Raw genomic sequence first — 72,089 nt, 5'->3', positions numbered from 1 at the left:
GTGCATTCCAAACTCCTACACACTTTACCAAACTTTTCAAACAACAAACAAAAATTCTAGACATTGTCCCCACCTCGCAACCTAGACTAAAAAGTAGGAGAGAAAATACATAGTTCCTTGCACCGAGGACTAGAGACACTGGAAATACAAATCGTCTCATGACACAAATAGACCTTGCAACTCAAGAAGCACAAATAAATAACATACCACCTAATCAACCCTACAGAAAGGACATCACTAGGATGAGACAACCTGAAATAAAGGAAGATGCATTGCTATATGGGGGCACGTGAAATTACCCAAGTAAAGTCATAGAAAAATGTAACAAAAATGTTGCTGACCAATGATGAGCCTAATGTGTCTTCAAAATAATTCTTCTTCGAATTCAAATTACCAAGCACAAGCATACACTTTTAAGCTTAAGATTACATGTTTACCTGCTACATTGTCTGCATATAGTCACCTTCTCCTTGTTTAGGACAAAAAATCAATTTATAATCACTACTATGGCAACCAAACATCCCACTCCCGTCATATTTCCCATTCATATATAGAAATTGTCGTTTCCATTCCAAGTTTTTAGCCATCCAACATCACAATTCTCCCTTTCCTTACTCTGGAAGGGGAAGAAAATCCCACCCTCACCAACAACATCATGCACTCAGATTTCCTATTCCCTCCTTCCATCATATACTTAATATAATGAGGATCCATGGTATGCATGATCATAAAATGTTGATAAGACATCACACACGTCATGCTAGGGGGAGGGGGAGGGCCACACTCACCCCCCTCCCCTAGCCCCACCTTAATGCCATGTAGAGTTGGTGGGGTGGCAGACATCTCCCTCAATCTTATTTGCCACTTGTCCAATCACCCCCATCAAGAATTCTCTCTCTCTCTCTCTCTCTCTCTCAATATATATATATATATATATATATATATATATATATATATATATATATATATATATATATATATATATATATATATATATATATCAATTAGAGTTTATCCTCTAATAATTTCCATATATATATATATATAAATTAGAGTTGTCTTGGGTGGTTGGGGGGAATGGATGGAATCCTCCTCACTCAAGTTCAATTCTTTCTAGTGACCTAATGAACTGTGAAACAATGGATTGACTATACACACACACACACTACATACTTAATTTATTTTTAAATATTATTTAGGTACACATTAACCTAAAATATTTTAATTATTATATATCATTATAACTATATTTAAATATCTAATATTGGGAAAACAAAATTCTCTATTCATCCTTATCGTTTCTTGTGCACGATCATCTACTATATATTTCTCCTATGCTCTTCATTTTTCCTCATATCGTCACAATGGACATGTCTATGTTTATCTACTATGTATTCCTCATATTCCTCCTATTCTTTTTATTTTTTCTCATGTCTTCACAATGGCCCTAGTTGGTGGCTCCCAAACATTGATAATAAATATCACATATGTGGATCTTCTTTTATCTACGAATAACCTTAACTATATAAACTTGAAAAATGCAATAATAGTATTGATATTATATGATGTGTAATTCATTCTATGTTCAATTGACATGTAATATTTAAAACAAAAATACATTAATAACAAAAATTTAGCCATGAATATTTCAATGTCAATATTAAATAACATAATTTTATATCAAATTTATATAGAGAAAAATAAAATAATTTAAATAGAAAAGTTTGTTATATTTTCACTTTCCATTGTAATGGAAATTTGTAATTTATTTTATTCGTAATTTATATATGTATATATAATGTGGGTCATAAATCAAATATTTATATATGCATGTTGAGTGTATCTATCTATATATATATATATATATATATATATATATATATATATATATATATATATATATATATATATATATATAGATATAGAGATATATTATTTTTTACTTAGAATGACATGCTAGGTAAACCATCGACCAGTAGAAACTATGACCAACAACAATATCAAATAACTTTACATCTACTCTAGACCACTTGAGCTAACTCTTGGGACTATATATATATATATATATATATATATATATATATATATATATATATATATATATATATATATATATACATATACATATACATATACATATACATATACATATACATATACATATAGAGAGAGAGAGAGAGATTTTTCTTGTTTCATTAACAAATTATTTATAATTCAAGGTATGAGAGAAATTTATAATTCATTTAATATTTATGTTGATTTTCCCAATGCTTAAAAATAAGACATGTAACATATAAAAAATATTAATAACAAAATAAATTAAAACTTTCAAATATGAGGGGCATATATTAATATTTTAATGTGGAAGATATGCATCATAACTAAAATATTTAGACATGACTATATATTATGTAAAACTAGTGAAAAAAACAAATTATTATAGTTAAAACATTTTATTAGTGCTTTTCTCAAAACTACGATAGAACCATTTAACTCTAAATTTACCAAGGGCCAAGAAGAATAAAATCTCTAGAGGATAAAATCTTTCATTAAATTTTGGGACAAGAGGAATCAAATCTCTATAGGAGAAAATCTTTCATTAAAATTTTCACAAAAAAATATGTTTTCATCTTTAGAGATTAGATCTCTTTCAACATTTGGTAGATCCATAGATTTTCTTTTGACAATTCATTCACGAGAGAGAGTTGCAATTCCTTAAATATTTAATATGGAACTTTGACATGTAACATTTTGAAAAATATTAATAACAAAAATAATTCAATGTATGTATGTGTTTATGTATGTATATAGAGAGATATATGTTTGATGGATATATGTTTTCTACTTTTGAATATAACGGAGTCTGTGTTAACACTTCATCGCTTGGTACATCTAGATTTAAAATGGATTTTTGTCGATTTAGAATGGACAATAATCTTTTTGTATTTTGTCTAAATGCACTCTACAACCCAATATAAGGTAGGTCTTGTTACATAATATTACATTTAAAAATAATAAAATAATACCTTCACAACTCACATGTAAAAATAATATCATTGCTATTATATGGTATGTAATTTATTATGTGTTTGCTCGCTGTCACTCATAGATAAAATATTTCAATGTCTATAATAAATAAGTGTTGGATGACAATAGTCCCTCCCACACAAATTTGCAAAAAAGATATTAATTTTCAAAAAGATAACTGGAAAAAAGATAAGAAGAGTATACATTGGTATTGCAATTCTTGCGTCTCTATCCACTCATATCCGTCATATCCACTCACTGAGAACTAAAAAAGAGTTACATTAATGAAACTCCTGTATCCTTGGGAAAATGCACTTGCACAAATTTCGGCTGTGGCATCGAATTCAACTAAAACAACAATTATTTCATTATACTCCATTGCAAGTGCCGTGAAGGTGGAAATAAGGCCTTCAAAATATGAACCGTTGAGATGATTACAAATTGGTTTTTTCAATAATATTAAAAAATAAATATATATTGGTCAAAGCTCAACTAATGAGCAGTCATAATCAAATGGATTGCTAAAGTCCTACCTTGGAAAGGATTAATCAAGATAAATCTCCATGATTAAGAATCTTGTTATATATATATATAAATTAATTTTATAATTAAATACAAAAAAAAAATTAATAGACATATTAACAAATAATAAATAATAAATTAATAAACTTAATTTAATCAAACAAATTAAATAATTAGTTAAAAATATTAATAAAAGTAATTAATCATATTATTAAATAACTAATTTCACATTAAAAAAAATAAAATAAATAAACATAACAATTTAAATAAACAAACAATAAAATTAAATAATTAATCAAATAAACAAATCATTAATATAATAAATTAATAAACATATCAATAAAGAATAATTAGTAAAATTAATTAATTTATCAATATTCTTTTAATTAATTAATTAATTAAACTAATTAATAAATCAATTAAAAAGAAAAATTATTAAAACATTAAAAAAATAATAAACATATTAAGTAATTATATAAATAATAAAATTAATTAAGTTATCCCCCAACCTATTAATCAATTAATTTATGCTTAAAAAAATATATTTAATAATGATAATAATAATTAAATTAATTAATTAATTAAATAAAGTAGAAACCACGAAAATAATAGCCAACCTATTTTCTTACATATTTTCTTTAATATCCTATATATATAACTTAAATCTAGCACTTGGATACATCATTAAGATCTGAAAATATCTATTGACGCATCCCTTGATGATGGATTCACTTGGTAGTCCGAAACGTTGGGTTCACAAAACTCTATAACAGGTCATTCTTCCTCTACTAAATACTAATAATTTGAAATAAAGTCATAATTTAGTTAGTTATTGCTTCTTTTAATAATGTTATTAATTAGCCCATAGGCTGTAAGTGAGTTGGTGATTGTCTTTTTATGAAGGAATATGTAAATCATGAAATTCAAAATTCAAATCCCCATGGATTAGACCAAAATATATATATATATATAGTTAGTTAAACATTAGAACATATATTGATCAAATGTCAACTAATGAGTTTTCAAAAGCAAATCTATATTTTTGCTAAAAATCTCCTTCTAGATTTTTCTATATATGTTGAATTTATATATTAATTATTTTTATAATTAATATAATAATTTTAAATAAAATTATAATTTAATTAACTTTTATAATTACAATAATATTACATATATAATAAACTAATTATTTTTTACACTAATTATAGATGGATGTCTATTACGAATCATTTAATTTATATTATTTCAATATTATTACTTGAAAAATAAAATTCCTATTATAAATACACAAAGCAAATAGTGATATGAAAGTGTCATATAGCCAAGACATACTCTCGCATGATTCTGGGCGCTTTTTAATAATGTTTTTAATAATGTTAAGAATTTTGAGACTGTAATCGTTATAAATATATTATGCTATTAGTTCTTGTCATAGCAAGGAATATAAAATGCATAGTTTAACAGTGAGATAATTGGTAAATGTATTGGATTTTTATTATTTTTTTGGTAATATTTTCAGATTGATTTGGTTCGAAATTTAGTATAAATTTTTTGGAATGCTAAGTCTGAGATTTGTATATTTCAAATTTCTTAAGAGTTTTTGAGGAGGTATTTATGCATTTAAAGATGTATTTTGAATAACAAAAATACATTATCTCTCTAATTTTTTTATCACATAATTTTAATAGAAAAAATAAAAACATTTGATTTTTAAACTGGTCCATATAAAAATATAGTTGTAAAGTTTTGTATTATTTACCTTACAATATTTTGTAAAATTAAAATTTTATAAAAATTTTATAAATAAAATAAACAAATTAATATACTTGATACCGTTGGAAAATACTTTTAAATAAGCAATATATTTATGGTGAATATCTTGTAAGTAGACAATCTGGAAAACCTAATGGCAATTTTGAAAGGAAATACTACAGGTGAGGACTTTTGAAATAAGCGAGTTAGGTTGGAACTTTCAAAGTTGCAAATGAAGTAATACCATTCCCGTGACAACAAAATTGTTTTATAGTTTCAGTCAGGTTTTCTTTTGATTTCTTTCAATAACCACCGAAATTCGTTTTTGCAGCAGAACCAATAGCAACCATCCCCGTGACAACAATTTTGTTTTACGACCTCACAAAGTCCTATTCAAGGACATAAATTGAAAAAATTGCAGTTTCAGTCAGGTTTTCCTTTGATTTCCTTCGATAACTACCAAAATTTGTTGTTGCAGCACAACCAATAGCAAGTTCTTCGGCACTGGACAACTAATGAAGATGGAAAGCTTTGATTTGGCTCATCCTATATAGCTTTATAGAGTCAGGCAGAGGCACTAGGGTAAATGGGTTGCAGAGATTTGCCTCTCGGAAAACATGACTCACTTTTGGCTTGGCACTTCAGGCAAAACAGAAGATGTAGTTCTAGCATATGATTAGGAGGCTTATAAATTGAGAGGCGAGAATGCTCATCCCAACTTACCTCCTCTATTCTTAAACAATGATTATAATAGCGGGTTGTGATTCTATCTTTATAAATTGAGAGGCGAGAATGCTCATCCCAACTTCCCCTGTCTATTTTCAAACAATGATTATAATAACGGGTTGCGATTCTATCTACTTATAGAGAACTCGGAAGCAATTACGAATGCAATTGCACGCATCTTAGTTGTGGCATAGAATTTAGCTAAAATAAAGATTATTTTATTATACTTCATTACATGTGTCATGAAAGTGAAAATAAGACTTTCAAAATATGAACCAATAAAACAATTACAAATTATTATTTTTAATAACTTTAAAAAGTAAATATGTATTTTATTAAGTTAAATATTAGAGAAGTTCAATTAACCAGAAAATCAATTGGGAGAGTTTTGCCATGGCATAGACTAATAACACAATTCCATATGGACTTTATATAGAAAAATAATGTAGTTTAAATTAGATAATTTCTCATATTTTCCTTTCCATTGTGAAAGAGATGTGTAATTTATTCTATTCTTAATTAATATATAATATTTAAAAAATATTAATATGGATCATATATCAAATATTTCAATATATATGTTAGAGAAAGATTTTAGGATGAAATATATATATAGAGAGTGTCTAACAAGTTCTTATTCCATTAATAACTTATTTTTTATTCCAGGTTTGAGGGAGATTTGTAATTACTTAAACGCTTAATATGGAAATGAAATGTAGCATCTAAAAAAATATTAATAACAAAAATAATTCAATGTGTTATATAGACAGACATTTAACATTTAGAAAAATATTAACAACAAAAATAATTCAATATATGGATGTGTATAAAGCTATTGAATCCCATGAAGATATGTTTTGTACTTCTAGGAGCATGTATTAATACTTTAATGTGGAGAATGTGAATCATAAATAAAATATTTCAATGTGAACTATGTATAAATAAACAAAGAAAATAAATTGTTTGGAATAATTAAAACAATTTATTAATGTTTTTCTTAACACAAGTATAGATCTATCTTTACTCTCAATTTAATAAGAACCATAAGAATCAAGCCTCTACTCCCAATCTAATAAGAACCATAAGAATAAAATATTAAGTTTTACACCCAAAAATACATAGTATTTTGAGAAATTTGATCTTCATGAAGAAATCTGATCCCTAATAAAATTTAATAAATCCCAATGAAAGTAAATATAACTAATAATTAATTTATTAATGTAAATATTAATTTATTGTTTTGATGAAAATAAATCTAATTAATAATTAATTTATTACGGAGGGTTTTAGTTGGAGGCTGTAGGTTTCGAACCTGGGAAACCTAGGCCAATGGCCTAGGTTGATGCAGACACTTTTTGTCAAGGACACGAAGGTACGGGCTGGGCTAGATGGCGGATCCACCGAGGCAAGGATGCATGAGTCAGGTTAGGAAGAGACAGCTGGGGTTTCATGCAGATGCCCGGGTTTCATGCAGATGCCCTTTCTCTCGGTTCGGGGCCGCAGTACCTGTTGACGGTTTTGTCGCTGGTGGATACCCACTGTGGAGGATTAGTGGTGAACATTCCCAGGCGGTTTTAGGAACAGCAGCTATCCGAGTAAACAAAAGTTTTAACGTTCCCAGGCGGTATCAGGAGAGTAACAGGTAACGGCTGTTTGCGGTGTCAGTTTTTTACTGCAGTCTGTTACCATGGTGAAACCTAATGAGGCAGTTGACCTAGACCCAGCACGGAAGACATCCTGTCGGTTTGGGGAAAGGAGGTAAATGCCCAGAATATCGTCAAGTTTTTCGGGCCTGTAGGCAGCCATGCATCCGCCAGTTTCCCTGTGGAAGGTTCGTGGAGCAACAAAGCGTCAAAGGGTTTGCTGGAGGAAAGTTTGGAATTGTCTGGTTTGCTCGACAAAGGAGGAAGGGTCACCAAAGAGACAGGCTCGCTGGAGAAGGACTGCATCCTGAAAGAAAAACCCTACGACACCCTAGCAAGTAAGGTCCATTTTCCCTCAAATGTGTTTTGTCCGTCCGGAGGGCTCGAGGATATCATTAACTTCAAAGAAAATCAGGGGATTTGGAGAGCTGTGGGGGGTGGACAAAAACCCGGAAATGAAGTGCCAGAAAGGGGCGGACAATCGGCCGTTAACAGGCACCTTATAATAAAAGGATCTCCTAAGCCCGGCTCGGGTGCAGAAAGGATTATCACAGTCCCCGGCAAGGTTTCAAAACTAGGGAAGGAAGGCCAAACCCTAGTATCTGGATGGGAGGAAGAGGATTTAAGTTTGGACACAGGCAGAAAGGAAAGCGTTGAAGGAGGTATACATGCAGCTATCTCAGAAAAGGAAGGAAAAACCCTAGCTGAAAATGAGACCGGACCTCAGGTGGTTTCGGGCAAGACAGACTTCGAGTTCATAGCCAGGGAGGTGGAATCGGATCAGGAAAGGACGGGGGGTAAACGAAAAAAGGCGAAACCACTAAAGAAGAAAAAGATCGAAGGAAATCTGGTCCTAGGTATGGATGTTCAGGTCGAGGATGCACTGGAGGTGGCGGAATGTACGCTAGTGGGTAGAGCGAGAGGGAAGTTTGTCTCTGGCAAATATCTGAACCAGTGGGCGGAGAAACAATGGAAGGAGACCCCGGTAAAATCTTTTGAAACTGCAAAGCTTGTAAAAGGTTGGTTTATGGTCAGATTTGAAAATAAGGAAGCGGCGGATTGGGTCGCAGAGAGAAACTGGGCCTTTGGGAACCGTCCAGTAATGTTCAAAAGGTGGTCGCCCTTATTTGATGCATCCAAGGAAAAGGTAGAGGAATTCCCAGTCTGGGTCAGGGCACCTGGTTTGCCTCCTTTCCTATGGGTAGATTCTGTCTTCAGATCAATTGGAAACCTACTGGGCACTTTCTTGGAAGCAGATATGTCCTTCCTTCACACCCACGAAAGAGCCATGGCCAGGATCTTAGTACGATTAAATCCAAAAGATGGATTAGCAGAATCCATAAATCTGCAGTACAAAGAATATGTATTCGAACAACCGTTGGATTACGAACATCTCCCTTTTCGATGCCACAGGTGCCATGAATATGGGCATTTGGCAAGGGACTGCCCGCTGGGCAACCGCAGAAGGAGGACACAGAAAAAAGATGTGCAGGGGGAGGAAATATTGAGGAAAGAATCGGATCCTGCGTCTGAGGTTATCCCAGAGGTAAATCCTATGGAAGAGTTCCAAATCCAGAAGGAAGATGGCTTCAATCAGGCCGGAGGGGATCCAGCTGAAGGTAAAGAGACTCAGAGCAGCGTAGAAAAGATAATCAACGAGACTACAGTCGATGATGCAGATATCTCTGTAAAAGACCCAATCGGTATGCAGCTAGACCCAAGTAATTCATCGTTAATTTCTGAATCTAAAGATGATTACTTGTTTTTGGGAACTCCTCTTAAAAATAGTTGCAATGATGATCTCTTAAATATTGAAAATCTTACTGCCGCTATTCCATCCATTGACCTGAACTGTGAAGATGTCTCCCTTAATAGTTTGGATACTGGGTCTTCCCCTCCTGTGTGCCATTATAACCTTAGATCTCTCGGCAAAAAATCTGGCAGAAGGCTGGAAACACATGATACGGTTGGTGGGCTAGGTCCATCGCCGTCTCAAGCCTTCAAAAGGAAGGTCAGAGGCAGAAAATCAAACTTGTCAAAAGCTCAGGTTAAAGCGAAGTTTGATGTGGCTGATGGAAAACAAATGTCTATCCCTGGGGCGCTTAGAGCAGCAATTCCCCCTGAGAATGTTCTAAAATGATTTGTCTATCATGGAACTGCAGGGGTTTAACCAGTAAACCCAAAAAACTGGCCTTGAAGGAGTTAATCTCGCGTTACAATCCGGATATCATCCTTCTCCAAGAGACTCTAGGCAGAAGTGTTGAGGTGGAAACCTCCCTTAGGATCTCTCTCCCGGGATGGTACTTTCTAGCATTAGATGCTGTGGGGCATTCGGGTGGTTTGGCTATTGGTATCAGGGAAGGAAGAATGAAGGTTAAAAATCATTGGGGTATGGCTCATGTGCTCGGAATGGAGATCCTGTCTCCTGAATTCGAATTTCCACTTCTGATCATCAATATATATGGGCCATGCCAGGGTAGGGTAACTTTTTGGAATGATCTCTTGTCAAAAGCCTTACTGAAAGATAGAAACTTGATTATAGGGGGAGATCTAAATTTTTCAATGGGGATTGCGGAAGCTTGGGGTCCCTCTGCCAGGGAAGATCCTCTATCGGATTTCTTTTCAAATGCCCTCCTATCTCACAATCTGATAGATGTAAATATAATCAAAGCAAAACCTACCTGGAGGAATAGAAGAGCAGGGGAGGAGAGAGTAGCAAAGAGATTGGATCGTTTTCTCATATGTGAAGAGCTGGCATCCAGAATACCAATGTTCAGGCAATGGGTGGGTGAGGGGGGAAATTCAGATCATTTCCCCATTCTAATGGAATTATCAAAACCTCCCACTAAGCCAGCGGCCCCGTTCAAATTCAATGCTTCTTGGCTGCAAGAGGATTCTTATAATCAGCTCTTCAGGGACACTTGGAGACATCCGGTCAGAAATTCTTTGGAGAATAAAGGAGCTTTCTTTATGGAAAACTTAAAAAGACTCAAGAAAGCAACCATGGAATGGGCAAAAGATAGAAAGAAAAAACAAAATGAGGAGCTGTCCAAAATTGATGCTGAATTACGAGATCTGGAAGAACCTGAGGCAGATGGTTATGCTACTCAGGAGTCAAAAGAAAGAATTCTGATGCTTGAAAAGAGCAGGGCTAAGATTTTACTTGACAGAGAAGAGGAGTGGAGGCTAAAAAGCAGGGCGATCTGGTTGAGAGCTGGGGACGAAAACACAAAATTCTTTCATAATTATGCAAGAGGTCGGAAAAATGCAAACACAATATGGAAGTTAAAGGATGCAGAAGGAAGAGAAGTCTCCTCTTTTGAGGCTCTATCAAATATGGGAAAGACTCATTTTCAAAATCTGTTTACTGATCAAGGTGGGATAACATTAGCAGAAGTAATCAGAACTGCTCAAGCTTTTCCCCGTTTTGTGGAGGAGGAGGAAGCAGAAGCTCTAATCAGAGAAGTGACAAAGGAGGAAGTGGAAAGTATAGTAAAATCAATGAAAAAAGACAAAAGTCCGGGGCCGGATGGGTGGACAATCGAGCTCTTCCATCACTTTTTTGAATCGATTGGAGCAGAACTAACAGAAGTGGTGGAAGAATCGAGGAGGAAAGGGGAGATATATTCACCTTTTAATGCAACTTTTATAGCTCTCATACCAAAAAAGGAGGATCCGGAGTCTTTTGAAGATTTCAGGCCTATCTCTCTGTGCAACTGTGTTTATAAAATCATTGCAAAGCTTATAGCTGTTCGCCTAAAACCGATCTTGTCAAAATGCATCTCAAGTGAACAATTTGGGTTCTTAGACGGTCGTCAAATCCATGAAGCCATAGGGGTGGCTCAGGAAACCATTCACAGTATAAGACAATCAAACAAGAAAGGGGCTGTGATAAAAATTGATTTGTCCAAAGCTTATGACAGGATCAGTTGGACATATCTCAGGATGTTGCTGACCCATCTGGGGTTCAATCTGGAGTTTATAAATTGGATTATGGGATGTATTACCAGTGTAAGTTTTGCAGTTTTAATAAATGGGGCTGCTTCTCAATTCTTCAAAGGACAAAGGGGGTTGAGGCAAGGATGTCCACTTTCACCATTGCTTTTCCTCCTAGCAGCAGAAGGTCTAAGTAGACTGATCATGGAAGCCAGAAGAACAGGTTTGGTTAAAGGTTTGGAAGTTGCTGTAAATTTGTTCATTACTCATCTCCTATTTGTAGATGATATTTTATTATTTACAAATGGGAGCTTAAATGAAATTAAAGAACTTAAAAATATCCTTGACCTGTTCATGAAAGCTACAGGGATGCAAATAAACTCTAGAAAGTCTCAGCTAATAATGGAAGGTTTCAATAGGCAAGAAGAGATTCTGATTTCATCTATTTTTCCTTTTGAGGTTTATAATATGGAAAATCCGTTCAAATACTTAGGTTTTTGGCTGAAGCCAAATGCCTACAAAAAGCAGGACTGGAACTGGTTGGTGGCCAAAATAGAACAAAAAATCTCCCATTGGAGCTTCAAGTGGCTATCTCGAGCTGGCAGGCTGACCCTAGTGAACTCTGTGTTGCAAGCCATGCCAGTGTTTTGGGCAGCCCTGACTTGGATCCCAAAAGGGATTCTCCACAAGATAAAAAAGATATGCAGCAGATTCCTCTGGTCAGGGTCAAAGGAGGACTCAGTTCTTCCCTGGGTGGCTTGGGATAAAATTGCAAGGCCAAAAGACTGGGGAGGATGGGGAATTAAAAACCTCTATGATTTCAGTGCTTCTCTGGCAGCAAAATCTGGATGGCGGATAATCAATTCTGAGAATCTGTGGACAAGAGTCATGAAGCGTAAATATATCGACCCTGTTCCTCTGGAAGAATGGATTCGGAACCCAAATAAGAAAGGAAGGAATGTTTCAGTGATGTGGAAAGCCACTACTGAGGCATTCAAAATCATAGAACAAGGTTTGGCATGGCAGGTAGGAAATGGTGAAAATCTGAGGATAGGCAGGGACCCATGGGTGGGATGCAATGAATTGTTTGCACTGTCCCCAGGTCTGATTAGACACTTGGAATCAAAAGGAATCATAAATCTAAATCAGATAGCGAATATAGGGCAGTCTACTATATGGGGGCAAGCATGGAAATCTGGAGAAGAACTAGATATAAGACCTCTTTGGTGGAATGAGTGGCAGGTGTTCATCCAGGAACTCACAAGGTCCAATGTAAGAATAAAGGATAGACCAGATCTCTTGGTATGGGCTCATGCTGACTCTGGAGCCTACTCCCCAAAGGCCGGGTATAAGTTCTTAATGAAGAAAAAGGGTTGGGAAGAACTAGAATGGTGGACAAAATCTCTGCTGAAATTAAAATGCCCTAAAAAAGCTAGATTGTTCTTTTGGTGTGTGTTAAAAAAAAGAATACCAACATGGGATATTCTTCAATCTAGATATAAACAAGGTCCTGGAAGATGCCCGCTATGCATATCTGATTCGGAAACCATCACTCATCTATTTCTAGTTTGTCCATTTGCAAAGAAGGTATGGGAAGAGGCGCAAAATTTGCTAAAGAAGCAGTTAAGATGGGAGGGGGAAAACATTTTAGTAGCATGGGAAAATTGGTGGAGGTGCAACCCTGAGAGGAATATGAGGAATCTTCCGCCCATTATTTGCTGGGGTATTTGGATAGCAAGAAACAGAAGAATTTTTAGTGACAGACCCTCCTCTGCTGAATCAATTGCCATCCAAAGCTCAGCCATCCTGTCCAGTATCCCTGAGCCAGAGGAGACTCGAAAATCAACCCAGAGTAGGGAAGAACATATCAGAAATGGGATTCCTTGGGCCTATTTTGATGGGGCAGCTCAGGATAACATAGCTGGGGCAGGGATTATCATCCATCTAAGTACATCACACTCATTAAAAGCTTCAGTGGGTCTTGGAACCGGATCAAACAATTATGCTGAACTTTCTGCTTTAAAACTCCTCTTATGCTGGCTTATACACAGGAACATCTTCACAGTTCAAATCTTTGGGGACTCATTGAATGTAGTAAATTGGGTCAATGGGAAATATAGATGTCAGAATTATTTGTTGAGACCGCTTTTAGAAGAGATCCATAATTTAAAACTCTCTTTTAATGTGTTTACAATTGATCATATCTACAGGGACCGAAATGAAGCAGCGGACAGGCTTTCTAAAGATGGTCTGCAACAAGTTATGGGCTCGTGGCGAATAACTGAACAAATCCAGGATCAGATCCGTGTGTCGGATCACCCTCCTTACACTTAACTTTTATATCATCAGCTGGTTCAGAGCTTTTTTGAAAACTTTCTCATCTATAGACTGCAATTTTGAAATTTTGGATAGTACAATCTTGTTGTTATTTGGACAAGGAAATATGGAGATCTCGGTTTCTTTTCTGTGGGTTGTTTTTCCTCTAGAAGGAGACCCAGGAACTGGAACCGGACCTGTGACCTTTATGACTATGTTGTTTCGGTTGCAACAAGCCGGATAGGTAAAGAACTGTTGGGAATCAAGGGAACAGTGTTTTGATTTTTTTCTTACACTGGTTATTGTACAGAGGAGACAGGTCTCTCCGTTGGGACTGTTGTAGGTTTCATCACCACAGCTTACTGAATGTTTACTCATATGTTTGTAACTTTTTTATCACTCCTATATAAAAAAGTTCGCTTTTTTTCTTTGGAAAAAAAAAATAATTAATTTATTACTATAAATATTAATTTATTGTCTTAATCTTGTGGGTTTTCAGAAGGTGGTGTAAGTTTTATGTCCACAATTTTGTCTTGTGGGGTTTCTTCCTTGATCTCCTGCCTTTTACTGTCTATAAACACCTTGGTTTGAACACCAAAAAAATCTGTAATTCCTTCACTGTTCTGTTCAAGCGATTGATCATGAGATCGATTATGGTGCCTAGGGTCATGGTTTTCATGCTCTCTGCTAGTTCTACTAGAACTTTGGAGGATTCAGCTGCGACGTTCATGCATGGTGCTTTTAGGTACTCTCGCAAGGAATGCCTTGTCTGGAATCCAATGATTTATCAACATTAATTTGGCTGTGTTGCGTTTTGCAGCTACATGAAAATTATGAACACAAGATTTCACATTCTTAAACTAAACTTTGTTAAGTATACCTGAGCTTTAGAGTTCAGGCACCCATTTAAAGCTTCTAAGCAATATGTGCAAGAACACATAGTTTCTCCAATTTTTACGTACTGCATCCAGGGATATCTGAGACCAAACTGACAATGCTTTGGTTCCCATCTAGCAAAGTTCGCCTGCAAAAAGATATATATAAACGATAGGAAACTCAAAGAATAAGAAAAGAAACCCTCAAATAGTTCACAATTGCTGGACGTTACTCAAGCCTGGATTGATATCCAGGTCGTGGCCTTTTTCTTGAGTGTTAGAAATATTTGGTGAATTTAATTTTAGTTTTCAGTGAGGGGATAGGCAGAGAGTTATAAACTTTCGCACACCGAAGTAGGTTTCTTGGAGCTACCTTCGCCAACTTCGACGCTAATTTCCCAGACTTAGATTTCGGGCACCTCGGAACTATTCCAGAGACTTAATTAATACTCACTACAAAGATAACAAGATAGGTTTGGAGCAACACACTAAAACTTAGTATTCATTTCTTAAACATGAAAATACATCTACATGAGAGTCATTTACAAAATAAAATGAAATTTTACAGAGAATTAAACTTATGCAGAGTAATAGAGTAAAACAGAGTAACTGTTGTTTTCACGCGCCCACCAAAAATTGCTCCACCATTTTCTCCACGGAGACTTGCGCACTTTTCTTACTTCTTACTCTGTAACCTCTCTACGCAGTTTAACTCTTACAAAATGACTTTTACATTGATATATAACTCAACATAAAATTTTACATTTAATTCATTACAGAGCGAAATTAATTTTATTAATTTTGATGTTGCTGTTAAGTGTGATCAGAGTGTGGCAGGTGTTTCTGGAGTGTGGGCAAGGTTGTTGAATTAATGCTTGCCCATATCTGTTTACCTAAGTACATAAATTCTTTAAATGCCTTCGTTGGGTTTCTGAATGGTTCGCGTTTGACTTAAGACCTTCTATCATCATGTTGAGACACAACCTGCAAAAATGTCTGACATGTATGGCTGCAAAAGTGTCTGACATGTATGGCTATTGTCGCGTTGTTTATTGCGATGGTTGGGATTATTATTTCCAACACTCCCCCTTAATCACAACTGTCACTATTGACAATTCCAAAACAGTTTCTGAGATAAACAAAATTTTCTCCTGCCAATGGCTTTGTGAAAATATCAACAAGTTGTTCCTGTGACCTACAATGCTGCAACACAATTTCATCATTGTTAAGCAACTCTCTAATAAAATGATATTTAACATCAATATGTTTGGTCCTTTTGTGGAAGACAGAATTCTTTGACAATGCAATTATTGAGGTGTTGTCCCCAAAAATAGTTGTTGCGCCCTCTTGGTCATGACGAAGATCCCTCAACATCTTTCTCATCCAAACTGCCTGACATGTTGTTCTTCCTGCGACATATTCAGCTTCTGTTGTTGACATTGACACTATTGGTTGCTTCTTAGAGGCCCATGAAATGGCTCTGGAACCCAAATGAAAAACATATCCTGACATGCTCTTTCTATCATCAACACTACCTGCCCAATCACTGGTTGCTGTGTACAAAATGCCATACTTTTTTGTCCCATTGACATACCTCAAAATCATTTTCACTGCTTGCCAATGTGTCTCCTTGGGTGTCTCCATGAACCTAGACACCAAACTTACTACATACATTATATCCAGCCTAGTGGCGGTCAAATACATCAAGCTACCTATCATGCTTTTGTATAATGTCGGATTGACATTGCTACTGCAATCTTTTTTTGCTCAACCTCAACCCTATGACAATTGGAGTTGGTGCGAACTCACTATTCTACATTTAAACCTCTCCAAAATTTTTGCCACATACTTTGCTTGAGAGATAAGAATGTCATTTTCTGTTTGCTTCACTTCTATGCCCAAAAAATATCTTAGCAATTCCAAGTCAGTCATTTCAAACTCACTCTTCATTACTTGTTTAAAATCAGCGATGAGGAAATCATCACTACCTATAAAGATCAAATCATCTACATATAAGACGATAATGAGAATCTTACCTTCTCTCTCTTTGATGTAGAGAGTAGGTTTATTGTCACATTTGTCAAAAGCACTGTTCAACAAGTAAGCATCTATCTTGTTGTACCATGCGCGCGGTGCTTACTTCAATCCATAAAGAGCTTTCTTCAACCGATATACTTTGTCTTCTTGTCTTTCAATCTCATAACCAGGCGGTTGCGCGACATACACTTCCTCTTTCAACACTCCATTCAAGAATGTTGACTTTATGTCCATCTGATACACTGTCCATTTATATTGCACGGCAATTGCCACAATTGCGTGCACTGTCTCTCTCCGCACCATTGGCGCGAACGTCTCTGCGTAATCTCTTCCATGCTACTGCTTGTATCCTTTAACAACTAGCCTTACTTTGTGCCTCTCAATCTTTCCCTCAATGTTGCTTTTGGTCTTGTAGACCCACTTTACCCCAATAACATGTTTTCCTTTTGGAAGTCTCACTAACTCCCATGTATCATCCCTTTGTATTTCTTCTATTTCTTCTTCCATTGTCGCAACCCATTTTTCTTCTTTGACTGCATCTTCAAAGTGGATTGGGTCATCTACATGGCAAAATAATGAAAATAAGCAATTCAGACCTACGCCACTATCAACTTCATCTTGCTCATAAATTTCATTTAAATTTCTGAATTTTGACCTTCTTGTGTTTGTTAAAGATGGACTTGATATGTCACTTGGTGTCACACTTCACAGTGTGCTTGGAGAAGCGCTTGCTTGGCTGCGCAAAACTGTCCTATTATTTGTTGATGGCATTGCTTGCTGCTTGCTTTGCTGCACTTGAATAGGAGTAGAGGGGTGATTGTTGAGGAATTACATGCTACTGTTAATTCCTCTCTGCCCTCATGTAGTATGCATGCTTTGACATTAATTGTCTTTTCTAAACTTCCATCCCATGATTCCTCTTCTATGAAATGCACATCTCTGCTGATTATGACCTTCTCGGTTAATGGATTGTAGAGTTTGTATGCCTTGGATTCATCACTGTATCCAACAAATATGCATTTCTCCCCCTTGCTGTCTAACTTCTTTCTTAACTCATCCGGGACATGTGCATAAGCCACACATCCAAAAACTCTCATGTGAGTGACACTATGCTTTCTTCCACTCCATGCCTCTTCGGGAACAATGTTTTTGACACTTTTGGTTGGATATCTTCAAGATATATGTTGCACAAGCGACAACTTCAGCCCAATAGTCATTTGGCAAATGCTTTTACTTCAACATACTCCTTGCCATCTCCATAATGGTCCTATTCTTCCTCTCTGCCACACCATTTTGCTGCGTTGTATATCTTGTTGTAAATTGCTTATGAATTCCATGTTCCTTGCAAAATGGAAGGAAGCCATTTGAGATGTATTCTCCACCTCTATCTATCCTAAGGACTTTGATGAAATGTTTGCTTTGATTTTCAACAAGAGCCTTGTATTGGTGAAAGCGCTCAAACACTTTACGTTTCTGTTTTAGGAGAAAGACCCATGTCTTCCTTGTGTAGTCATCTATGAAGGTTAGTACATAGTGATTGCCACCAATTGATGTTGTCTATATTGGTCCACATAAAGCCGAGTGGATAATCTCCCAAGGTGCCTTTGTCCTCATTGACTTTCCTACTGGAAATGTCTCTCTATGTTGCTTGTCCAAGATACATCCTTCACATATGCTGTCTGGTTTTTCTATGAGTCGTAAACCCTTCACCATGCCTTTCCTATGCAGCAAATTCAAACCTACAAAGTTGAGATGTCCAAATCTCAAATGCCATAACAAGTTTTCATCTTTTGCCTCTGCTTGAAAGTTTACTTATTTGACAATTGCCCCTTTTTTTCCATTTTCTTGTGAGTTCATAGATAGTTGTGCTTGTGCGCCTTTTTTGTACAAATTTGATATTATTTTTAGGGGAAACATTCTATTGTCTGTCATCTGAACCTTTTCGAACAACTGTCTACTTGGAGACCTATCCAAAATTGTGCACACATCGTTTTTGAAGAAGACATTGTAGCATTTTTGCATGAGCTGTCCAACGCTCATGAGATTATGTTTCAAACCGAGGACATAGTAAACATCAGAGATGTATTTATTCTCCCCCTTATTTGTTAGGATATTAACTCTTCCTTTTCCCATGACGAAGACTTTGTGATCATTTCCTAATGCCACTTCATAATTATCACTTTCATCTAGATCAGAAAACATTTCTATGTTTCCTCACATGTGGTTTCTACACCCTGAATCTAAATATTATATATCACTCTGTTTTTCCTGTGCTACATTACAAGCTAGAAACATGTTATCATGGTTCTGATATCATATATCATATTGCTTCTTTCTACATTCATTTGCATAATGACCATACTTCATTGACCTTGTGCTTGATTTTGGCTTGGGCCTTGACTTGGATTTTGATTGCTGCCTCTTCCATTTAGCTTGAAAGGCTGCTTCTTTCACCTCTGTGTGGGCTTCTTCCTCTTCTTCTAGCATATGATCTTCCTCTGCCTCGACCTTGACCAAATGATACTTGTGTCTTGAAGGCATGCTCCAATGAGGAGCTTGCTGCTCTATTCAGTATATGTTCATGAGAAATCAGTGATGCATTAATCTCATCCAATCTAAACTGTGAGAGATACTTTGTCTCTTCTATGGCCACAACAATGGCTTCAAACCTTACTAGCGGACTTTTCAAAACTTTCTCAACTATTCTTCCTTCCTCAAGTGTCTCACCATGAGACCTGATTTGAGTAACCAACCCACTTACATGTGTAAAAAACGAGTCTATATTATCAAACTCTTCAATACAAAGTGTTTCAAAATCTCTCCTCAACATTTGCAGCTTCATTGTCTTGACTTTTTCCATGCCTTGGTAGGTTGTCTGGAGGATGTCCCATGCTTTCTTGGATTTTGTTGTTGTTGCAACCCTTGGGAAAATACTTTCCTGAACTGCTTGGAAAATATAAAATAGAGCTTTTGAATCCTTTTTCATGTTGTCCCTTAACACATCTCTTTCTTGTTGAGATAAGGCATTGTATGCTACTAGTTCTTGAAAATTATTCTCCACCAAATCCCAAATGTCTTGAGAAGAAAACAAGGCCTTCATTGTAATAGCCCAATACTCATAATTGTTTCCATTAAACTGAGGTATTTGAGGATTAGTCAAGCTTGTGGTTGATGTTGCCATTTCTAAGTGTAAAAACAAACTTTTTTCTTTTGCTGAAGCAAGAGATGATCCTTCTATTTCATTAATCCAAAAATAATGTTACAAAATATACAATAAACCGTCCATCTTCATGGATTTAGGAAAAACAAAGGGCATCCTGCCATATACATGCCCCCCCACCCTACAACAGTCAATACCAAACTCTCAAATTACACAATAAGTTGGACTAAATGATTCTCCAACCACGTGGAAAACTCTGGTAACTTCCACACCCCACTACCCGGAAATCAACAACAGTTGCCACCATCCATACTTCTCGCGCCAACCACGGTTTGAGGAAAAAAAACACCCCAATAAGACTTGTGGAAAAAAAATACTTGGCCCCACAAAACAGCACGATCGTTTCTGACCGTAGATCCGGTTTGCTAGACCCAATGGCTAGGAGCAATATCACGCTACCAAGATGAGTGTGCGATGGGGGGCGGTATTCATTACCATCCCCCTCTGCCACATGTTGGAAGCCTAATGGGATCACTTCCAATTCGCCAAAACCATTTACCGCTCACGAGCCATGCAATCACCTGGAAACTTCTTTGTGCACAGTTTTCCGATCCGAAAGTGGATTGAAGGTAGATTGAGCTGCCGGAAATCCCACCAACTAGACCAATAACCTGCACAATCAATCCCAGCCGTCGAATGGCTTCACATGGTCTGACGGCTGATGATCATTTCACACTAACTAATATCATTGAACAATAGTGCTTCCCGCCAACTAGACCGATAACCTACATGATCAATCCCGGCTATCGAAACACTTCGCATGATCCGGAGCTAAGGATCATTTCGGACCAACTAATTTCACTGAACATTAGTGTGCGATGAGGGTGGTATTTTAGCCGACCCCACCGCCACGTGTAGCCCTCTGTATGGAATTGCTTCAAATTTGAAAATATTGTTTCCTACTTGTGAGGGCCGGGATCGCCTGAAAACCACTTCCAACTTGGTAATCCAATCCCGGATGGGCAACCCTTGGTTTTGCAGTTGCCGAGAGTCCCCGTGATCCTACCTATCATTTCATTCTCTCTACCAGAAACCAGGAAGGACGAAACCCCCGCCAACCAGCCTTTCTTTAAAGAACTAGGGCCGCTCGACTGAGTATTCACTAGAATCTCAAAAGAAATCCTAACTCGTGTTACTATGGTCAAAAATGAACTGTAACCCCCTAAAGGCCTGAAAGTAGAAAATATTATAAACATAGAACACCTAAATCAACTAGATTTTGTCTCCATGGCACTACTCCGAAACACAATCTTGCCTTCATCTTCCTGGTCATAACATTTCACTTTAAACCTACTCTGAGGCATTTCTTGCCAGAAAAATGCAACCGTGTTCTCTGTGATGAGAACCCCTTGAATGGAAAGAAGATCCGCCAATTTATTTGCTGATATTCATACATGTTTAAAGCTAACGGTATGAAGGTTGTAGAGGTGTTGCTGAATCCATTGAAAGCCCTGGATTAGACGCCAGTTCCTTGAGACTTTTTCCAGCCTTGTACCCCAGCTGATCCTCTTGACTGATTCGATGATTAACTCCGAATCAGCCTCAACAATCACATTTTGTCGATTATCCCATTTCAGGAAATCTAAACACTGCTCCATAGCCATCAATTCCGCCATGTTATTGGTGGCTCTTCCTAAATGACAATAGAAGATGAAAATTACTCCACCATTCTCATCCCTTAACACACCTCCGTAACCCGCGGAGCCTGGGTTGCCCTTTGAAGCCCCATCAATGTTGAATTTCAAAAAGCCCTTGGGGGTATGATGCCATAAATCTTTCTCAAAATCAAGGGAGATTACTTTCCTATCCCATCCCTGAGGTATAAGTCCCTGCAAACCTAGTTCACCAAGAGTTCTCAAATCTGCTGCTGAAGGAGGGTTCTTGGGGAGATTTCGCACAATAGTGCCAACCGTTTCCTTGATTTGTTTTAAGATCTGCTCAAAAAGGCATTGGGATGGCCTCTTTTCATTCTTGAAGATTTTGTTGTTCCTTTCTTTCCAGACATTCCAAATAATGAAACTTGGCATGATGGCCCATGCTGAGCTAAGAATCTCATTGTCTGAAAAGGTTCTTCTCCATCTGTTTAGGGTATTGATGATGCTCCCTTTGTCCCTGTCAGTCTGTTGGAAAATGGTGGCAAAAGAATCCCACAAATTGGAGGTGAAGATGCAATTACTGAGAAGGTGCTCCATAGTTTCCTCTTGGGCTTCACAGAGCTGACACCTGGAAAGCCCCAAGACACCCCTCTTCCTGATATTTTCCCAGGTCAGGATTTTCTTATGTTGAATGAGTCACATGAAGAGTTTAATCTTCATCCAACCTTAATGTCTCCATAGCTATTGCCAAGTCTTATCTATAGCTTGTGAGTTATGTTCAAGGGGAATGCGTTTTGCTTCTTTGAGATTAAATATACCCTCATTTTTGTTGCCCCATCTTAGCTGATCTTGCGCCCCTTATTTCAAAATCTTCCTTTGCTCTGACATGTTTTTTAAAGTCTTTTCTTTAGCTTTCAGGGGGATTTCATCCCTGAAATCAAAGTTCCTCCAGGTTCTCCATTTTCCAATACTATTGGTTTGGACCCAAAAGTCTTTTACTTTAGATAACCCTTTAGTATCTGTATCTTCCTTGAGATCCCTCAAGTCTTGCTTTAACAAAATAGGTTCTTGTTGCCGTCTGTCCTCCCAAAATAGGGCAAAGTTTCCTTCTCTAATTTCCCAGAAGATATTTCCTTGGAGTAAGCCCCTGTTATCGCAGGCATTATTCCAGATGTGAGAGCCCTTATTATATCCTGACAGTCTTATTAGATCATTGTTTTGCCACTTGTGTGCATATTTTTCTTTCCATATATTTTCCTATTTAGCCTCAGGGAATTTAACCCCTCGCGAAAATAATTTAGCTCCTAAAGCCTTACTTAGAATCTCAAGATCATCCAGACCGATTCCTCCATAATTTTTTGGTTTGCATATTTTTTCCCATGCTACCAAGGTCTATTTCTTTCTTTCTTCCCCCTTGCCCCCAAGAAAGTCTCTTTGCACATTTCTAAATTTCTCCATAACACCTTTGGGAGCTAGGAGAGATAATAGCATGAATACTGGGATTGATTGAAGGACATCCTTGGTTAGCACCAACCTACCAACCAAATTTAAAGATCCGATAGTCCATTTCCTAATCTTATCTTGCAGTTTGCTAATCACTGGCTCCCAGATGCTCTTGTGATAAGGTTTGGTCGTTAGAGGGACTCCCAAATATTTTGAAGGGAGGATCTCCCTTTGAAAGCCCAAAATTTTGGAAATATTTCTCTGAATAGCAATGTGAGTATTAAAGAAAAAAATCTTAGATTTGGAGAGATTAACTTCCATACCTGAAGCCATAGCGAAGTCTCTCAGGATTTGGTTATAATCTAGAGCTTCTTTGACCATGGTGATGCCCTGCAACATGGTATCATCCACAAATTTTTGATGTGTTAAGGCTTGACCATCTTCAGAAAGTTGGAGACCTTTGACTTTACCAACATCTTTAGCATGCTTGATAGATCTATGCAACCCTTCCATCATGAGAATGAAGAGAAAGGGAGAGAGTGGATCTCCCTACCTAAGGCCTCTTGAAGGAATAAAAGTCTCCGAAGGAGAACCATTAACAAGAATTGAAAAACTAGGAGAAGTTACTAGGGCCATTACCCATCTGATCCAATTGCGATCAAACCTCCAAAAAATCTCCTCTTGTTTACAGAATTTCTCCCATTCTTGTTGATATTTGGTTGCCTGCTCATTTCTATCCTTATTAAAACCCTCCCTGATAAGGGTTTGGTTGAGTTCCTGCATTTTTCCCTCAACAGATTTTTTTTCCTTCAAAAATATTACCAAACTCCTTTTTGTTCCACTCCTTGAGCCTGAGTTTGATATATTTTAGTCTTTTTTGAAGTAGAAACATTCTTGTGCCCTGAATGTTTAATTCTTCAGCCCACCAGATGGCTATGTTGTTGACGAAATCTGGGTGGGAAAGAAAGATATTTTCAAATTTGAAAGGCCTATTCTTGGGGGTACATGTGCCTTGAATTTCCAGTTGCACTGGCTAGTGATCAGAGCCTCCAAAGGGGAGAACTCTTGCAACTATGTCCTTGTCCTTGAGCATAAGATCCTCTGAGATAATGAATCTATCTAATTTGGAAGCCACCTGAGACTCTCCTCCTCTTTCATTGTTCCAAGTAAAGGTACCATTACTCATAACAATATCTACTAACTTCATATTGTCTATGAAGGATTGGAAAGCACAAGAATCTTTATTTAGAGTTCTGGTGCCCCCTTTTTTCTCCGACAAAGATTTGATCATATTGAAATCACCCCCCAAGATCCAAGGGATACTTGCATGTCTTTCCTTGAGATCCTGCTGGGAATCTAAAAGCTTGAGTTTTCCATCCATTCTTTGAGGACCAGACACATTCATGACTAGGTAGGCTTCCTTATCTCCCACTGGTTGTATGACCACTGATAGATAATCCCTGGTTGCCTCTGCATCTATAATGTTAATTTTTTTGGGTTTCCAAAGCATGAGAATGTCACCTACTATATTCTCTGCTTTGACTTCCAGAAACTCAAATTTATTGAGCCATATACTGTGAATCTCTTTTATTTTTTAAATGGAACATTTAGTTTCCTGGATGAAGATTGCATCTAGTGTTGCTTGTTTCATTCTATTACTAAGTAATCATTGTTTTCTTTTACTGCATAGGCCTCTAATATTCCAAGAAGTCAACTTCATTATTAAATATTTGTAAAGGAGTAACTGAATAGGTCTTTCATCTTACTTGAGTCTATCATTAGCTTTCCACATTCCATCAAAAGCTCGTTTTGCTTTTCCTGTGTCTTTTCTTTCTTGGGTATCTGGGTGCCAAGCCTAGTGTGGTTTTCATAGCTTTCACACCTTCACTTCCCTGCCTTTCATGATTCCCTTGCTTCTCCAACCCTATGCTTTGATTTTTCCATAAGAACAGTTGTTGAACTCTATTGAACTCCTCTGGAGGTAACAAATCCACTCCCTCCCTAGTTCCTTATTTCAAGAATCCTTCTAGATCTAGATTCTCTTTCTCAAGAATCTCCTGTAGTCCGTGGTCTTCCATTTCCATCTCACTCTGGGTCATTTCCAGATCCATCTCCAGTTCTGTGTCACTGATCATTTCTTCTTTCTGTTTATTAATGTTTTGTGTTTTCTCATCATCTTCTCCGTTCTCCTCCTTCACTGGACTGCCTCCCTTCGCTTGATTTTATTTTGTTATCCCCTCTTCCTCTACTAGTGCTTGAAACCTGTTTTGATTGGCTTGTTGCCTTTTGTTTTGATGTGTCTTCGATCCCCTCTTGCTCCCTTTTCCTTTCTAGAACTCTTTGTGAAAGCTTTCACTGTCTTTCATGGTATTGGTTTTACTATTATTTTTAGTTTTACTTTGAGGGTGATCTCTCAATAGGTGCCAACGCTCATGACATTTATGAAATCTGAATGGGATGTGGTCGTAATCCACTGTTTGAACCCATTCTTCATCAAACACTTCCAATATTACCTCATCCCGCAGCGCTCCAAAAAGATCCATCTCCAAACATATTCTTGCAAAGGATGTGTATTTTCCCCTTCTTGTGGCCTCAGAAGCTTTGAAAAAATGTCCTAACTTATTTCCTATGGTAGATAGGGATTCCAGTTGCGAGTAATCCAAAGGTAGAGAGTAGAGTCTTACCCAAACCGGGACCGAGGTGAAAGTTTCATGTTTTGGGACAAAATTCATGATCCAAGGTCGCATATACAGGCCTACTTCTGCATAAAAGTAGGGCCCTCCTTCAAACACTCTGTCCTTATCTTCTATGTTTGCAAAGACTACAAGTAAAGAATCCATTTGACCCAAGATGTAGTTCCATGCTTCCCTTTGGTTTCCAGTGGTATTTAATCCATTTTTGTAATGCTTTCTCAGTGGGCCATAAACCCATGAACTTACAAATGATTGCATAAGTCTACATGTGGTCCCTATGTGCCTGCAGAGCAAGATCATTCAAAACAACTCTAGGAGTGATAGTAGTCTTGGGTTTGCATGGTCCCTTTTGAGTTTTGTCTTTTGTGCCCTGTTCCTTGTCCACTTCCTTGCTTTCTTTAGTGTTGTTATTCTCCTTAGATTTGGAGCCCTCCTACTCCTTTTCTCTTTTCTTTGTTTTTCAACTAAAGGATCTTTATCCTCTTCTATTGGTTTTTTTCCTCTGCTAGCCACTACCTGCTTGTAGGAGGGAGTGGAGCTCCCTCCTTTATGGCCTTCCATGGAGAATGAACTCTGCAAAACTGTAACCCTAGCTCAAAAATCGCCCTCCTGCTCCCGCCCAGCTTCCCTGTTTTTCAAGTGTAAAAACAAACACTCTATCTGCTAGTAAATATACTAAAAAACAATCCACCCTCAAAAGAATTTTCATTGTTAGTAAAAACACTTGTTCTTACACTAACAGAGTTTAACCTGCTCTGATACCATGTTAAAAATATTTGGTGAATTTAATTTTCATTTTCACTGAGGGGATAGGCAGAGAGTTATAACTTTCGCGAAGCTACTTTTGCAAAACTAGGTTGGTGCACCGTGAAGCAGATTTCCCAGAGCTACCTTCTTGCACCGTGAGGCTAATTTCCCCGACTTAGATTTCGCACACCTCCCAGAGCTACCTTCTTGCACCGTGAGGCTAATTTCCCCGACTTAGATTTCGCACACCTCGGAACTATTCGAGAGACTTAATGAATACTCACAACAAAAATAACAAGATAGGTTTGGAGTAATACACTAAAATTTAGTATTCATTTATTAAACATGAAAAATACATCTACATGAAACTGCGATTCATTTACAAAATAAAATAAAATTTTACAGAGATTTAAACTTAAGTGGAGTAACACACAGTAAAAAAGAGTAACTGTTGTGCCATTTTCTCCACAGAGACTTTGGCTCTTTTCTTACTTCTTACTCTCTAACCTCTCTACACAGTCTAACTATTACAAAATGACTTTTACATTCATATATAACTCAACATACAATTTTACATTTAATTCATGAGAGAGTGAAAGTAATTTTGATATTGTCTTTTAGTGTGATCAGAGTCGCGCAGCTGTTTCTGGAGTGTGGGCAAGGTTGTTGAATTAATGTTTGCCCATATCTATTTATCTAATTACATAAATTCTTTAAATGCCTTTGGTGGGTTTCTGAATGGTTCGTGTTTGACTTCAAACCTTCTATCTTCACATTGAGATGCAATCTACAAAAATCTCTGACATGTATGGCTAAAAAGGTGTCAGACATGTATGGCTGATGTTTGGTTGTTTATTGCGGTGGTTGGGATTATTATTTCCAACATTGAGGGGCAGTTCAGGGTGAGCCCAAACTTTGTTGGAGAGGTGATATTTTGTTTTCGAGGGAATTGCAGTTTTTCTATATCAAAATGGGACTTTGGGAAGGTTAAAAGAATTTTTCATAATTAATGGTTTTGATATTTTTTTTTTTAAAAAGAAAAAGTTGTTCCCTTTTTTAAGTTTTGGAGATTTGGTATTTGTTAACAATTGGGTCGCTGACACAATCCAATGTCATAATTTGGGATTTTTCTTCTGGCCAATAAGATAATAGTTTAAAAGATTCATTGACGATGTCTCATGTTTACAAGGAAGGCAAACTCCCTCTCTAGAGAGGACCTTGATCTAGATCTTGTGATCTTGATGCACCAAATGTTTAGAATTTTTTCTATAGATTTTTAATGTTGCTGTATATTTGTACTAAAACAATACTTATTTGTTTTTTTTTTATATCTTCTTATTAAGTGTGGTTATACTTTTTGAATAGATTACACAGTAGACTTGGTTATCTATTCTTATAACAATTTCCCAATATATTTTTTTCCCAATTTTGAACCGATCTATTAGATCTATATACATGAACACAGGTGGGATATCTAATGCGATTTTATTTTTTAGATAGATTATATAATAGATGTGGATATCTATTCTTGTAACAATTTTCTTATGGCTTTTTGTTTATTTTTAGACAGATATATCAGATATACATACATGAATACATGCTGCATTTGTATCTGTATAATTTGATTTTATTACTGATAATAAAATTAAGCTTATTTATTTATTTTTTCCCGAGGAGAAGAATAAGCAAATGCTATGGTAATGACAGAGCTATTAAAATAAATTATGTAGAGTTGTAGATGATGGGAAGAAAGTAATTTATTGATTATAAATCTTTTGGAATATTTTAAAATTTAAAAAATAATAACAAAGATTTTAAAAAATTATGAAATTAAATAGATGCACCTCAAATTTTGAAATATTCACAAAATTTACAATTAAATTAAATTAATCTACACAAATGTCCAATTGCATATCTATAAATATTTGGCGTGGGGAGTAATTATAGTTACTAGGGATTCTTCACTAGCCTTGGAACTTAATATGGATTTATAGCCCTTGCAAACATTAACGCTGTCATTGTTCTCAAAGAGAGGTTTCTTTAAAATATTTTATCATACACCTTCTATCATAACAAAATTGAATTCTTAACAAGAGTAAAAGAGGATTGTTTAAGACATAACAGTGAAACTGTATAAGAGTTTTGCGAATATTTTGAAATGTTTTTTAGTTATATTCTAAAATATCTCCAAAATCTATAATTAAATTAAATTCAACCGGATAAAACCTGATGGCAATGGTCACCACATCTAAGATGTGATAGCATCAAACTGGACCTACTTTTATAAGATATTTGCGTACCTTCCAAAGATTTCGTCAGCCCTTCACAAACAGGAAAAATTAATAAACTAATGAGTATGCATTGGATGCATCCAAAGATTATGGTGCCCAGTCATTTACAAGCAATCTCAAACATCAGCGCCAATTACAAATGGTTCGGAGTTGTGTCCAACATGAACTGCAACGTAGTTTGTCGCTGCAGCCACTAGTCCCACTAACATGAACTGCAACATTCTGTTTACTCCCTTGGTCAAGGTTGCTCCTCACACAACAAACATCATACTTTCAAATCGTATTTTTTCTCGTGTTAAGTTGAAATATGACTGATAAATACTGCCATCAATGAATTAGAGATGAAATATGACTGATAACACTGCCATCCATGAAGTAGAGGTAAGTTGGTTTGTATGTCAAATACGAAATTTAAGTTTAAATTTTATTGAAATATGGCTGATAACACTGCCATCCATGAAGTAGAGGTAAGTTGGTTTGTATGTCAAATACGAAATTTAAGTTTAAATTTTATTGAGAGGAGTGTCTAGAGGTAAGTTGGTTTGTATGTCAAATACGAAATTTAAGTTTAAATTTTATTGAGAGGAGTGTACTGGAAACCAATTTTGATGGGAATTAGATTTTATTATGAAATGTATAAAAACATAAAACCTACTGTGTCAATACACTTACAACCTTTCAACATGATTTCATTTTAAGAAAGCTTTTTCTGTCCTTGATAATGAGAGAGCCGAGTATCCACACATATATATGACTTGTTAGTTATCACAATGGTCTATTTAAGTCACAATCTATTTTTGTTTAGTCTAGTTATTTTGAGTTCAGTTCAGTTTCACTACAGTTATTTATTATGTCTCCAATGTAATTTTATTTAACAAATTCATAATATTGAGTCTTTGTCATTGTATTTTTTGAAGTGTTTCTATGTTTAAAAGAGTTTATATATCTATATATATTGATTGGACTTGTTAGTTATCACAATTGTCTATCTAAGTCACAATCTATTTTTGCTCAGTCCAATTATTTTGAGTTAAGTTCAATTTAACTGTAGTCATTTGTTACTAATATCTGCAATGTAATTTTATTTAACAAATTCATAATATTGAGAAGAGCAACTTCCTCTTCATTCTTTGTCATTGTCTTTTTTGAAGTGTTTCTATGTTTAAAAGAGTTTTTTTTTTTTTTTTTAATCAAATGATTTGAAAAAGAGTTTGCAAGGTGTCTTAAAAGGCCTTTTGTGAAACCATTTCCCTTGTGAAAATTTGTAGACACAATTTTTTTCAAAGTTGAGTAGTATATATTCATTCCAAAGATTTTTTGTTCCAAATAACTCTTACTTGAGTCTATCATTACCTTTCCACATTCCATCAAAAGCTCGTTTTGCTTTTCCTGTGTCTTTTCTTTCTTGGGTATCTGGGTGCCAAGCCCAGTGTGGTTTTCATAGCTTTCACACCTTCGGTGCCCTGCCTTTCATGATTCCTTTGCTTCTCCAACCCTATGCTCTGATTTTTCCATAAGAACAGTTGTTGAACTCTATTGAACTCCTCTGGAGGTAACAAATCCACTCCCTCCCTAGTTCCTTGTTTCAAGAATCCTTCTAGATCTAGATTCTCTTTCTCAAGAATCTCCTGTAGTCCGTGGTCTTCCATTTCCATCTCACTCTGGGTCATTTCCAATCCATCTCCAGTTCTGTGTCACTAATCAGTTCTTCTTTCTGTTTATTAATGTTTTGTGTTTTCTCATCATCTTCTCCGTTCTCCTCCTTCACTGGACTGCCTCCCTTCGCCTGATTTTATTTTGTTATCCCCTCTTCCTCTTCTAGTGCTTGAAACATGTTTTTATTGGCTTGTTGCCTTTCGTTTTGATGTGTCTTCGATCCCCTCTTGCTCCCTTTTCCTTTCTAGAACTCTTTGTGAAAGCTTTCACTGTCTTTCATGGTATTGGTTTTACTATTATTTTTAGTTTTACTTTGAGGGTGATCTCTCAATAGGTGCCAACGCTCATGACATTTATGAAATCTGAATGGGATGTGGTCGTAATCCACTGTTTGAACCCATTCTTCATCAAACACTTCCAATATTACCTCATCCCGCAGCGCTCCAAAAAGATCCATCTCCAAACATATTCTTGCAAAGGATGTGTATTTTCCCCTTCTTGTGGCCTCAGAAGCTTTGAAAAAATGTCCTAACTTATTTCCTATGGTAGATAGGGATTCCAGTTGCGAGTAATCCAAAGGTAGAGAGTAGAGTCTTACCCAAACCGGGACTGAGGTAAAAGTTTCATGTTTTGCGACAAAATTCATGATCCAAGGTCGCATATACAGGCCTACTTCTGCATAAAAGTAGGGCCCTCCTTCAAACACTCTGTCCTTATCTTCTATGTTTGCAAAGACTACAAGTAAAGAATCCATTTGACCCAAGATGTAGTTCCATGCTTCCCTTTGGTTTCCAGTGGTATTTAATCCATTTTTGTAATGCTTTCTCAGTGGGCCATAAACCCATGAACTTACAAATGATTGCATAAGTCTACATGTGGTCCCTATGTGCCTGCAGAGCAAGATCATTCAAAACAACTCTAGGAGTGATAGTAGTCTTGGGTTTGCATGGTCGCTTTTGAGTTTTTTCTTTTGTGCCCTCTTCCTTGTCCACTTCCTTGCTTTCTTTAGTGTTGTTATTCTCCTTAGATTTGGAGCCCTCCTACTCCTTTTCTCTTTTCTTTGTTTTTCAACTAAAGGATCTTTATCCTCTTCTATTGGTTTTTTTTCCTCTGCTTGTAGGAAGGAGTGGAGCTCCCTCCTTTACGGCCTTCCATGGAGAATGAACTCTGCAAAACTGTAACCCTAGCTCAAAAATCGCCCTCGTGCTCCCGCCCAGCTTCCCTATTTTTCAAGTGTAAAAACAAACACTCTACCTGCTAGTAAATATACTAAAAAAAACAATCCACGCTCAAAACAATTTTCACTGTTAGTAAAAACACTTGTTCTTACACTAACAGAGTTTAACCTGCTCTGATACCATGTTAGAAATATTTGGTGAATTTCTGATACCATGTTAGAAATATTTGGTGAATTTAATTTTCATTTTCACTGAGGGGATAGGCAGAGAGTTATAACTTTCGGGAAGCTACTTTTGCGAAACTAGGTTCGTGCACCGTGAAGCAGATTTCCCAGAGCTACCTTCTTGCACCATGAGGCTAATTTCCCCGACTTAGATTTCGCACACCTCGGAACTATTCGAGAGACTTAATGAATACTCACAACAAAAATAACAAGATAGGTTTGGAGTAATACACTAAAATTTAGTATTCATTTATTAAACATGAAAATACATCTACATGAGACTGCGATTCATTTACAAAATAAAATAAAATTTTACAGAGATTTAAACTTACGTGGAGTAACACACAGTAAAACAGAGTAACTGTTGTTTTCACGCCCCCACCAAAAATTGGTCCACCATTTTCTCCACAGACACTGTCTCTTTTCTTACTTCTTACTCTCTAACCTCTCTACACAGTCTAACTATTACAAAATGACTTTTACATTCATATATAACTCAACATACAATTTTACATTTAATTCATGACAGAGTGAAAGTAATTTTGATATTGTTTTTTAGTGTGATCAGAGTCGCTCAACTGTTTCTGGAGTGTGGGCAAGGTTGTTGAATTAATGTTTGCCCATATCTATTTACCTAAGTACATAAATTCTATAAATGCCTTTGCTGGGTTTGTGAATGGTTCGTGTTTGACTTCAAACCTTCTATCTTCACATTGAGATGCAACGTACAAAAATCTCTGACATGTATGGCTACAAAAGTGTCTGACATGTATGGCTGATGTTTGGTTGTTTATTGCGGTGGTTGGGATTATTATTTCCAACATTGAGGGGCAGTTCACGGTGAGCCCAAACTTTGTTGGAGAGGTGATATTTTGTTTTCAAGGGAGTTGCAGTTTTTCTATATCAAAATGAGACTTTGGGAAGGTTAAAAGAATTTTTCGTAATTAATGGTTTTGATATTTTTTTTTTTTCTAAAGAAAAAGATGTTTCCTTTTTTAAGTTTTGGAGATTTGGTATTGGTTAACAATTGGGTCGCTGACACAATCCAATGTCATAATTTGGGATTTTTCTTCTCGCCAATAAGATAATAGTTTAAAAGATTCATTGACGATGTCTCATGTTTACAAGGAAGGCAAACTCCCTCTCTATAGAGCACCTTGATCTAGATCTTGTGATCTTGATGTACCAAATGTTTAAAATTTTTTCTATAAATTTTTAATGTTGCTGTATATTTGTACTAAAACAATACTTATTTGTTTTTTTTGTTTTTATATCTTCTTATTAAGTGTGGTTATACTTTTTGAATAGATTACACAGTAGACTTGGTTATCTATTCTTATAACAATTTCCCAATATATTTTTTTCCCAATTTTGAACCGATCTATTAGATCTATATACATGAACACAGGTTGGATATCTAATGCGATTTTATTTTTTTAGATAGATTATATAATAGATGTGGATATCTATTCTTGTAACAATTTTCTTATGGCTTTTTGTTTATTTTTAGACAGATATATCAGATATACATACATGAATACATGCTGCATATGTATCTGTATAATTTGATTTTATTACTGATAATAAAATTAAGCTTATTTATTTATTTTTTCCCGAGGAGAAGAATAAGCAAATGCTATGGTAATGACAGAGCTATTAAAATAAATTATGTAGAGTTGTAGATAATGGGAAGAAAGTAATTTATTGATTATAAATCTTTGGAATATTTTAAAATTTAAAAAATAATAACAAAGATTTTAAAAAATTATGAAATTAAATAGATGCACCTCAAATTTTGAAATATTCACAAAATTTACAATTAAATTAAATTAATCTACACAAATGCCCAATTGCATATCTATAAATATTTGGCGAGGGGAGTAATTATAGTTACTAGGGATTCTTCACTAGCCTTGGAACTTAATATGGATTTATAGCCCTTGCAAACATTAACGCTGTCATTGTTCTCAAAGAGAGGTTTCTTTAAAATATTTCATCATACACCTCCTATCATAACAAAATTGAATTATTAACAATAGTAAAATAGGATTGTTTAAGACATAACAGTGAAACTGTATAAGAGTTTTGCGAATGTTTTGAAATGTTTTTTAGTTATATTCTAAAATATCTCCAAAATCTATAATTAAATTAAATTCAACCGGATAAAACCTGATGGCAATGGTCACCACATCTAAGATGTGATAGCATCAAACTGGACCTACTTTTATAAGATATTTGCGTACCTTCCAAAGATTTCGTCAGCCCTTCACAAACAGGAAAAATTAATAAACTAATGAGTATGCATTGGATGCATCCAAGGATTATGGTGCCCAGTCATTTACAAGCAATCTCAAACATCAGCCCCAATTACAAATGGTTCGGAGTTGTGTCCAACATGAACTGCAACGTAGTTTGTCGCTGCAGCCACTAGTCCCACTAACATGAACTGCAACATTCTGTTTACTCCCTTGGTCAAGGTCGCTCCTCACACAACAAACATCATACTTTCAAATCGTATTTTTTCTCGTGTTAAGTTGAAATATGACTGATAAACACTGCCATCAATGAATTAGAGATGAAATATGACTGATAACACTGCCATCCATGAAGTAGAGGTAAGTTGGTTTGTATGTCAAATACGAAATTTAAGTTTAAATTTTATTGAGAGGAGTGTCTAGAGGTAAGTTGGTTTGTATGTCAAATACGAAATTTAAGTTTAAATTTTATTGAGAGGAGTGTACTCGAAACCAATTTTGATGGGAATTAGATTTTATTATGAAATGTATAAAAACATAAAACCTACTGTGTCAATACACTTACAACCTTTCAACATGATTTCATTTTAAGAAAGCTTTTTCTGTTCTTGATAATAAACTGAGTATCCACACATATATATGACTTGTTAGTTATCACAATTGTCTATTTAAGTCACAATCTATTTTTGTTTAGTCTAGTTATTTTGAGTTCAGTTCAGTTTCACTACAGTCATTTATTACTGATGTCTCCAATGTAATTTTATTTAACAAATTCATAATATTGAGAAGAGCAACTTCCTCTTCATTCTTTGTCATTGTATTTTTTGAAGTGTTTCTATGTTTAAAAGAGTTTATGTATCTATATATATTGATTGGACTTGTTAGTTATCACAATTGTCTATCCAAGTCACAATCTATTTTTGCTCAGTCCAATTATTTTGAGTTCAGTTCAATTTAACTGTAGTCATTTGTTACTAATGTCTCCAATGTAATTTTATTTAACAAATTCCTAATATTGAGAAGAGCAACTTCCTCTTCATTCTTTGTCATTATCTTTTTTGAAGTGTTTCTATGTTTAAAAGAGTTTTTTTTTTTTTTAATCAAATGATTTGAAAAAGAGTTTGCAAGGTGTCTTAAAAGGCCTTTTGTGAAACCATTGCCCTTGTGAAAATTTGTAGACACAATGTTTTTCAAAGTTCAGTAGTATAGATATCATTGCAAAGATTTTTTGTTCCAAATAACTCTTATTTCTTCAAGGATATTTGCTTGTTAATCTAGAGTGAGCCAATGCTCAACAAATGGGAAATGAAGAGGAGTTTCGGTGTAAGAGGGACTAATCCACTTGAAGATGAAGAATTTGGCGAATCCAACAACACGGCTTGGTAATGACAATTTAGTGAATCCAACAACACAATTTTCTCATGAAAATTGTGTGAATCCAACAACACAGCTTGATGATGACAGTGAAGTTGCCATTGGAGCGGTCAATGCTATGGTGAATCCAACAATTAATATTTTTGTTGTAAATTTTGATGAAGAATTGTTGGCTAATGATGATTGGTTGTATATGATGCAACAAAAACATGATATCGACGTGATTCTATTTGGTGAGAGAATGAAAACCGAGTGGAATACAACTTGTTTACAGCAACACAGGATAGTAAAGAAGTCGAAGAGATAGAGACAAAAGTAGAGGCGGAGAAGGAAACACAACAGAGAAAAGCTCTCATTGCAGAGCAGAAGGAACATAACCAATGAGTCTCTACAAATATTTTTACACTTACCATTGATTTCCAATGTGCACGTAAACAAAAAAATTATGAAGAATAGTTAAATTTCCTTAAAACATGGCTTGCAACACCATGTTGTGCTAAAGTCTGTAGAAGCTGTAGAATTGAATGTTGAAGACAACATAGATGATGAAAACATTAATGATATTTTTAGGTATTGGAGTCCTAAAGAAATAGTTTTTTATTACAAAATTATATGGAGCAAATTGATGATGAAGATCACACAACAAAAGCTGACATGTGGCAACAAACCACATACAAGCCAATTTTTGAAGAAGTCCAAGACATGCTTAGACAACTTGAAACAATGGAAGACCTACACCAACAAATGAAGAAACTAAAGTTTGAAAGACACAACAAGAAGAAAACGTTGAAACAATTTAGAGGCTACAAGATCTAGAAGAAAATAAAAAGAAACAGAAATTGTAATTTTTTAAATTGTAAGTCTAGCTCAGACATAGACCAGCAGACATCTTAATTGAATTTTTATGTGGTTGTAATTAAGGGGGAGTGTTGGAGAATAAAATTCCAACCACCTGCTAGGTGTCATAATTTTCCATCCGAGTGTCACAGTCTGTTTTAGTTTAGTCCAATTATCTTGAGTTCACTTCTGTCCCACTACAATCATTTATTACTAATGTATCCAATGTAATCTTATTTAACTAATTCATAATATTGAGAAGAGAAACCTTTGCTCCACAATTTCTCTTTATTCTTTGTCAAATTTATATGTAGTTTATTGCATCAATTTGGTACTAACTACGTCCATGAACAACATCTACATACGTTACACATGAACATGTTAGAGATGAACATGTCATAGCAAGAACTCCCAACCCAAGTGGAGAGGAAATCAACAAACCCTCCCCACCACACAACCTACACTGGATGGACAACTCTAAAAATATTACAAACAAGTTCAACCCTATTTTGTTACCGATAGTAAATTCAAAGATGACCACCACTGTCATGACTGACCACATAGTCATAACCAATGTCATTGTTTCAAACAATGGATGAATGAAATAGCAGAGGGAAACGAGAGCAAGTGTGACTCCAACCTTTATAGAATGAAAAATTCTCTTAGGGTTGTCTTCATCAAGCCTCGAAGTTATCTTGGACATAGAATTAAAATTGGATTTCCAGCCGCATAATACATGTAGGGTTTTCTCAAGCACTCTATTATGCTTGATGGAGTCTTTGGCAATGTTCAACTTCTACTCTAAGTTACATACCTTGACATTTTCCTCTGCCATGGAAACTACTGAGGGAGGATGGTTTTTTCCTCTTAGAGTTTGATCTGCCTATATCTTACAAAGTTTTAGAGAATATGGGTGAGGTGGGTACATTTTATAGAGTTCCATAGAAATATTTTTGGAGGAATTAAAAAACTATTATGTGTAGATTCCGTGTAAATTCCATAAGGAGAATATGAGTGAATTGGGTACATTTTATAAAGACTTGTCTCATAGAACTCTACAAAGACAAGTCTTGACAAGTAAAATATGAGTGATTTGGGTACATAGAAATCTTTTTGGAAGTATTCAAGAGCTATAAGACTAGGAATATGTCCTGTGTATGCAATGTTATGCCATTGGTCACAAAAAACTAGATGGTGAGAGTCATAGACAAATGCGGAATGTTGAATGATTTCCATAGAGCAGAGTATAGAATTCGATAAAGGAAAAATTACATGCGCACGATGGACTTCGGTTTTCCTACAATACAAAGAATGAAAAAATCCACTTGATATGGAGTTAATGGATGTCATGGAGTGAGGAGGTTCACCTAATTGTCAAATGACACAATCTTGATGTTGGCCATTCATCATTAAAAATATATATTTTACTGTGCAAATATTGTGTGCACAGTGTATCCTGGGCCACATAAAAATTGGTTGTATTTATGGATGGATAAATTCTCTTATTACTAATTTGTTATGGTAAAATTTTCATAAAAATTTGCTCCTATGGTAAGAAGATCCGAAACGTCAAAATTTCTAATGGATATAACACACTTTAGTGTTATAGTAAAAAATCTTCCAGCAAAAAACAAGAACACAAGCGATATGTGGAATTTCAACCTTTTGTTTATATTATTAACAGAATAAAATAGGACATGCCCTTACAATAATATCAGAGCCCTGCAATGATATGCACTAATGCTCATCAAATTAGAAAACAAAGACACTCAAACACAATGGTGGACCATGGATGGATCCATTACACAAATTACACCCATGGGGTTTTCGTCCCTAGGATCAAACTAGAACTGGCCTCACCAAGTTTTCAACAAAGAAAAAATAGATAGACAACTCAGGATGATCCAAATGCTTAACTCCTCTCCCTTTTTATAGACTTGGTGGTCTTTATAGATGCTTTTATATTATTATTTTTCCCAAAAAATGAAGGCAAAACATAGAGGAAAAATAATTTTCCATCCATTTATTACAAACCCTCCTGCCCCAAGATTGTGTTCCCTCAAGCAATCCACATCTATCCACAACAGAGGCATTTGTACGCTGATATGAAGATCCCATACAAACCATTGTGTTACCCCATGCATCTGAGCTTAGATGGATCCTTTGGTACCTGGATCCCAAACAGTCCTCTTGCCATGAATAGATCCACCACGATCATTATTCAACCTAATTCCTTGGACATGTGCATTATGATACCACCTCGAATATCAATCTTTGTCCATGCCTAAGGGTCCATGATATGATATGCCCTTGGTTGAGAGTATCCTCCTAAGAATCATCCCATCAATAGAGTACCAACTCACAACTCATATTATTTCAACAATCCATCATGTGGGAAGAATATAATGCATGGATACTTGCACATGGAACAAGTCTACTATGTTGATTCTTCTTGAAGCTCAACTCATGCTACTCCACCCGATCACTCAACAAGATCCATTTGGAAAACTCTGCCCTACTCTCCCCAATGTATAATGGTGGGTTGGTGGTGCTACAAATGCTATGTATGTATTCATGTGTAGGGTTTCTCTAGAACTCCCAACTGTACTCCTCTTGGTCCCTTGTGAGGGACTTGAGTTGTTCCTCAACACTAGTCAGCTTGAATGCTGACTCAACACATACTCTTATGAGCTCCTGAATTTTCGTGTTCTCTTGTAAGACAATGCCTCAGACTGTCAGCATCTTGTTCTTCAACATCATAAGATTTGTCTTGAAATGCTTGATATTTACTCAACACTCATCTCCTGGAAATTTCAGTGCCTTGTTGAATGTCTCTACATCTATCTACACCAGATGCCTAACTATCAGAAATTCAACTTGAGCCTTTGAACGACTCTCTAGAAATGGACCATCATGTATGCTATGTTTGTCATGCTGCCCCTCATGATCATGCTCATCATGTGATTTTAATACTATTGGCTCCTCACTTAATCTTCCTTGAATGTATTCCCCCACGGCCTTCTCCACATGTGGGGAAAATCTGTTGTTCATCCTCTTTATTTTTCAAACATGGATTCACTGGTGGACTACTATCTACACTTAATTTCTCATATTATTCATGGATGTCCTCCTGGAGATCTATAGGCTAAGTTGTACAAGATTCTACCACATCATTAGAAGGAATTTGCTCCTTCCTTTCCCCTTGTACTTCTAAGTGCTTGTCAAGCTGGCTAATTATCATTAACGTACCTTGCAAGTATCTCTAAATAAAGTTATGTTGATGCTCACCATCTAGCACTTGACTACTCAGATCATTCATGGGTGCTCTCTTGAAATCCAATGAAACCAACTATAGAAGAACCCCCATGAGCTGAACGAATATCCTCTTATTCTGTCCTTGTTTCCTCCTTCCTATCACCTATGCATGAATGATTAGGTGCCCAAGGTCCCTTGTAGATAAAGCATAGTCCTCTCTGTTATAGACATTTTTGTGCCTTACAACTTTGAGCATGAAATGTCCATAATCCAAGGGATCCAAAGTCCCTAAAAGTGTTGTTCCTGCCCCTAAAGGAACAAGGTCAACCAATGACAGCTTCTCCCAGAAGTTCTCCACCAAAAACTACTCAGAATCAGTCAAATCGGGATCAATTCAAGTGCTCCACTAGCTGCCTGCGTTGCAAAGCACCCCAGTACACTAGCTAGGTGCGTTGCAACGCACCTAAATGCACTACCAGGGTGCGCTGAGTGAGAAATGCCAAATGGCAGTGTCATTCCGCGATGTGTACAGACAATGGAAGCTTCCAGAATCTTCCTCAATGACACTTGCCTCACTGAGTTCGACCAAGGATGAGTAAGAGGCTCTCAGCCTCCAAGTGGAAGCAAGAACTAACAGAGAGAAGCCACAAGTCAAAACATAAGCTGACTCATCCTCTCTGCTTACATCTATATATGGATCCCTCATCCTAGAGATCCAGAGGCTGGAATTTTATACTTTGCAGAGAATTGCTGTTGGTTTGAGATTGAGATTAGCGCATTGGGTGATTTATGCTTTGTTGGAGGTGAGGAAGGGATTCCTTTGCTGGGAGGTAGATACTGGATCGGGACTCACTTGGTTGTATCTTCTCTTGGACTTTCTTATCATATCAATAAAACTATTTGAGTTTCTTCTACATGCTTGTATATCAGTGATGTTTTGTTATATTTGCATGTCTAGCTTAATCTGATCCTGAGCTTTTTGTGAATGTAAATCTATATCTTCGTGTAGTTTCTCTCTTCTGTGATCTTGCAGGAATTTAGTGAAGCTGGGCCAGTAAGGGAGCAGGCAGCGGGAAGCGAACAAAGAGAAGAGCGATTGGATCAACAAACTAGCGAAAGACACAGGTTAGTTACATCCTTCCTCTTCATTTACATTTCATAAAGAAGAATACGAAAGTAGTTTTCCTTGTTTGTTGCTAAGGCACTGTCACACCTTAGAGTGGGATAGGGGCATTCTGAATAGATACTTTTCCCAACAACAAAATGGCGACTCCGTTGGGGACCGTATCTAGTTAGTTTATTTGTGTTTCTATTGTTGTTCTTCTCATAAACTTAGGAGTGGCGAATCGAACTGCATTTGCCATTTACAAATGCAAAGTAGATATCTGCTACTCTAGTCCATTCACTGGGCCTGTTTATGATTTGAACAGCTGATCCACAAATGCTCTAATTGCCCTTTGTGATAGCTCTTAGTCCTCCTTTAAATCATCCCTCTAATTGTACCTTATTGATAGCTTTTATCCGGCCAAAAACCATAGATTAAACTGCAAACCGTGACCCAGAACCCAGAGAAAATTCTCGTTTCTGCTTCAACGCAGGCTCTGTGAAGAGGTTTTGCATTTCAACGCAGGTCCCGGGAGGGCTACCTGCGCTGCAATTCAGTTTCTCTGTGCAACAGGTGCACTGATCAGCCCTTGCCCTGTGCAGCTGTGGTTCTTTGCTTCATTTTGTTCAGTTTTATCTCTGATTTTTGCAGCCTGTTATCAGTGTGTGTACATATCTGAAAACCCCTTTTCTTTGCCTTAATTCTGCCTCAGTTGTATAAAAGAAATTGTACTTGTTTTTGTGTATTTGTTACATCATTTGCAGTTTCCCATTACAGAAGTAAACTAGTCATACTGTCGCCCTTAGATCTAGACCTGTCGTAAGTGTCGTTTTGATCTTAGGAGTAAGTGTGTTTTATGTTGACAGTTGACTACGCTTTTACTTTTGTCTTTTGGTTTGAATTTGTGAATTTCTATTGTTGAAACAAGTGTTTACTTCAAAATAATAAAGTGTCGTAATCGTCTTTTTTATTTCGAAAAGAAGCTCGTTTGTGTTTTTCACTTGAAATCGAATTCAAGTTTGTACAACAACTTTCTTTTTAGGCATCAATATTAAGAAAGTGAAAACAAATACATGCATATGTGCATTTGCATTTTGACAGTTTGTATGGTTTGATTTAGGAAAAGTGCATTTACAGTGTGCTCTTTGAGAAAAGATTGTGTCTTTCTTTTCCCCTTGTAGCTAGGATTTTCATGGTTGAAAAGAGATAAATGCTTGCTTATCATCTTTAGACTGCATTTAGGAATTATATCTACATCTCGTGGTGATCCAAAAAGGCAAACTTCTAAGAAAGATCAACCTAAAATAAATTGAATGAACTTAACAACGCTTTGTAACTTAATGCACAACATAGAGGTCTAGGCTAGAGACGTGTTCCAGTGTCGTAAAGCCTGGTAACTGTTGTCCTCACTGTTGGTTGGGTGATTCCTCCACTGTGAGACGATAAGTACCAGTACGGATTGTGCTCCCACGTACCGTTGAGTATATATTGGGAGACCCCTATAGGCATAAAACCTTTATCCATAGGAAGCCGTGTCGGCCGCCCTACTGATTGCAATGCACTGAACACAGCATTCGGGAAGATTGACCACCCGTACCCTAAAAAGTATTCTGCAGTTTTGCGATTGGTTTGGCACACCCTCTACCTAGATCTCCATAGCAGCCCCTTTCGTTCCTTTTCAGACTCCTTAACGGAAAAGGTCCATCTGAGCACTTGTCACTTCAGGCTCATTAAAAATCGAAGGAGACTAGAGTCATCTTTTGTTTTTTCTCGACTCTTAAAAACTGAAAAAACAAGTTGTGTCTAAAGCGTCTAAAATTCATTTAATTCGGAAACATATTTCCCCTTTTGTATTTTAGTTGATCGAGTAATCCGCAATCTTGGAAGAAAGTCAATTGAAACCCCGTCGTTCGCGGAGGCTTACGAGTCAACCGTCTTTGTCCCCGGAATCGAAAATAGTACAGACAAAGCGAACTCGTTTAACCGGTTCGAAATCTCCTATTAAAGTTAGAACAAGTGTTCCAACAACATCCGACATTCCGGTTACTCCAAACATTTCTGGAAACCCTGCCTCTACAGAAGAAGTTCAACAGCCACAGAGGGACAATGATACTGATCCTAGTCTAAGAGTAAACACTTATGTTACTGAACCCGTTCCATCTGCAACCGGTTCGGAGAGTCTTGCTCTTCAAACATCTATCGCTGTCGATTCAACCCCTTCTTCGGCACCAGAAATATTTTACGGACCTGATGGTCTTCCCCTTCCACCTGGTTTGATTGCGATAGAGGAAATTGTAGAAGATCCGCAAGCAAGTACTCCAACACATTTTGGAGTCGGGGTCACTCTATTTCCTTCGACATCGGAAGTTAGTCTATCACTAGCGGAAGTTCCGGTAGAATCGCTAGGCAATCTTTTGGATAGACTCCAAATATCTGAACAACCGTCAACATCTAGGACTGTGTCAACTGACATAGCGACAACAGAACTCCCTGCCGTCACTCCGACGATGTTTGCCGGCGTACCATCTGTCCCGACTAGCTCACAACCGCTAGAAGGAGTCCATCCAGGGGCTATTTCGACAATATGGTCCGTTCCTGTTTGTTCCTTTGGAATAATATCTGGCAACTCTTATGTTGAGTCTCGACAAATTGATCCATTTGGAGGTCAATTTGGGCAATCTAGTCCCCAAGGGCAGACAATTCCCTTGAGTTCCGGATTACCACCGTATGGGGGGCAGTATGCCCTTTCATTACCCCCTCCGGGAGGATATCCATACGGGATTTCACAACAGTATTCAGGTTATACTGGAGTTACATCAAGTGGTTGGGTACCTATACTACCCCAACAACCAAGGGTTGTATATTCAATGCAACAATGTGTACTTGTGTCGAATATACCTACTACACCGGCTATTGTGACAGTGTCACAAGTTCAAACACTGCCTGTTGTATGTCAACCTCAGATTTCTCAGGTTGTAATGCAACAGCCCCTTGACCCTGTGACTCAACCACAATCGCCAACTAGTGGGGCGATACAGGTCCAAACGGGTACAATTACCCCACACCATGGTCCAACGGTTAGTATAGTGCAACAGAACATGGCTTCACAACCGTGGCTGGTGCAATACCAACAACCACAATTCCAACAAGTATACCAAGGTTCTGAGCAGCAGATCTTTGCGAACAGTGGACAACCGTACATTCAAAACGGTCAAAATCAACCATTTTACAATGGTCATGTCCACCAACCGTATCAGTCATACCAGCATCAACTGCATTATGCTGGTATGCAAAGGCCAACTGCTCAGGTGATTCCATCGTATCCTGGATATGCTTCAGCTAACCTGAATCAACAGTTACCATTTGTGGCAACTTTAGAGTTACCTGATTTACACCGGTTAACAAACGATCCAATTGCTTACGCCCCTTGGTGGCCAGCGATTCCGCATAAACTTCCATCAGATATTCCTAAATTTAATGGAAATCCGGGTGATGATCCATCAAATCACGTGATGACATTTCATCTATGGTGTTCATCAAACACCCTAAATGATGATTTGATAAGGCTTCGCCTTTTTCAGAGGACGTTAACGGGTCCAGCGGCAAAATGGTATATTGAATTTCCAAGAGCTTCGTTCGACAACTTCAGTACCTTAGCCACAACCTTTTTAACCCATTTTCAATTACCGATAAGGTATGAAACGGGAACGTAACTCCTCACCAACTTCAAACAAACAACGGCCACTCACATTTCTGATCATATACATGAGTGGTGACGTCGTCGTAGGATGGTAAAAACGTACGTTCCTGATCAGCTATTAGCTGAATGGTTTATCAAGTCTTTACTGTCGTCCATCACGGAAGATGTGGCAAAGGGGGGAGTCGTAACGGAAGAGCAAGTTATAGCTAGTGCAAAATATCTGGACTTGATCTATACTCAGTCCGGCACGCTTTACGACAAAATACCCGACGCCCCTAGGCCAGAATCCTCAATTCCCCCTCCTCGTAAATCAAACAATGACTCTCACACCGACGATGGCGTGATTGGCACCACAAACGCGAAATCAACAAAGGCTACGTCCAAGGAATCCCGTAAGATTTCAGATCAAAATGCAAAAGACGAAATTCTTGCTTCGTAAGTAAATGCCGTATCAACAGATAAAGGCAAAAAACCAAACAACTAGGAAGCAAGAAGAAACAAGGCAAAGGGAAGAAGAAGAAACAGGATGAGTCATCTCCTGAAAAAACTTCTTCAAACCCTCCTGGAAATAGGAAACCCCCCTCAGGGTGTCAGATATGTGATGAGGATCACTGGACGAGAGAGTGTCCATACAAAGCTGAGCTTAAGAAATTCTTTAAAAGTTAGAAAACCTCAGCAGTGTTAACCGATCCGTTTCTGAATCCAGGAACAAATCGGGTTGATAGTGGAAATGCTTCCCCATCTGAAGTGCTAATGTTGTCGATTTCAAAACAGCAAAATGATGCTTTGATTTCGACAAGGAACAAAGATTACGGGAATCCTCAGCTGTCGAACAACAAGGATAAAGATCAACCAAGTAGTTCAACAACAACTTCGACAGAAGTTGTACCACCCACCATCCCTGAATTGACAATAAAACCGCCAAAGGGAGTAGTACACAAGTTGACATTTAATCCTCGCGCTAGAGCGGCGCAGCATTATAACATAGTGGAAGATTTGGCCCAATCGCCATCCGCTGTGTCGACTCTTGAAGTACTACAAAACTGTCCATCCCAAAGGCAGGCTTTTTTATCAGCCATTGGTGGGATTGATCCAAAGGATTCCAATCTTGTATCCTTTGACCACAAAGGGTACGATCCTTAGTTACCAGCACAATTAGCTTTCCTTGTTCAAGTGAAAGCCCTCAACAAAACTGTTCACCGAACGATTATTGATGAGGGTGCATCTATGTGTATTATGTCGATGAGTTGTTGGCAAACTTTAGGATCTCCAACCTTGTCGCGATCTTCGACGACGTTAAAAGCATTCGACGGAAGGACATATACCCCGTATGGTATCCTAAATAACTTGAAGGTTGAACTAGGGGGAAAAACAATGGAAATAGATGTTGAAGTCATCGATGGGAATCTTGATTACAACATCCTACTAGGAAGACCCTGGATATATGCCATGGCCATAGTTGTGTCGACCTACTTCAGGAAGATTGCATTTCCCTTCCAAGGAGGAATTACAATCGTCGACCAACAAACGTTTCTCCCCAACAGTTCACAAGTTACGGGAAGCATTCCAATGATCCATGGAAGCAATCATTCGCTCCAAAATATTGGAGTAGGTTTTCTAAAAGACCCTGCCTTAATGGGTACTTTTGCCCTACCGCCTCCGAGTAATCTGGCGGAAGTGGCCACAGTGGAATATGAAACCTTCTATATCTAATGGATTTGGACTCCGAGGACGGTTCTTATCTGTGTCAACCTCATTAAAAAATGAAACAAATCCCCTTTTCAAATCTCAAAGGTAAACCTTCATTCCAACCACCGAGTTGAATGCAATGAAGCTTGGGGGGCATGCACCTTGATTTGCATTATTATGCTGGGGGCATGCAAACTTATCACGAGCAGTTTTACTGTAGGGTTCAAACTCGTTAAAAAATAAACCCGCATCGAGCAGTTTTAGCACATAGTTCATGCTCGTTAAAAAATAAACATAAGATCGAGCAAGTGTTTCAACCCGCGTTTAAGCTCGTTAAAAAATGAACTATCCTCCGGTAAATAACCACCATGAATGAAGATTTCAGCCATTAAAGCCTTGGTCGTGTTTGCACCGTCACCTCCACTTTTCCATTGGCCGATCATTCACCTCCATTTGTTTGTTTACCCATTTTGAGGAACAGCTGCGAAGAGTGATTTCACTAGCCATCCTTGTGACACTACCGTGCTTGGAAAATTCCAACCCTTACCTGGAATCAGCTGCTACCCATTTTATCACTCGTTCCTCAAAAGACGAGTCTTCTTTAAGCTCTTTTCATCTGACTCGTAAAATATGAAAAGATTTCCGAGTTTTGGCCTTCTAGCTCGTTAAAGCTACCGGAAGAGCTATCCCTCCTCTAGATTTTAATCTTTTTGGACCTGAGGGATTATTGCACAAAAAGATCGAGCGGTTGTTTTGTTCGGCTCGTTAAAACTATTGAAATTTCATCCCTTATGTATTGTTTTATACTTTTTCGGACTTAAGGGATTAGATGACGAAAAAGGACTTCCGGAGTTACCTTTACATTCATTTTCAGACTCCCTAAAAAAGGAAAAGGACCGAGTTATCTTTGTCGTTAAACTCTTTAAAAACATTAATAGTGACAAACTTGTCTTTAGACGAGAACGAGTTTCACTATCTCTAGGCTCGTTAAAACATAGTGATGGGTTTGCCCGAAGGGAAAATTATAGAACAAGCATATGTTATCTTCCTCAAGCTTGACAAAAATAAAGAGGTACTGGTCAGCAATGACTGGGGAAAAATTGGGAAGAAACTCAAAGAACCTTTATTGGTAGCAAGTCGCTCTTGAACATGACACTTCCACTCCGTGCCTCAGTCGGGTTGGGTTGTTTCATTCACCGGTCACATCACCATGGTCTCGCCATACCATCCACCTTTGGGGTAAATGCTACCAATCCATCATATAAGTGTCTCCGATATGTTCAAGAGAAGTCATCCAGAGAAGTCACCCGTGTCCCATCCACTACCATACATTATACTTCATTCTTTCATGACCACCACCCTGAACCATATATCATCAGATCGTTTTCACCTCCATCAAAATCATTTGATCCGTTCCATGTCATTGATGTGGGATACATCAAGGCCCTCCTTTGACGGATCGCTTCTTGTCGACATCAGCTCATTATCCAAGAAGTTGATCTAGGAACACCCCCTTCAGTACTTTGAAGCTTGCATGCCTCAATGGCAAGTTTCTCACTTCCGGCGACAGGTATACATCAATGACCTTCGACCGAAATATTTTGCGTGGTGTTCGACGCCAAGTCCTTTATTCACACCACGTGAATTGTACTACAGTACCTTGAGGGTCATTATCATTATCGGTGATTCCTCTCGCGCTTGTTAACAGTTTACATCATTGACTGGTAATCAAGCGATGTCTTTCCATGTTCGACTTCAAAACATTTCTCACATGGATCGACTTGTACTTAGAGTGAAGATCGGACGAGATTGAAGACCCCGGTTCTAGTTTCATCCATCCGGGATGCGATATATATTTAGGAAAAATAAAGACATTGACATGTATAGCGTTGCAGCACAGATAATCATCCTACCAAAAGGATGATGATTTCGTCAGAATCATCAGTCTACCATCAGACGATTGTATGTCCTATGTACATAAAAATGAATTTATAAAGCTGAGCATGGGAATGCCTGCCTCAGCTAGATCATGAAACCAATATGAAAAATAATGTATTGTATTGTATCTTATTACAGGTCTCCTCCCAGCATTGAAAGAACTTCGGATCCTCCTAATAAAGCATTTCACCCAATAAACGACCTCATACTTTAGGGGGCAACTGTTATAGACATTTTTGTGCCTTACATCTTTGAGCATGAAATGTCCATAATCCAAGGGATCCAAAGTCCCTAAAAGTGTTGTTCCTGCCCCTAAAGGAACAAGGTCAACCAATGACAGCTTCTCCCAGAAGTTCTCCACCAAAAACTACTCAGAATCAGTCAAATCAGGATCAATTCAAGTGCTCCTCTAGCTGCCCGCGTTGCAAAGCACCCCAGTACACTAGCTAGGTGCGTTGCAACGCACCTAAATGCACTACCAGGGTGCGCTGAGTGAGAAATTCCAAATGGCAGTGTCATTCCGCGACGTGTACAGACAATGGAAGCTTCCAGAATCTTCCTCAATGACACTTGCCTCACTGAGTTCGACCAAGGATGAGTAAGAGGCTCTCAGCCTCCAAGTGGAAGCAAGAACTGACAGAGAGAAGCCACAAGTCAAAACATAAGCTGACTCATCCTCTCTGCTTACATCTATATATGGATCCCTCATCCTAGAGATCCAGAGGCTGGAATTTTATACTTTGCAGAGAATTGCTGTTGGTTTGAGATTGAGATTAGCGCATTGGGTGATTTATGCTTTTTTGGAGGTGAGGAAGGAATTCCTTTGCTGGGAGGTAGATGCTGGATTGTGACTCACTTGGTTGTATCTCCTCTTGGACTTTCTTATCATATCAATAAAACTATTTTAGTTTCTTCTACATGCTTGTATATCAGTGATGTTTTGTTATATTTGCATGTTTAGCTTAATTTGATCCTGATCTTTTTGTGAATGTAAATCTATATCTTCGTGTAGTTTCTCTCTTCTCTAATCTTGCAGGAATTTAGTGAAGCTGGGCCAGTAAGGGAGCAGGCAGCGGGAAGTGAACAAAGAGAAGAGTGATTGGATCAACAAACTAGCGAAAGGCACAGGTTAGTTACATCCTTCCTCTTCATTTACATTTCATAAAGAAGAATACAAAATTAGTTTTCCTTGTTTGTTGCTAAGGCACTGTCACACCTTAGAGTGAGATAGGGGCGTTCTGAATAGATACTTTTCCCAACAACACTCTCCTTTTTAGTTAATTCTTGCTAAAGGTTTTATTTCCTTTGTTCTTTCTTCCTCCATTAATCCTTTTTAGCTCCTTAGTCAAAACCATTCTAAGAATTTTTATGTTTTGCATGACAAACTTTTAGACTAGATCATATTTGGTTGGTGATACAACTAGTTCCTTTCTGCAAATGGTTAATAATTTGCATCTTAGTATCTTGCAAATGTCAGCATATTCTTCCAAGAATAAGGACACAATATTTTGCATGATTTTTTTTAACACAGTCGGAATGAGTTGATGTAATGCTTGTGTAAAAGGTCTGGAGCAAATGAAAGATTAATTCATCACATTCCAAATTCAGCATAAAGGTGCCAAAGTTGAACTCTGCCATGAATTCTAAAATTTTGCGTCACTTCTGAAAGGTATGAAACATCATGTTGTTCAACCCTTGAAGGGTTTCTACTATCAGTTGTAATATCTCCTTCGTGATGTCATTATTGTAAGGTGGTAGTGGCAATGTTAAAGCTACAATTCTGTTAAGACAAGAGACAATTTCTAGTCTGACCTCTTCACAAGGATGCTCCTAGAGTTTGCGTTGTATCAACGCGAACATGGATGGCTTGAGAGCCCAACTGAATTTCTTCCATTATGGCTTCCTCACCTTGAATAGACACATGTCTAATTTCTCCAAACCATGAAGGTGTATGAATGACTTTATTCATTGCAATTCAGATCCAAGTTCAAAGAGGCACTTGCCTTTTACATCTTCCTTCTGGATATCCATTGACTGTTGAAGGATAACATGGAATTTCCGAGAGAAATGCCTGTTGTTTTGCTCTGGCTTGTGATCTGTAGGTTGATTCAATTTTTTTATCCACATAACTATTGTAGCCCAGAGAACTAACTGATGTATTACTATGCTGATTCTTGTGGCATTTCCAAAAGTAAAATAATGACATTATGGTTTGGCATCAATGCATCTCAATACTTAGTCTTCCTTATCTCTTCCTTTTTCATAGTATCTTAACAAGGCATTAGTGTGCAGGCTATTGTTATGCAACCAACTCACAAAATTGAAGAAAAGATAAATCAACGACTTCAAAATCTGCCTCTTCGAGGGGGAAACCTCCTTTACATTACACAAATGAACAATTCTTCGATGATACAAATGACAAGACATCCTTTCTATATATAGGAGTCTAAGGGGTCACAATATAATCTGAGCCGACATAACAATAATAATTTAAGGGCATAACTATAACAATAGTGGGATTTTATGGGGCACAATAATAAAAATATGGGGACAACATGGGAAAAACAATAACAATAAGGGATATAATCACAATACTAATAAGGGAATACACTAGTATTATAGGGACCTAACATGCCCCTCTCCTTCAAAAAAGTGTTTTCCTCAACACTTGAGTAGTTTTGGATGCTTCTATATAAAATTGGCATCCTTCCATGTGGAATCTTCAACGAGTAAGTTTTTCCACTTGATGAGATACTCTAAAATTGATCGATTTCATAGCTATCAAGTTGTTGTTTCTATGATTGCCTGAGGTTCCAATATGACTTTTCCTTCCTCGTCAAGTTCTAGCAATATTGTTTGAATTGTGAGCTTATCACCTATAGCCTTATTTAAGCATGAAACATGGAAAATTGGGTGCACTCAGGAAGTTGCAGGAAGCTCAAATTTGTAGGCCATAGTATCAATGCTTTGCAACACCTTGTATGGACCATAATACTTTGGTGATAATTTATTATCCTTCTTAGCTTGCTTGAGGGACATTTGTTTGTATGGTTGTATCGGTAGAAACACCCAGTCACCTACATCAAAACTTCTTTTTCTCCGATGTTGATATGCATGTTGCTTCATTCTATGTTGCACCAAAGTGAGGATATCCTTTGAGAGTTGGAGAACTTGTTGTTGATGCTCGATGTGATCTTCCACTACTTGAACCTCATAATTTTCTCTTAAATATAATGTGATGGACAGTGGATGATATCCATAAAGTACCATAAATGGAGTCATTTTTGTTGCAGTATGGAAGGAACTGTTATACCACCATTCAGCCAGAGGCAACCATTTGACCCATTGTGTCTATTTATCAGATACAAACCAAAGAAGATATCCTTCCAAATATTTGTTTACTATCTTAGTTTTCCCATTAGATTGAGGATGATAAGATTAGATATGAGTTGACGGAGTATCCAGACAAGAAAATAATTCCATTTAAAATTTCCAGTGAAAATGGGATCTTTGTCACTTACAATAATCTTTGGGTTTCCATGTAGCTTTTGAGTTATTTCCATAAATGCAATAGAAACTGCATTGGCATTAATTGGAAGAGATAATGCACAAAAGTGTGCATACTTGGTATGTCTATCAACTACCACCATGATGACACTCTTTCCTTCGGGCTTGGGTAAACCACTGATAAAATCCATTGAAACCTCCTCCCAACGTTGACATGGAATGGATAAAGGTTGTAATAGACCTGGGGTCTTAATTGTTTCAACTTTATTTTGTTGGCAAACCAAACATTCTGCCACAATCTTTTGAATATCAGATTTAAGGCCATCCCAAAAAAATGCCTTCTGAACCATGTGGTAAGTTTTTTACAATCCCGAGTGCTTTCCTAAGGGAGAGGTGTGAAATTCCGTAATAATATTTTGTTTGAGTTGGGAATTCTTATAGAGGTATAAGCGATCTTTGTACCATAACGAATCATTTTTCGAGATAAATGCATCAGATATACTGGGATCTAGTTGTAACTTTTCAATGAGTTCCCACACTTATTGGTCATTATTCCTTTCATCCCTTGCTTCATTTATCCAATCTGGTTGGATAATAGAAATGGCGCAAAGTAATGCTTCCACGTCATCATCTTTTCTTGAGAGTGCATATGCAACAAAATTTTGCTTCCCTTTTTTGTATATGATTTCAAAGTCATAACCCAACATCTTTGTGACCAAATTTTGTTGCTTTTCTGAAGATAATATTTATTCTAAAAAGTATTTCAGACTATCATGATCCATTTTTACCTTGAATTTTCTTCCCATTAGGTAAGGTCGCAATATCTTAAGTGCATGTAGTATTGCCAAAATTTCTTTCTCGTAAATAGCTTTGTGTAAATATTTTCCTTTGACTGGATGACTTTCAAAAGAAATGGGTCTTTCTTCTTGCATTAAAGCAACACAAATTCCATTTCCTGAGGCATCACATTCCACAATAAAGGTTTTTGTGAAGTCTGGTAGCTAATACCGGTGCTTGGCACTTTTCCTCTTTAAGATGTTCAAAGGTCTTTGTTGCTTCTAGAGTTCATGAAAACACATCTTTCTTCAATAATGTTGTTATATGTGCTTCTATTATCCCACAAGGCTTACCAAACTTGCGATAATACCCTGTCAACCCAAGAAATCCTCACAGATGATTTATTGATGTGGGGATTTTACATTGCTTAATGGCTTTAATTTTGCTAGGGTCTACCTTAACACCTTCATGAGATACAATATGACTTAGATATTCCACCTCTTATACTCGAAAGAAAGATTTGGAGGTTTTTGCATATAATTGTTTCTCCTCCAATAGTTTGAGCACCCTGTCAACATGTTAAACGTGATCCTTCCAAGAATTGTTGTAGATTAGTATATCTTCAAAAAATACTAACACAAATTTTCTAAAGAAGGGTTTGAAAATGGAATTCTTCAAACCTTGAAATGTAAAAAGTGCATTAGTAAGGCCAAAAGGCATGACCAAAAATTCATAATGACCCCGTGAGCTCTAAATGTTGTTTGTAGAATGTCTTCAATCTTCATTCTGATTTGATGATATCCTGAATGAATATCCAACTTGGTGAAGTAAACTGATCCATGCCATTCATCCAATAATTCATCAATGATAGGAATGGGAAGTTTATCTTTAATATTGAGCTTGTTGATATCCCTATAATCCAGACGCGTGCCAAGATCCATCCTTCTTGCGCACCAATACTACTGGAGCAGAGAAAGAAATTTGAATAGGTTGAAATATACCAGCCTCTAGCATTTTCTGCAACCTTATGTTCAATTTCACTCTTTTTGGCATAGGGATATCTGTAAGGCTTAATTTTTGGAGCAACACTTCCTGGAATCAAATGAATAGCATGATCATGATCACGAATAGGTGGGATGCCTTTGGGAGTCTCAAATACTTTGGAATTATTGTCTAATACTTTTTGGAGATTTGGAGAAATAGATGATTTCGATGTGCGAACTTCTAGCGAACATAATTGTAAAATTATTCCTCATTGTTATTTCTTTAAAAGCTTTGTCATGCCGCTAGAGCTGATTATCTTTCATAATTTCCTTAAGATACCCCTTAATTCAACTTCCTTTCCTTTCGAAAAAAATCAAGAAACTTTCTTGAAAATTAAAAGCTATCGTACCCAAAAATTGTAGCCTTTGGACTCCTAGTTCAACATCAACACCACCCATTGGAATGGAAATAAATGGACTATTCAATACATGTTCTCCCATGGGCAACTTGATATTATGCCACTTTCCAGAGCAATTTATGCTTACTCCATTTTCAACCATCACTTGACACTTTGGTGCTGGATATAGGAAGCAATTCAATTCCTTAGCTATCTTACAATGAATAAAATTATGGGTACTTCCCAAATCAATCAACACTATTACTTTTTTCTTCTTGATATGTCCTTCTATCTTGAGAGTTTGAGGAGTGGTATTTCTGACCAATGCATTACAAGATATGGTCGGATTCATTTCTTCTTTCTCTAGGGTTTGTTCTTGGTGTATATACTCTTATTTTGACGTTTCTTGTTCCTTTTATTCCTCATCTTCACAATCTATGTAAAATAATTTCTTCTCAGCACACTTATGACCTTTAGTGTATTTTCTATCACAACTGTAGCTAAGCCCTTTTTCTATTTTTTCTTGCAATTGTTGTGATGTCAACCAAGTAGGTTGTTGAAGGCTAGGGGCAACAACACTTCCATCTTTATAGTTGTGAGTGGTAGGATTCCTTGTTGCCATAATTTTTATTTCAATTTTTCTTGCCAACCTGAATGCCTTCTCCAATGAATCAGGTTCCCAAAGACAAACCTCATGTTGGATATTATCCTTTAAAGTCCCTATGAACACATCAATCTTATGTTCCTTTGGAATATCCTTTACCTTTATATTCAATTTTTGGAATTCCTCAATGTACTCCACCATTGAACCCTTTTGTTTGAGATTTATCAATTGGCTAAAGAAGGTGTTGCTTTTCGCATCCTCATAATGTGCTATCATTTCTTCCGTAAAAATTTCCCAAGTGACAATTTGTTTTCGAGAGTAAAACCATCGACACCATACAAACTGATTGGGTTCCAAATATAAACTTGCAATGTGTACCTTTTGAGTGTTTTCCACATTATAGAGATGGAAATATTGTTCCATTTGTAGCATCCATGTTACAGGATCCTTGTCGCCAAAATTCCTCATATCGATCTTTGGAACATGGTGGTTCTTTAATCCAACGTTAGAGTTATGAAATCATGATTAACATTTCTTTTGTTCTCATCATGAGTTTTCCTTACTATCCTTTCACCATTAGTAAGCATTTCTTGTAGCAACTTTGTCAAATCTATCTTCAAATCTTCCATGTCGCCTTTAAGTTTTGCTTCTATACCATATATATTAGCTTCTATACCATCCATTTTAGCTTCCATTCCCTTCTTCAAACCATCCATATTAGCTTCTGTTACTTTTTGTGAGAGTGAAAATTGTTGCACTTGGTCTCGTAATTTTGATATATCATGTTGCATTTCTTCCTTTCTTCATGAGTCATGATAGAGATTTCGGGTTTCTTACAAGGTGTTTCCATTTTATTTCTTAGGGGCATGAATTAATGAAAATTATGCCTCACTATTCCCTTTGAATCACTTCAAACTAGTTTTTCAAACCAAACTTATGCAAATTTAAAAAAAAAAAAACTACACACTTTTCTTCACTTTGTAGGAGCTCAATATTGAATCTATTATATCTCTGTAATTTTGGATATTTAATGTCTAAATTTTTGTCCTATGGTATCCCTCCACATCCTCTTTCTAACCCCGCCATTCTTATCAATATTGGATTCTTCAAGAAAGAGTTATTCTAAATCACCCATGATGGCCTAATTATAGATTGATTGAGTAGAGCAGACTTGTACGACCATCCACGTGTGACGCTTTCAACCTTACGACCTAAAAACGATACATAGAAAACTAAGGTCTGACCTATTTTTGTAACTTCTTAGGAAATTTAAATCTGATTCTCAAAGAGAGAGTTATGATGATTTTCCCAATGTCACCTATTTGGGATGTAATTCTGGAGCCTGCAGAAACCCTAACTTCCTTGGATCATATATCCGAACATGTAGTGAGAAAAGGTCTGAAATGCGGACCCAAAGTTGACCAAGATTTCAGCTCAAATGGGTTTTAATTTCATCTTCTGAAATGTTGTAGAAAACAAGTTATAGCAAAACTCCACGATGGACTATTTGGAGGAGCGAAAGCCTAGAATCCAAAGCTCTGATACCAAATGTTATGCAACCAGCTCAAAAAATAGAAGAGAAGATAGATAAACGACTTCAAAATCAGACTCTTCGAGGGGGGAACCTCCTTTACATTACACAAATGAACAATTATTGGATTATACAAATGACAAGACATCCTTTCTGTATATAAGAGTCTAAGGGGTCACAATATAATCAGAGATGACATAAGAATAATAATGTAAGGGCACAACAATAACAATAGTGGGCTTCTATGGGCACAATAATGACAATATGGGGACAACATGGACAAAAAAATAACAATAAGGGCTACAATGACAATAATAATAAGGGAATACACTAGTATTATAGGGACCTAACAGTTATATCCTAAATCACTACTAATACTCAACATAAAACTTCACAATTCTATTAACAAATTCTTTCTTAGCCAATGTGTACTTAGCAATACAAATTTCTGCAATATAGCATGGGTTACACCAAGAAATATGACTACCAATTTCTTCCTATTTTCCATGGGTCACTTTGGAATCTATGGTAGCATATTGTAAGGGTTTTTTAGTGGTAAAAGAGATGAACTAGAGGACCAATACATTAATAGCTGATGAAAAGAACACTTAAGGAGTTATAACAATCCTCATATGTTTTAATGCAACAATGAACAGTGCAATAATTGGTTGGAGCCAACCAGTACCATATTAATTCTCTCAGTTGTGTTTGTGATAAAAATATCCTGGTAAATTCCCCCCAGAAATGTTCAGCCCCACAATCTGTCCTAAGAATGCACAATTTGACCCTCTGATAGTATTAAACTTCTAGAATGATCAACTCTTGATTTCTACAATATTTAGCCCAAAAACATAGCATTAGCCTTTCACTCTTCCAACAAACTCAGACTTCTAGGATAATGTTGGGCCCATACTATTCTTGAATAATTATGGCTTAACTCCAACACTCAATTTTGATTAGACTAATATGGAAATTTTTTGTGACCAAATCATCTCCTCCAATGAGCTACTACATGAATAAGACAAACTTCGACCAATCAAAAATAAGTTGTTACAAGAAAATGTATGACATCAGAAAAGACAGTGCTATAGTCATGAAAACATGACCTCAGTGAGAGAATTTTTTCTATAGATAGCCAAAAATCATGAGCTCTCTGATCTCAAACTCTAGTACAGGTATCTCTTAGCTCCAACGCTCCTCCATCTACAAATTATTCATATTGTTCTTTGATCATAATACTAAACAAGCATTTGTCACATTGATTAGACATCAATTGCTAATTCTAACAGCCCCATGCTTCATTACAAGATCAGAAAGAATTCAAGAAAAACATTTGATCTCTAGGTGTGCCACCTTCTTTGCCTACATTTCCTTTAGACCAAATATAGATTCGAGTTTTTGAATCTACACTAGGTGAAAATTTCACAATAATTTTCTTTGTCCGTTTTACACGTCCATCTCCATGACATGTAGTGCAAGTTTGTAATTTCCCTGAAGTGTCACAATCCATTTCCTCCCCTCCACGAGGTCAAATCCCTTAACTGATATGATGGAACTTTGTTCATACAAGCGATATATAGTCCCTCAATCCCTCTGTTATGGTCTCTCCTCGCGAACTGATCTCTCCATCGTGCGATAGGCTCATCAAATATTGTACCAACTCAACCTCTGATCTTTCTCTTGGTAATCACGTGGTCCAACCTTTCACTTGACCTTGGTCCTTTAATTATACCACCCCTCTCGATTCTCACTTATACTATCTTGCTACAGTCTGGACTACCTTTTACCCAAAGTGAGAACACCCACATACTTGGCGGTATGGCCCTTTGGCCTTTAACACAATTATGCACTTAGCACAATTAGATTGTACCTTGGTTATCAACTTGCAGGGTGAGACAAAGGTCAGCGGGATTGTTGGATAAAAACTTTTGTCCTCCATAACATGATCTAAGGTGATGACCTCTCAAACTTACAAAACACCAAGCTGTGATCTAGAAAATGTGGCCTCTCGACCTTCGATTCTTATGCAGTGGCTATATGGCCCTTCCCTTTTCAACGTTTTCTCTTCACAACTATAATTCTTGTGTGTTCACTACTATTCGTTGACAACCTTGCAAATAAACAAATATCAACGTCCTTGATTCCCTAGGAAATCGATCAACGTGAAAATTTTAGCATAATACTTCTTCTTAGCCTTAACCCAACTGAGATTATTACTACCATCTGTACACCATCAACTTTATGACAATATTGGCTCCTGCGATCAAGCCCTTTCTCAGTCGCTACACCCTAGTAGGGTCATCGGAAACCCAACCTTTTCTAGGGCTCGAGACTCATCTAATGCATGCGAAAATACTCTCGATTCACTACCTATGGCTTCAGAAAAAACATGCAGTCAAACACTGGGTCCAAATATTGTGTGGACCCAATGATATGAATATGATCTACTTCTTAAAACGATTAACAGACCAACTGATCCAAGGGATAAAAAATATGCTGAAAACTAAAAGTACTCAAAATCTCTCGAAATTGGTGGGAAATCGTAGATCTCTTCATTATGATTCCAACATAGCTTTAATCACCCCAATCTGTCATCATATTAGGAAGTTATTTCAATCTGAAGTTTTAAACAAACAACTAAAAAGTCAACTTGTAGGGTTGATTGGACACTGTATGAATACCACGTGACAGTCTATATGATGACTTCATGCTGATAACAATAGGTTGATTGGGTGGTATAGTGTTTGGATAGGCCCATCTCGAGCTGACAAGTGGCATTCAACTATTGGATAAAATTAGGTGAATTAGATTTAGACATTTAAGGCAATAATAGGGTGACATGTGGCCCAATCATGTGCCACCCTAGATTGGACCAAAATTAATTTGGGTCAATTGACCAACACTCCACAGGGGTCGAACTTGCAACCTCTTGCAACACAACAGAAAATTTTACCATTACACCATGGATTCCTCTTGTTAAACAAGGTAGGAAGAGTCATATATAAGTTTTATGGCTGGTGTCGTTGGGGGGAGGGCGCGCTCATCAGCCCACCCCATAACATATGGAGTTTTCCATGACTGTGGTATAGTTCCAAAAAGGTGAGGTGTCTAACACCCTTCCCACACCCCATCCCTTGGTTCCATTGAGTTTACGTGACCGCCGATAAGTGATTAGGAGGGACAGGGCATGTGGCACCCTACCCATGCCCCAACCCACGGTTACATTTACTGTCACATGGCTAGGAGCAAGGTCGGTAGGTGTGTGTCGAATGGCCCAGGTTCCATGGTCACTTGATTTCCACATGACCAATCGTAGGGTGGATAGAAAGGCACATGACCAATTCTGTTCAGTTAATTGCTCGACGTTTTGTACCTGACATGGCGAGCTTCGTGGACCGAACCCGCAACGTGGTATGGAAAATAATTCACCTTCCAAGATAGCCAAAGACCAATTTCGTTACTAGTTTTGCAGGGAGGAATAATTTGCGTAACAGTTAGCAGAGAAATGAAGAAGGAGGTCTAAATTGGGCATTTTTCAATGTTTTTGAGCCCAAAAAGAGCCCACATAGGGTTTTTGGGTGTTTTTTACATAATGGGGGTATTGTTTTTACAATTTGAGAATTGTATGTTAATGCATTTTACAATTTGAACATATAATACAAAAGGCCACCATTGGAAGCTAGACCCAGAGGCATAGCCTAGGAGGGGTGAACTCCATCATCAAATTGTTGTGTTGTGATGTTTCTTGCTGCCTATTTTTAATTGTTAAAATCTGGAAAATTTAAGTTAGTTTGTATTCTTTTGCAATATCAACCCATTTCCCATAAAACATAAACTAGCTTGCAAAACTTTTACATGAAACATTCAATTTTAATTTCAGATCACCAATACGAATAATTTCACTATTATAATCAAGTCAGTGGCCTTTCAGCCTTCACGACAGAGGTTTTGACTTCCATGCGATTAAACCAATGCCACAAAACCCCCAAAAACAAAATATTTTCAATGAGAAACTGTTGACATATATAAATCTAATTCGCGACAAGCCAACTAGGGTGATATAAAATACCACCGAAGATGGAAATGCCGCCTAGGGTGAGAATAAATTCCATCAAAGTTCCCTGCATAAAAATTTTAGGCTGATAGGATGTACAAGTCTGCTACCAATGTAAGATGCTAAACGTCATAATTTTCAATGGATCTAGCACACTTTATTATTCTAATAAAAAATCTTTCAACAAGAAACAAGAACACAAACGGGATCTGGAAATGCAACCGTTTATTTATATTACTAACTAAAAAAATAATACTTGTCGTTAAAATAATATTGGAGCCCTATAATGACATGCACGATTTCTCATCAAATGAGAAAACAAAGATATTGAAGCACAATTGTGGACCCTAGACAGATCCACCAAACAATTACACCTACAGGGTTTTCGTCTCTGGGATCAAACTAGAACTTGCCTTACCAAGGTCTCAACAAAGAAAAAATAGATAGAAAACTTAGGATGGTCCAAATTCTTAACTCCTCTCCCTTTTTATAGGCTTAGTGGTCTTTCTAGATGCCTTTATTTAATTATTTTTCCCAAAAAACTAAGGTAAAACCTAGGAGAAAATACCATGGGCAATTTTCATCCATTTTGACTATATCAAAAAAATAGAATTTTACTATAAAATTTTAGACAAAACTAAAATAACTCACTTTCATTTATCAATCATTTATATTTTAAAACATTTATTTATTAAATTCAATTCAATCCTCTAACAAAAGACAAAAAATTTACACTCAATCAAACTAATCTAAAAAGATATAACTTAGAAATTGTAATACAAATACAGATATATTGTCCAATCAAATATAAAAACATGTTAGAAACAAGAAACAAATGTTCAATTGAGAAGTAAGAAACAACGGTTCAATTGAAAAGTGAGAATGAATGAATCACATGGTAGTTAGTCCCCAAATGTTTTCCAAAGGATAAGAATGTGTGAGGACTTCTAATGACTAGGAAGTGAGAGTGAATGAATCTCACAATACTTAGTTTCCCAAGATGTTAAAAAGTTAACAACGGGTGGGCATCTTTAATAACTAAACCACAGGGGCTTTACTAGGGAGAAATACCATACCACGTGGGTTCATATTGGGAGTGTGGGGATCTTTAATGACTAAACCATAGTGGATTCACGTGAAAGCAATACCATACCACATGGGTTCATATTGGGGGATATATATTGAGGAAAAAATGACATAATATAGTGGGGGATAACCCAATACCATACCACGTGGGTTCATATTGGGAGTGTGGGGATCTTTAATGACTAAACCATAGGGGATTCACTCGGGAGCAATACCATACCACGTGGGTTCATATTGAGGAAAAAATGACATAATATATTGGGGGATATATAGGGGGTAAAGGGTTTTTATATTGACAGGTATAAAAAATGGAGCTCAAAGTTAATGATAAAATATAAAAGGGTATAAAAGATGTTAATGAAAAAATGGATACCTACAATATCTAGTGAAAGTAGGGTTTTTTAAATTGGGAAGCTGTATTGGTTTCATATTGGTAAGGGGTTAATTAATGTGATTTTTAGAGGTATTTTCCAATATGTAGCCAAATTAAGGATATTGTTTAGTATGCTACAAATGCACACGATATATCATAGGTTCATTGAGTAAAGCCCGGTGAACTAAACAAATTAAAATACCTTAAATATTTTGACAATAAAATATAATTTGACATAGTGCACATGCAAATAGATTATCATATTATGATTATGAGTATGAGTATGAGTATGATTATGATAATTTCTAAATTTCTAAAATATTCATCATAAAATTATGGTTATTTGTTTATAGAATGAGTCCATTTTCTAAGGGATTTTTTATATTTTAATTTTCAAAATTTTTAGTAAAGATATTTTAAGAAAGTATATATATATATATATATATATACTTGATAAAAAATTTATTGATTTATATTAATGATTAAAAAATGTTAAATAATTTAATTATTGAATATAAAAAAAAATTATGCAATGTTAATTGATAATTAATTAATTATTTATATAATTTAAATAATTGGTATCAATTCATTATAAGTATCAAAACATTTACTTATATTACATTGTTAAATTTAAAAAACATAAAAATTAACTAAATTATAATTTTATTTAGATTTTAAATATTTATATATTAAAAAACATGTAAAAAATTTTTAATCACATTTATTTTCACTTTTCATGGAGATTCTTAATATTAAATAGGTTTTTTTTACTAGATCGTGATACAATACCATGGCTTAATCGCTCTAAACCCAAGGTACGTATGTAGATGTAATATAAATGGTCGGTTATATTAAAAAATAATAAATGGGTAAAAGTGATAGTTGGCTATTTATTTAAAGAAATTTGAGTTTGGTAACTATAATGGCCATGTTTTGCTTCCCCTGCCTCATTCATTTTCAACCGTACGTATAGAGATAGCTAACGTATATAAAAGCGTTTTGGAGTCTTGGTGGACTTGTTCAGAGCTTTCACAACATGAATCGAGTCCACCTCTTGGAGGTGCGGTACTTTGCTTATCGCCCACAGTAGTGAAATTTGCTCGCTCTCCCAACTCGTCCACTGCCTTAATAACAGTCTCAAGCCTCGCTACAATCTCTGTGAGAAGGCATGCAACTGTTGCAAGAGTAGCGGTGTCCATGAAAGACACGCCCTCAACTATTTCATAGTTCTGGATTTGTTTTTCTCCGGCTCCAGTAGAATCGCCCATCGTAACAGGAAGATCTTCACGAGGTCACATCCTTTTTTCGCTAGAGATAAGCGGGTTGATGTTTGTTTCACCCATCCGACCTTGAGGCTCATTTCTTCTCAAATCTTGTGGGTTTTCAGATTCAGAAGGTGGGGTAAGTTTTATGTCCACAATTTTGTCTTGTGGGGTTTCTTCCACGATCTCCTGCCTTATACTGTCTATAAACACCTTTGGTTCGAACACCAAACAAATCTGTAATTCCTTCACTGTTCTGTTCAAGCGGTCGATCGTGAGATCGATTCCGGTGCCTCGGGTCATGGTTTTCATGCTCTCTGCTAGTTCTACTAGAATTCTGGAGGATTCGGCTGCAAGGTTCATGCATGGCGCTTTTAGGTACTCTCGCAAGGAATGCCTTGTCTGGAATCCAGTGATTTATCAGCATTAGTTTGGCTGTGTTGCATTTTGCAGCTACATGAAAATTATTAACACAAACTTTCATATTCTTAATCTAAACTTTGTTATGTATACCTGAGCCTTAGAGTTCAGGCACCCATTTAAAGCTTCTACGCAATATGCGCAAGAACGCATAGTTGCTCCAATTTTGACGTACTGCATCCAGGGATATCTGAGACCAAACTGACCATGCTTTGGTTCCCATCTAGCAAAGTTCGCCTGCAAAAAGAGAGATAGCAAAAACAGGAAATTAATACAAAAAAGCAAAGCAACCCTCAAAGAGTTCAAAGTTGGTGGACTTTTACTCAAGTCCGGATAGATATGCAGGCCGTGGGGTTTTTTAGGGGGCAGCTCAGGGTGATCCCAAACTTTGTGGAGAGGTGCGATTTTGTTTCTGACAGGGTTGCATTTTGTCCATATCAAAATGGAACTGAGTTGAAATTAATGGCTTTGAAGCTTTCAATTCTTTTTGCCATTGAAAAAAACGTTTACTTTCTCTACTTTTTGCCATTGAAAAAAACGTTTACTTTCTCTAAGTTTTAGAGATTCATATTGGTTATCAATGGAGTCCCTGGCACAATTAGATGTAGCAATTTGGGGATTTTGCTTTCTGTCAATGAGATAGTAGTTTAAAAGACCAGATGTCATAATTAGGGGATTTTGCCTCCTGTCAATGAGATAGTAGTTTAAAAGATCAGGTATCATAATGGGAGATTTTGTCTCTTGTCAATGAGATAGTAGTTTAAAAGATTCATTTAACAGGTTCACAATATCTTATGTTTACGGAGAAGTCAAACACCCTAGCACTCCCTCTCTAAAGAGGGCCTTGGTCTGAGTTATGGGTCATGTGATCTGGATGATTTTGGAGTCTCAAAATGACAGATCCCATTACTATTATCATAGGTCTTTCAGTGGCAATAGTCGAAAAGCACCATATGCACTATATGTTTAGACTTTTTACTATAGACTTTAAAGTGGTTGTATATTTGTAATAAACAACATTTATTTATTCTTTATTATATGCGATTCTACTTTTTGGATAGATTATATAGTAGACTTGGATACCTATTCTTCTAACAATTTTCAAATGACTTTTTGCCAATTTTTGAATAAATCTATTAAATCTACATGCTGGACATCTAATGTGATTCTACTTTCTATTTTTTTTTGATAGATTACACAGTATACCTAGATATCATCTATTCTTGTAACAGTTTTCTAATGATTTTTTTGCCAATTTTTAGACAGATCTATGAAATCTACATATATAAATATATGCCAGACATGTATCTGCATAATTATGATCATTTTTATATTGATTATAAATGTTTGAAATATGAAAAACAATAACAAAGATTTTTAAAAAATTAAAATTAAATGAACACGTCTTAAAATTTGAAATATTCTTAAGTTCAGCTACACAAATACCCAATTACATTGCATATCCATAAATATTTGGCCCAGGGATTAATCATACGTACTAAGGATTCTTCATTAGCCTTTGAATTTAATATGGATTTGTAGCCCTTGCAAACATTACTGTACTTGTCACTGACCTCAACAGAGGATTCCTTGAAATATTCTATCATGCACCCTGCATCATAATAAAATTAAATTATTAACCGTAAGAAAGGAGGATCGTAGGAAAAGAAAGTTTAACATTTTCAAAGAACAGTGAGTTCAACATTTTCAAAATCTACAATTAAATCTGATAAAACCTACTTTTCCATTAAAATTGTGACAGCATCTATGATGTGATAGCGTCAAACTGGACCTCCTTACCTTCCAAAGATTTCGCCAGCCCTTCCAGATTTCGTATAATCAATCTGTGAAGATCTTCTCCGGCCCAAATAGGAAAGATTAGTAAACTAGTGAGTATGCATAGGATGCATCCAAGGATTATTGTACCCAGCCGTTGATAGGAAACCTCAAACAAGTTGTCGGCGCGATATCCAGAAATGGCCATGAAACTGAAGCTGAGAACGAATATGAGAACTCCATAATCATATCTGGCCTTGATTTTGGGAAGAAACCGTGCAAATGTTGCTGCTGCACCTGCAGTTAGACCGAACAAATTCCAGACGGGCTTAATCACGATTAATGTAAGAGTTCAGGAAAGATCTATGTATAGACATCCAACACTTTCAGTGTACGTACTTATTAAAAACACAGCAGCGCCAATTACAATTGGTTTGGAGTTGTGTCCAACATGAACTGCAACGTAGTTTGTCCCAACAGCCAATAGTCCCCCAAACAATGTTGCGAAAATTCTGTTTAGTCCCTTGGATAAGGTCGCTCCTGTCACAACAAACATCATACTTTCAAATTGTGCTTTTTCCCATGTTAATTGAAATATGACTGATAACATTGGTATCCATGAAGTGTAATAATAAGTTTGTTTGTATGACAAATATAAAGAGTTGAAGTTTACATTTTATGGAGAGGGCTGTATGGGAAGGGAAGCCAATTACGATGGAAATTAGATTTTATTATGGAATGTATCAAAACATAAAACCTTTAGACTCTCAACATTCTCTCATCCTACAAAAGTTTTTTTTCCTTGTTCTTGATAATCACAAGAGTATTCACTCTGAACTTGATCTAGGTGGATCTCAATAAATCATGGGAATGAAAAAGACTTAAAATTCAAAGTGGTAGAAAGACAATTTTCTTGATATCAAATCGAAGTGCTTGTCTCCTTGATTTCAATGGTATGAATGGGGCTCCAATCAATGGTATGAATGGGGCTCTAATCCCAGTGTGGATGAAGGAGATAGAGGCAGTCAAAGTTTTGAGTTTACTTGCCTATCTAGCGGGCTTAAAGGAGATAAAATTTCGCTCAAACCTGGCCCAGATTCCGGCCAACCTGGACCGGCTTCCGGGCAAATTTGCGGCCTAGTTAAAATGTCTCCTTCCGCCTTAAAAATGGGTATTTTAAAAATATTCATGTTGTTATGTAAAATAAAAAAAAATAACAAGCTGACGGGGCACTACCGGACCGGCCTTCCACCTGATATAACAAATATGATACAATGGGGGTGGACGGTCGTGACACCGCCACCCCCACCGCAGTGTTTAATATATGGGCGCGGCCTGCCAACTCCGCCGCGCACCACCGGCCGTTACCCCACCACATATAACAACAACACTGCTGAGGTTTTGGGTGGGGCGCGGGCCACCAATCCCGTTGCCTCACGCCACCATACATCAGCGAAACGGAACCTTCCGCGACCGGCCCACGGCAAATATGGTAATACACCGCAGCATTAAACGGCCGCCAACAGCCAGCTCACACCGCCTTACACGCCGCTGGAGTATGGAAAGCCGTCACGGGTAAGGGATACACAGTTGGGCAATCCATGTCTGCCGTTGCGACAACCAAAACCGCCGCCGTTCAAAGCAATCCGTCCGCCGATATCTCCGCCAGATATAAGCCACAATTCCGCCGGAAATGAGCCACAAGAGTCACCGCCCTACACGCCGCTGGAGTATGGAAAGCCGTCACGGGTAAGGGATACATAGTTGGGCAATCCATGTCTGCCGTTGCGACAACCAAAACCGCCGCCGTTCAAAGCAATCCGCCCGCCGATATCTCCGCCAGATATAACCCACAATTCCGCCGGAAATTAGCCACAAGAGTCGCCGCTGTTTCAAAACAATGTTTAAATAAAGAAAACGCAGTTGTCTATAATGCGACTTTACAATGTTTAAATAAAGAAAACGTAGTGGTCTATAATGTGTTTTTTTGGAAGTTTTTTTCGTGGGTTTTTCCTGTTAGAATCCAGCAGCAAGTTATTAGAAGCGCAAGTTTGATAATTAGTTTCTGCACAATCAAAGCATCCAAAAGGTTTTCCAGGGTGGTGAATCCAAATATGTAGTTAAAAACCATTTTCACTGCAACAAATCAAGATTTAACCTTATTTCTTCCACCAGATTCATTCCAGAAATACATGTCGTCAAAGAAGATTCCACCAGGGTTAAAAGTAAAACGTGCAGTTGTATTTTTTTTTACAACATGGTGAATCTATAACTGCCTGGCCTAATCTAAGGGAGACCCAGGATCAAACCTCAACGCTGCCACTATAACACCAAGAGCATAACCAACCCCTGCAAATCGGGTATACTAAGTCTCTATGATTTTAGCAAGAGCAGACTCACTGGAAAAGGAATCCGCCCCTCTAATTAACACCACATGCACTTGTATTTTAAAACAAACAAATACATATTTTGGGAGGGAGGCCGCCGCCCGACACCTCCCCTAATAATTCCTATTATTATCATTGCCTAAGTCCGCCCACGTTTTTATAAGGAGTTGTCTATAATGCGACTTTTTGGAGATTCCGGTGACGAAATCCGGCGGAAGAAATTGAGGTTAAATTTTGATTTGTTGCAGTTAAAATGGTTTTTTAACTACATATTTGGATTCAGCGCCTTGAAAAACCCCTGGGATGCTTTGATTGTGCAGAAACTAGATATCAAACTTGCGATTCCAATAAATTGCTGCCGGATTTTGACCAGAAAAACCCACCAAAAAAGCTTCCAAAAAATCTCATTATGGACAACTGCTTTTTATAAAAGAACCCAAGTTTGCTGTGCCGGCGAAGGAAAGTGGTCACGCGGATCGAGGTACGGATTGAGGTAGGAGGGTGGATGAACTTTGTTATTAAATTTCGAGGTACGGATTGAGGTAGGAGAGTGGGTTAAAACTAAAACGTGCGGTTGTATTTTAAAACAAACAAATACATATTTTGGGAGGGAGGCGGCCGCCCGACACCTCCCCTAATAAATTCCTATTGTTACCATTGCCCCCAACCAAGTGGTTGGTAAGTCCGCCCACGTTTTTATAAAAGAACCCAAGTTTGCCGGGCTGGGGGAGGAAAGTGGTCATGCGGATCGAGGTAGGAGAGTTGATAAACTTTGTTAATAATTTCTGGTCTCCTTTTTATGTTCTATGTGTTTTTTTCTTCTCTATGTGCACATTTTTCTATAAACTACAAACTCATGTAATTTTTTAATTTATTTTTAAGCAAAAAAATAACCTAAATCAAAATTTTAAATTAAAAATTCTATAAACACATAATTGTTTTTGAAATATTTATGTTAGATTTTAGATTAAAAATTTTCTAAACATCTTACACAATTTAACATCAAAAATATTTTTAATTTTTAAAAATAAATATTTTTAATGTGATTTACTGTATCAATCTGTTACTAAATAAATGGAAGACAAACCTATCATTTCCAAAATCCTTTACACAAAGAGAGAGGAAAAAAAAAAAACATACCATCCCCACCCCAATTCCCGCTAGAGAAAAAAACAACATAATATTACCAACAAGTTGAACCATATTACCTGCAGTAAATTCGAAGACAACCACCACGGTCATGATGGACCACACAGTCATACCCCACGTCACTGTGTCAAACAATGGATTCATGAAATAGAAGAGGGAAACCAGAACAAGTGCGATTCCGACCTTTATAGAATGCAAAATTCTCCTTGGATCGTCTGCTCCAAGCCTCCCAGTCATCTTGCACATTGAATTAAAACTGGATTGCCAGCCGCCTAATACATGTAGGGTTTTCTCAAGCACTCTATTATGCTCCAAGGGACCTTTGGGAATGTTCAATTTCCACTCTACGTTACATACCTTGACCTTCGCCTCAGCCATGGAAACTGCTGAGCGATGATGAATTTTCCTCTTTCAGAGTTTAAGCTGGCTATGTCTTATAGAATATGGGTGAAGTGTGTGCGTTTTATAGAGTTCCATAGAAGGGGAATTTCTAGAAGGGGAATATAAGACCAGCACCCTATTCTGTGAATGCACTATTAAGCCATTGGTCTCAACAAACTACGGCGACACTTGCAGACAAATGCTGGACGTTGAATGGTTTCCATGGACCATAGTATGGAATTTCCAAGGACCATAGTATGGAATTTAATAAAGAAAAAATTCCATGCGCATGATGGACTTCGGTCTTCCTACGGAGTTTGGTGTTCCTACGGTACGAATAATTAGAAAATCCATTTGATAGGGACTTAATGATGTCATGGAGTTGGGTCAGAAAACAAATTGGTTGTATTTATGTGTGGATAGATTACCTTGTGACTGAATCTATAACTTAATAATTTTTACCATAAAACAAATTACAACAAATTTTTTTTTATTAATAAACAACACTACCTTCTCAACCAAAACTAACCTTAACTAAAATGATGATAATTAAGATGCCTCAATTTCTTTTATCAAAACTAAAATGATGATAATTAAGATGACTCAATTTCTTTTATCAAAACTAACTTTAACTAAAATGATGATATCAATTAAGATGCCTCAATTTCCTTTATCAATCCATTATATATTAAAATATTTAATCAAATTTAATCATCTAACATCAATCTTATAAATTAAAACATTTAATTTAATTTAATGATCTAGCAAATGACATGAAAATTACACTAATATATGAAGTCAAACTAATCTAGTCCTACAAGTACAAAGATATTGTTCAATCAAATATAGAGAATATGTTAGCAACAAGAAAACACATGTTCAATTGAGAAGTGATAGTGAAGGAATCTCTGTTAGCAACAAGAAAATACATGTTCAAGTGAGAAATGAAAGTGAATGAATCCCATAGTAGTGAGTCCCCAAAAGCTATCCAAAAGCCAAGAATGTGTGGGTACTTTTATGGGCTAAACAAGTTAGTTACAAATACTGGCTTATATTTTTTGTTTTGGGGTTAAGAATGATGAATGTTATTTTTTTGCTTATGGATTTTTTAAATATAATTATGTATATTAACTAGTTGTTGTGTATATGTGTATATGGAAAATATCTTTTTGTATATAAATATTTTGATAATGGAATACTATATGAAATATTGCACATGGTAATTAGATTATCATATATTAAATTCTTAATTCATTTCATATACATGAATTTATAATTTTTTTGTGTATATAAATATTTTGATAATGAAATACTATATGACATATTGCACATAGTAATTGGATTACCATGTACTAAAATTTTAAGTTATTTAATATTTTAAATAATTATAATATCAATTTCTCTTTATAAACTAGGGAATTATTTTCTTTTTAATTTAAATGTTCAAAACATAAAATAAATTACTACCAAATTCTTATTATTGAAACATTAACTAAAGTAAGTATTAACTAGTTTAATCAATAACAAAAATATTTATCATAAAAATATTTATTGACTATATAATTATTTCTTTTTTAATCCAAATTTTCAAAGCATTAAATATATTAAGACCAAATTCTCGAGCATTAACTAAATTAAAATAATAACATAAGAATAATCATGATAAAATAATGTTCACTTGTTTATAAAATGAGTTCATTTACTTAAAAAAATAAAATTATAATGTCTTTTAAATAATGTATTAAAGCTATTTCAAGAAATAATAAGTTATTTGATGTAAATTTATTTCAATGATTTGATTATGCATAATGAATTTGAATATTATATTCATTTATTAATATTAATGATCAAAAACATCTAACGAGTTGATTATTCAATATAAGAAAGTTTTTATAATGTTAATTGGTAATTAATTAATGATTATTCTCGAAAAAAAAAAAAAAAAACTAAAAACTTAATAAGTATATTTATTGAGTTTTTTTTACTATTAACTTTGTAACCACTTTTTAAACAAATTTCACATATCACTTTTCTTTTCTAGAGCTATTTCACATCCATATGAATGCATTAATCTTTGAGCAATGTTAAAATAAATAGAATAAAATCAACCATTCAAAATTTTATGCAATTTAGTGAATGAACAAAGCTGAGAGAAATCAATATATATGGAAAAGTCAAAAATCCTATTTGAATGATGTATACGTTATTTTATTATAAAAAATCATATATTTTCTTTTTAAAAAAATTCTACCATTTTATACATATTCTCAAACTTTGAAGTATTTTGTCAAATAACATATGTGTCACATATGTGTCCAGGAAGGGAATATAGAAGGTCACTATTGTTCTTAGAGTTTGATCTTAAAACAATCTTGTAGAAAAAATATGTCAATCCAAATCCTTTCTTGACAATTTAGGTTAAATGAACAATTAGTGGGTTTAATGTCAAACATTCAAATGTCACATGATTTATTTAAAGAGGAAAATATCCCTAATGAATTAGAAGAAATAACACACTTTCTACATAATGGCTAGGGACCAAAAAGCATATGTATAACAAAGAAAAAGGTGATGACCATCAAAGATCCATATTATACTTCATTTGATGACTATGTACAAATGAGGTCATATGGCATATTGAAGTGAAGTGTTGGATAGCATGAAAGAAATGGGATTATAGAAAATGTACTTGTATAGTCATTGGGTGGATATTTCAAAGGTAATAATGTTATCACATAAAAATAGCATAAGTAGCTCTATTGGTGATCAACCAAAAATGTCATTAAATCAACAAAAATAGAGATTATCTAAGGAAGTTAATTAGAAGCTCATAAGCAATTGATAAAAATTTACAAAATGGTTTTTTTTCATCAGTATGAGGTCACAATGCATGTTTGGAACAACCTTGGGTTAACGTTTCATGTAATAAATGATATTAAAGGAAAAAATAAAACCAAGGTAATGTGACACATACTCCAAGTTGAATGTTGGGTAAACACCATAGTGGGAATCACTTTTGGTTTATTAATGGCTATCAAAATTGGAAAAGTAAAAGAGACAATAGTTGGCATTTAATTATGAAAATAAAGGAAAATAAGAGAAAAGGAAGGCAGAGAGACAAAATATGCATGCAAGGGAAATTAGAGAAAAATGAATGAAAATGAAGAAAAACGAGATATCAATGATAGAAAGGCATAAGAGAAATCAGTCACAACTTTTGTCAGTTTTATCTTGGATCAATTTGAGAGAGAGAGAGAGAGAGAGAGAGAGAGAGAGAGAGAGAGCTCCAAGAGGAGAGAGGAAGCAAACAAGTGAAGGAAATAAAAGGAATAGCAAAGGAAGGAAAAGGATAAACAAGGGAAAGCAG

The 72,089-nt window shown here is 36.4% G+C and overlaps 1 protein-coding gene across 1 annotated transcript; it reads right to left on the bottom strand.

The window, feature by feature from the left end:
* Nucleotides 1-62,639: 62,639 nt before the first annotated feature.
* LOC149219137 (aluminum-activated malate transporter 8-like) lies at nt 62,640-68,719 on the bottom strand. The gene is made up of 6 exons (XM_089386712.1): nt 68,401-68,719; nt 65,205-65,345; nt 64,830-65,102; nt 64,529-64,641; nt 63,123-63,266; nt 62,640-63,011 (listed from the first exon to the last, which is right to left on the bottom strand). The coding sequence occupies exons 1-6, from the start codon at nt 68,717-68,719 to the stop codon at nt 62,640-62,642; spliced, it is 1,362 nt and encodes a 453-aa protein (XP_089242838.1).
* Between the last annotated feature and the right edge of the window lie 3,370 nt (nt 68,720-72,089).

Source organism: Pinus tabuliformis, chromosome Q, assembly GCF_031772625.1.
Source record: "Pinus tabuliformis cultivar Carrire ecotype Pingquan chromosome Q, CPIR1, whole genome shotgun sequence".
In the NCBI taxonomy this organism is placed as follows: Eukaryota; Viridiplantae; Streptophyta; class Pinopsida; order Pinales; family Pinaceae; genus Pinus; species Pinus tabuliformis.
This window is presented reverse-complemented; position numbering and strand designations above follow the sequence as displayed.

Bases quoted from the DNA above. Each gene is read 5' to 3' on its own strand.
- LOC149219137 (XM_089386712.1), bottom strand. From the start codon at position 68,719: ATGGCTGAGGCGAAGGTCAAGGTATGTAACGTAGAGTGGAAATTGAAC. The intron at 63,267-64,528 runs GTACGTATGATT...CTCTTTTTGCAG, and splicing joins AGGCTAATGAAGAATCCTTA to GCGAACTTTGCTAGATGGGA. The intron at 63,012-63,122 runs GTATACATAACA...ACTGGATTCCAG, and splicing joins GCCTGAACTCTAAGGCTCAG to ACAAGGCATTCCTTGCGAGA.